The sequence below is a fragment of the Pinus tabuliformis genome, chromosome 5_1 (assembly GCF_031772625.1).
Source record: "Pinus tabuliformis cultivar Carrire ecotype Pingquan chromosome 5_1, CPIR1, whole genome shotgun sequence".
Classification (NCBI taxonomy): Eukaryota; Viridiplantae; Streptophyta; class Pinopsida; order Pinales; family Pinaceae; genus Pinus; species Pinus tabuliformis.
The window spans coordinates 727,139,046-727,211,134 of NC_142305.1; positions in this window are offsets into that span (position 1 = coordinate 727,139,046).

The following is a 72,089-nucleotide window of genomic DNA, read 5'->3' on the forward strand; positions in this document are numbered from 1 at the left end:
GAGAATGGCGAAACAAGATCATGCTGAGATCTTGAAGGTGAGGTGATACATTTTGTTTTGGTTGAAGAATGTATGTTTATACATTGATATGCAGGTTATAACATAAGAAAGTTTGAATACTACAACAATATAGAACAAGAGAAGCTGTAAGAGAAGAACTAGATGTGTTATTAAAAGCAGAGCAAGGAAAGCACTCTGAAGTGGCAGTGAACCTGAAGAATCCAACAAGAGATTGGACAGAGAGGACAACTGAAGTGTTCTCAAGAGAGAGTGTAGAAGCCTAGAAGTGGCGAAGGTGATGCTCAAAAGGAGGTTCCAGACAGGGGACATGTGTTTACCAAAAGACTGAGTGAGGAGAGCTTAGTGAGGTAAAATCACAGTAAGGAGGACTTTCTGTTGCAAAGGCTTGTTGCAGAGGAGTGAGGATCTCATGAAGAAAGAGGAGAGAAGATGACTACTGATAGTCATAGCAGAGGTTCAGAAAGAAGCCATAGTAGAAGGAAAGGTGCCAAGACAAATGGCATGAGGTTGAGTCAAGAAGAGTTTGACAGAGAGAGAGCTGAGATAGATTTCGAGACTGGAATATTGATGGAGATGCTGCAGAGAAGTGATGAAGACTAGAAGCATGGTTGGACCATGATAAGGAGAGTAAAGTGGTAGAGGCTACAAGAGAAGATAAATCAACAAGTGAATTTATACATAGAAAAAGAGTTGAGAAAGATTGAGCAGATATTGAGTGCTCAAGAGGAACCAGAGGAACTTAGAGAAATTGAGTTGGAAATGGAAATGGAAGAGTCCATTTGTGAACCAAAACAGGGAGAAATTCTGGGAGAGATTGAAGATGAAGACTTGAAGACTAAACCTTCAAGTGAGGCCAAAGGGTCACATGGTTTTAAATCTGACAATTTGTGTATGTTTGCGGGTGAAACAGGTGAAGGACAATTTGCTGATATTGTCATAAAGGAGGAAGAAGATAAGTAGAATCTAAATTTTGTATTGGAAGAAGATGAGATAGATAAGTCTCATATACAGTTGGGGAAAAATATCAAGCAACCAAGGGAAGGGATTGAGGAGATTTAAGAGGAGATCATCGAATAATTTCTGGATCATATGAAGGATTTAGAACAGCAAGGAGATATGGTGGTTGAACCCTTAAGTGGGTCCACAAGGTCTTATGTTTTTAAAATTGATAGTTTGTCTGTGAATGCAGAACAAATGCAGGAGAATATTGATGAAGATGGTGAGACAAGGATAGCTCTTGAAGGAGATAAACAACAAGAGACTAAAGGCAAACTTGAAGAAGAAACTATGTTAGCTGAAAACATAGTAAAGGATCATCAATTCACTATGATGATAGGCACAGTGGAAATAGCCATGGAAGCTGTAGAGACAGCCAAGGAAGAAGAAGGACATCTACTGAAGGATGTTAAGAAGGAAGAAGTCTATGCAAAAGACTTAGCAAAGGGAGAAAGAACACTAACAAAGGAGTGTTGTGGAGAGGATGAGAAATCTTTTGGAGCTCTCAGAAGTATGGTGAAGTATCTTTCAAAAGATAAAAACTCTGAGGTAAAGAAGGATGGGGAATGTCTCTTAAATGAGAGAAGCAGTAATTTATTGCAGCAAAAAGAACTTAATAATGCATTGATGTTTGAAACTGTGACAAAACAAGAACAATTTCTTGTGAAAGAAGGAGATGAAATTCAGTCTGAAGAACTGATATGTAAAGCAACAGTTGAGACTGTTGAACCTTGTAAATTTCATATTGATAATTTGTGTATAAATGCAGGAAACATAAGTAATGATGAAGTACTTATGAAGTGTCACAGAGAACTTGAATTGCTGGAGTATTTGTTGGGAAATTCAGAGTATGATAGTGTGATTGTAGAGGAAGGAGTTCACTACAGTGGACAAGGACAGGAAGACATCATAGAAGTAGATGGCATAGAGGAGAGACTAGCTAGTAGTCTCGTGAATTCTGTTGGAAATTTAAATCAGCATACTGATGTGCTGATAGTGGAGGAGAAATCAGAGCAGCATACTGATGTGTTGCCAAAGGGAGATAAGGCATAAAAGCCTTATGATTTTTATTTTAACAAGTTTTTTATGAATGCAGGTTTAGTTGTAGATGCTGGAGGAAATTTGGTATAGATGGATAGTCAAATAAAAATGGAGGAAGAAGATTCTATGGAATAATTTAATCCATGGACCAAAGCTATCCAATTTCTGGAGACGATGTTGGACAATCATGAGTCAGTGCAGACATAGATAATCTTGATACAGGGTAAGGATGAAAGGGAGGCAGTCAGCATAGGAGTCAAAGTAAGTAAAAGTAACCTACAACAGTTTGAAGAGTTAGTGGATAGTAGCAACAACTTGAAGCAAAGAGAAAGAAATAGAAGTAAGTGGCAAAGAATAGACTAGTCCAAGGATGTGCTGGAGATGGAGATTGAAGGATTATGGTAGCTAATGATGAAACAGGCCATATGGAGGAAATTAATAGTAGCAAGAAGGATGATCAATCATAGTATGAACTTGATTGACAAAGAAAAGAAAATGAAGCAGAAGACAACAGAAGTACAACAGCAACAAAGGAACAAAGCATTTGGGCAGCTACAAATAAAAGTTTGGGACCTTGGAGGTTTTTTTTCAATCAACTTATGAAGACACATGATCAGGAGATCATGGGAATTTTCTACCTTGGGAGTCTGATGCAAGAGCATTCAAGCCAAGAAAACTCATTGTATTTTAGTAGACATAGGGGTATTGTGTTTTCAAGGAAGTTGGGTTCCTAAGAGTGAATTAAATGTAATTATTAATGTTTTGAGTGATTTTAATGAGAGAAGCTAGAATAGGGAATTAATTAAATATTGTGAGGCATATTTGTAAATGTTCTCGAATATAGGAGAACATGAGAGATTTAGGATAGTTGAGAGATTGAGGGATTTAAGAATTGATTGTAAATCTTAGATTAGGAGTCAGTTCATGAATTTAGGGACTAGAGAGGAGTTTTAGGAATGAGGAAGAGATTTAGGAATTTTGTTAAGAAATTCATGGATCTAAACCAGAATTGGTTTTAGAATCCTTGGGTATAAATGTAAGCCTAAAAGGCAGAGACAGGGGTTAGATATTTAAGAGAGGCTAGATAGATAGTAGAGCGTGGTTTTGAGCCTACGGGCAGAATGTAAACAGAGGCCACTGATAGTAGAAAATCAGGCCTGTGCGAGACATAGAGGCTCGGTTATGTAATCAATTGTTTATATTATTAATATATTCATCTCAATTCTGAGTGGAATGCATGTTTCGAGTGTTGGATTATGCATGAACTCGTAGGTTCTATAACAGTGGTTGCAGGTAGAGTTTAGAGGAATACGCAGAGGAGAAGAATGATTTGGTGGAATCGTAGTGGATCATTGAATCCACTTGAAGGATCAAGAGTTGCTTTGAAGTGACAGCAATCAAGGGAGCATGAGGAGTTAAGCCCAGGAGAAAGAGTGCACAGTGAAAGAGCAGAAGACCAGAATCTTTGGAAAACCCTGACCACAGAGAAAACGCTGAAGTATTAGTGTAAAAACTAAGTATACAGAGTAGCGGAGAAGTGAAAAGGAGACGCACAACAACCGTTCGATCTAACCGATCAACGGTCATGATTTAAAATGGAGTCAGGATTGGAAACCGGACTTGAAACTTTATAAAGGTTGGTTTATACCCTTATCGGGTCCGGGCGATTGGTCGGATCAGCATATCGAAGTGGAAAGGGCCGACTTAGAGGAGAGTGATTGCGATATCGCGATAGATCCTGGACCGTCGGATCGAAAGTCCAGATCGACGGCCCAGATCTAATCGCTAATCACATTATCGGAGCTGTCAAGGGATTTGGCAATATCACTGATATGCGATAATCGGTGATCGGAGGTGTCGGTAGTCGGGGAAGTTGATATCAGAGGAATAGTATGTGGACCTGATGGACTTGTAGCAGTGAATGTATAAGATTTAAGATCCGATAGATGTGTTTGGAGCGGGTTTTCCCATTATTCCATTATATTTATGTGAAAATGATGTGGCCCGATAGCAAAGGGAAATTACATATTGGAAGGTGGTGAGGTGCATATGCATACATGACTTGAGAAGAACCTGATTATGATTGCGATGAGGTTAAACCTCGGGAAACATGATAGATTCGTACAAAAGGCAGAAAATGATGTTTTTGTGGGGATTTCCTTTGTAATTGATTTATAAAGGAATCAAGTGCCGATTGAAGGTTGTAAAGGGTTTTAAGGGTTCTGATAGGAAGGAATTAAGAGAAGGCTTTAATAAAGTTTTATTTGAAGGTTAAGGTGTGATTCAACTCCCGATAGGAGGTATTGGTGGGGTGATTAGGTTTCGAGAGATAGGAACTATTTATAAAGGGCCTTAACCATTGTATGGTGGAAGATTTGACTCCTTTGCGAGTCAAATACCCGGGACAGTTGTGTTTGTGCATTTTTATGGATACTGTGGGTATAAGTAGGGGATTCCCTATGTAAGTTATGAATTAAGCAATGCGATATTACACTTTAGGAAATAACCATTTGAACATTTCAAAGCTTCAATTTCTACCTACCCTTCTATTCCTAACATTTTACTTATTCTTTTAGAGTGCATTTAAACTAGAAACTCAACATTTTCTTCTTATAAACAATCTATCTCTATTTCTAATGTTATATCTTCCAAGGGCTCATATTAAGCGTATGACCTCCTTTTATTTTCTCTACCTAACTATGATCTGCCAAGATTAAACTGTTTGGTCAGATTTTATTCTCTGATCTATAAACATAAAATTCAAAGCATGGAATAACCAAGATTAAACAGTTTGATTACCATGGATTGTGGCATGAATAACAAGTTGCACACAATCATTATTATGCATAAAAGTAAATAGTAGTGGCATTTAGACTTGCACACTTTCATGTTTTATTTCTGTTTTCTTTTTTGTCTAACCTAGCATTTTATTTTGCCTTTATTTTTTTAGGGCATCTACCCTAACATTTTCTTTGATATGGACATATTTATTCAAAAATTTTCCTAACATTTTTTACTCAATATTATTTTTGTCCATATCCTATCTTAACATTTTGTATATACATTTTCATTTTTTGTCTAATTTATTCTAACTTATCAAAACCAAAACCAAAAAATGCTACAACACTGTCAACTCTATAAAAAGAAATCTCATATATCCTCCAAGTGTAGTGATCATGGCATTTTCGCTATAACTTCATTTCTGTGAAGTATTAGATTCTGAAATGACAACCCATTTGATTCGTAATCTTGATGAACATTGGACCAAATTTCAGATCTTGATTCGCTATATTTTCGGAGATATGATCTGTGGAATTTAGGGTTTTTGCAGGCTCCCGAATTTCATCTCAAAGAAGTGACCTTGGGAAAATCATCATAACTCTCTCTCTCTTAGAAGAGAATTGGAATTTTGTGTAAAGTGACGGATAGTGCACGAACTGCATTTTTCTATGTATCAATTTCAAATTCGAAGGAGGAAAAAGTGACACGTGGCATGCCGTACAATTTCGCTCTACTGAATTAGTCCATAATTAGGTCATTGTGAGAGATTGGGAATAACTTTGCCTTGAAGAGTCCAAATCGGGTAAGACTTATGGCATTGGAAACAAGACTCAAAGGGATACTACAGGACTAAATATCACATATTGGGGATATAAAATCACAAAGATACATCAGATTAAATATTGTGCTCCTACAAGGCGATAAAAACTAGATCAAGTGCTGTCAAGGGGTGAAAAGGACCAGAATTTCTAGGGAAGCAAAGAGCAAGGTGCAACAAAATCATGCAGCAGAGGTAAGCTATAGGTAAGTATCTTATGTATATGCATGTTCATTTCTTAATTGCATTAGGTTCTTTGTATTCTGATTTGTTGTTTTTGTTTAGAACTGACATATGCTCTGTAGGATGAGGTAAGTTTTTTTATTATCATGTCATGGGTATTTCCTTGAAGACTTTTTGCAGGTATTATATATTCATCAAGAGAATACTCAATGCATAATCTAATGTTCTGAATAGTGAGAAAGGGTAGCATGACAAGAGCAGCAATCAAGGTGCAGAACAACATCAAGAAGTTCACCATATGAAGTCTTCAAATGGGAAGCACCACATACAATCATTGTAAAAGTATCATTGTACAAAGTCATTGTAAAAGAATCATTGTAAAAGTTGTACAAGTTTCTATCTGCCAAGAGTTGAAGAGGCAGTGTTGGAAGGTCTAGGATCATCATTAGGTGCTTGTGTCATAGTTGGGGTTATGTTCTAGTGTGTCTTATTCTTCTACATCATTCTATATCATTGTAAAGTGGACCATTTTCCTTGGTACGAGAGTCCATTCTTCTTTTAATCTTCTATAGGGTGGTAGGGTGGTGCTAGGCTGGTGCATGAAGTCACCAACATGTTCAAGCCTATGAAAACTTCAGGGTGGTAGGGTGGTGCTAGGGTGAGCTGTAGCTCATTGGGTGTTGGGGCATCTGTTTAGTTGACTACTGAAGAATATCGGGCGTTGGAGTGTCCATCTAGTGGGAGCTGGAGAAGAATTCTTTTCTAGATTTTACGAAGTTAGAGATTGATTTTCAATTGCAGTTGAAGATTAAAGAATTATTAGAAAATAATTTAGTAGTTTTTGACCTGGAGGGGGTTTTCCACCTAAATTGTTTGTGCCTCATGTGTTCTCTTATTCACTATTGTTACTGCATAAACATTAATGATAATTGAAGATTAACTAATGCTCTGAAAAGATTTAAAAGTGCTAATTGTTAAGGAATACTGATTCACCCTCCCCTCTCAGTATTTTCCAAAAATTGGTATCAGAGCTTGGTTCCTTTAGTAAAAACTTAACCGCTGGAAGTCAGTTTTCAAAGCCTAGAGATGGGAAATTCAAATAAGCGGATTACAAGGATTTCAAAGGAAGGTACAGGTACAACAAAATCTCAAGAAAGTGAGTATTGTGTACCAACCCCTGATTTTGATGCAGATAATTACTAAATATGGGAATCCAGGATGGAAGTATATTTGCAGGCACATGGAATATGGGAATCAATTGTTTCTGGAGACACATCTACCAATGAAGCTAAAAGGTACAATTCAAAGGCCATGAATGTAATTTTGAATGTTTTTCCAAATTTTATGAAAACAAAATTTGGTGAATGTTCAATAGCTAAAGTTCTTTGGAGAAAGCTTCATAATCTCTATTCAAAAAAGAAATTAGGTCAAGATGTTATTGAAAACTCAGATCCTTCTGAGTATGATGAAGAAGGGTTGACCATAGAATAATTTTCTAAGGAGGCAATCAAGCTTATGAAAGAGCTCAAGGCTGAGAAGATTCATTCCAAGACTCTTGATGAACAAGTTCGAGGTCTCAAAATTGAAGTTGAAGAACACAAATGTTTTGAAGAGTCACTTCAAAAGAAGTTGGAAGAAATCAATAATACAACGACGCGAGACCTCAAGAGAGAAGTCCAACAGAAGCAACAAGAACTCGACACAACATTTGCATAGATTAGCAAGATCACACAACAGATGCAGCAAGAAGAATTGGAAGGAAGGAATCTAATCGAAGATACATATTCGTCATTGACCAAAAGAAAAAGTAATTAGAAACATATTCAATAGAAATAAGCAGGGTCAAGATTGAAAATGAGAAGCATAAGGAACATATATAGGTTCTCAACAGAGAAGTAGAGAAGACCACTCTTCTCAAGCTACAAGTTGAGGAGGCAAAAAAAAGCAGGAAGATCCTGAAAAGATGGTTTCAAGAAGATCTTGCTCAAAATCAAGAAGAACTTGATGCAACTCGTGATGAGATCAACAAACTCAAGGGATCGCAAAAAGAATACTTACAAGATAAGATAGATGAAGAAGTGAAAATGAAGGCAATTAAAGATGGTAAAGATCCAATTGATGAAGGTACAAGCTCCACAGCTTCGTAGGATGATTCTAAGAAGGAAGTTGATCAAAGTGGAAGGCCAAAGAAGAATGTTGCAACTCCAAAGAACAAGACCAAAGCAATCAAGAATAAAGGACCACAAGAAACTACAACACCGCCTCCAAAGAAGAATGAAAAATCTTCCAGGTATGTTTGTTTATTTAATGTTTATTGCTTTTTATGTGCTAACTATGAACATATGGCTAGGGATTGTCAAGTTTTTGATAGGTACAATCATTATCTGCAAAACCCTAGAAGCGAGTTTGGAGGATCGTGAGATAGGTTCCAGGATGATTTTGTCAAAGGAGAATACGTGCTAGATGGGCAAAATACTGAATGTTTCAAATGCCATAACTATGGCCATAACACTCGTGGTTGCAGATATCAGATGGAATCACCTATGGACAACATTGAATGCTTCAAGTGTCATAAATATGGGGCAAATGGCTCAAGATTGCAGGAATAAGAAGGTTTGGAAATGGAAATAGTTATAGGAAGACAAAGCAGATAACAAGGTTTCAGCGGTTATGCTTTCAGGATTTGTAAAAGCAAAAGGTCATGAGGAATTAGAAGCTGTTTCAGATAATGACTCAAGTCAAGATGGCCCGTTAGGTGACTCACTATTTGGAACAATCTAGCTTGTCAAATCCTTAATGTTTGTACAAGAGGAGTCTATGCAGTATTATATGGCACAATTCTGCGATTGACAGGAAGGTAGTTTGAACAAGATGGTAGTTTCATTAAAGGTTGAGGGGGAGCAAAACAGTTGAAGGATTACAGGTTACTAGGAACAAGACAAGATAAGTCTACAAAGGATATGCACAAGTGGAAGCACATGATAACATAACCATAATGACATGACACCCATACCACATAGTGGAGCTTTATAACACTTTTCATTATGGTATTTACATCCAAAGACATGGGTACATATAGCAACATGACCATAAATATAGATACCAAAACATATGACAACTCATATACCAAAACATATATCAAACATATACTAGTCATGATATCTAAGCACATATTAAAACATCATATAGAATATATCAAACCACTATAAATCATATATCGAACTACCATAAAGAATAAAGCAAACCACCAGAAGAAAATACCAAACCACCATAATAAAATATCGAACCACCATAAGTAAATACTAAACCACCACAAACAAATACTAAACCACCATGTCAAGCTGGTTTTGCCTCAACTGATAAACAAGGAAGGATACATGGCCCACATCTGATCTGTCATCTCCCATGTAGCTTCCTCGGGCCCGAAGTGCTTCCATTTCACTTTAACTTGCTCGATTTATCGGTTCTAGAGCATGAGCACCTTTTTCTGCAATATACACTATTGGGAACGGGTTCCCCCAAGGACAATTTTGGTTCTAAAAGCCCATGTTTTGGATCAATTTTGTAATAAAGTTGTAAAGTCTCTACATTTTGTGGTCACAGAACGCAAAGGTGTTAAGAGTCATAAAGAATTGTCCACCCTTATTTTGTAAAATGTAAAGTCGGCTATCAAGATCCACTCATGGTCCGCGGACCATGGGATTGTATAAAAAGGAGCTATGTAAGTAAGCTCTAAGTAGTTAAGAAGTAGTAGACAAGTTCTGGAGTCTTGGTAAAGGACTCTAAGTGTTTCGGGTGTTAGTGTAAGTATAGGATTTGTAATTGAGTGCACAGAGGCTAGGGTGGAAGTTTGCAGCTGAGTGCACAGACCCCTATAGCTGTGTGCATAAGGCAGATAGAGTCTATATTACACTAAAGATATCAATAAAGATAAGTATTTTGCAAATTCTGTGTACTTATTTCCTAGTAATGCATCTGGTTATATTGTGTTTTGGCTTTAATTTATAATGTTTATGAGATGTGCGAATATATGGGATTATATTGGTTAATTGAACACAAGTAAGAATATCAGTTTACATGGTGCTAACTGTGATTGTTTAGTAAGATAAGTAAAACACTTAAGATAACTTAGGAACCTGTACAATATGCTATCATATCAGTGCGAAAGTACCTGGACCATGGGTTAAGGCTACATAAAGGTTATTCGTAAACCTTCGTGGAGGTACTGAAGGGAAGAATAAAAGGCTAGACTGACAGAGCCCTAAAGCTTAGTGACCTACGCGAAAGTAGGAAAATAGGGTATAAATTGACATCATGACCATCTCAGGGTGCGAAAAAATGGTTCCACTATGCCCCCATACTACTTTGGGTGAGACTTCGGTCCGTGCTCCGGGGGCTAATGCCAACTAACGTTGAACCTGGGCAGGCCCCACACAGCCAACAAATGGTTTTGTTATTGGGACCTGAATCTGTATGAGAGATGTGTGATGTCGTACCAATGGAATCCAACTAAGAAGGAGATCGAAGACTGGTTGGATAGGAAGATCCACAAATTCATGGCACAAATGAATAAAAATCCACATCTAATGAAGGAACAATGGTTGGCCAGGTATGTTATAGACATTTTTGTGCCCTACAAACCCAAGCATGAAATGTCCATAAACCAAGGGCTCCTAAGTCCCTAAAAGTGTTGTTATAACCCCTAAAGGAACAAGGTCAACAGATTACAGCTTCTCCCAGAAGTTCTCCATGAGAAACTGTTCATAATTGGACAAAAAAGGATCATTGCAGCTGCTCCACTGGCTAAGTGCGTTGCATCTCACCTAAATACACTGTAAGGGTGCGTTGCATTTCAAAATTCCCTTCTGTGGGGTGCGATGGGCGAGAAATGACAAATGGCAGTGTCATTCCGCGAGGTGGAGAGGCAATGGAAGCTTCCAGAATCTTCTCCTGTGACACTTGCCTCACTGAATTCGACCAAGCATGAGTAAGAGGCCCTCAGTCTCCAAGTGGAAGAAAGAACTATCAGAGAGAAGACACTAATCAAATCGCAAGCTGACTCATCCCCCTTACAGATATCTATATATGGATCCCTCATCCCAGAGATCCAGGGGCTAGAATTTTGCATATTGTAAGGAATTGTTGTTGGTTTCTAAAGACAAACATTAGATTGTTGGGTGATCTAATCTTTGTTTGAGGTGAAGAGGGGCTTCTTTTCTGGGAGGTTGATGCTGGGTCAGAACAACTGGTTGTAACTCCTCCTGGATCTTTTCTTGTTTATCAATAAAAGTTATTTGAGTTTTCTTTCATGCTTTTGTATCATTGATGCTTGTTACATTTGTATGGTCAATTTACATCAGATCTTAGATTGTTTATGATTATAGATCCATGTCTTTGTATAGTGCTATGCTTCTGTGATCTTACATGTACTTTGTGAAGCTAGGCGTGCAAGGGAGCAGGTAGTTGAGGACTATCAAAGAAGAGAGGGATCGAATCGAAGGATTAGCGCAAGATAGAGGTTGGTCTTTCTATTCCTCTCTATCTATAATTCATAAAGGAAAAACAAAAGTAGTTTTTCTCTATTTGTTTCTAAGGCAGTTGTCACACCTTAGTGGGATAGAGCAGCTCTAAATAGACACTTTTCCCTGTAACAAAATGGCGACTCCACTGGGGAAGTAATTAGTTTGTTTGTTTATCATTCTTTGTTGTTTGTTTCATAAACTTACAAGTAGCATTCGAACATCATTTGCCATAACAAATGCAAAGTAGATAACTGCTACTTCAATCCATCTACCGGATCTGTTTATGATTTAAACAAATGATTCACAAACTATCTGATTGCCCCTGTGATAGCTCTTAGATCCTCCTTAGATCTACCCCTGATTGTTGCATTACTGATTGCTTTTTACTCGGCCAAAACCCAAGAACTGAACTGCAAACTGTGATCCGGAACCCAAACAGAGTCTCGTTTCTGGCCCAGCGCAGGTACTGTTCAGAGATTCTGAATTTCAGCGCACTTCCCGAGTGGACAACCTGCGCTGCATTTCAGATTCTCTGTGTTACAGGTGCGTTGATCAGACTAGCTCTGTGTAGCTGTGGCTTCTGTGATTCATTCTTTCCAGTTCTATTCTTGAATCTTGCTGCTTGTGATCAGTATATATATGTTTGAAACCCCTTTTCCTTGCTGTTATTCTGCCTCCTTTGTACAAAATAACTGTAGATGTTTTTGTGTGTTTGTTGAGTCATTTACAGTTCTCCTTTGCAAAAGTAGCATAGTCGTACTGTCGTCCTTTGATCTGAATCTGTCGCAAGTGTCGATTTCGATCATAGGAAAAATTTTGATTGCTGTTGATGGTTGATTATCCTGTTACTATTGTTTTTGGTCTAAATTTGTAATTTTCTAGTGCCAAGAACAAGTATTCATTTCAAAATTGTAAGGTGTTGTAATCGTCTCCATTTTTTGATTTCGAAAAGAAGCTTGTTGATATTTGTCGCTTGAAAAGAAATTCAGAATTGTGCATCAACTTTCTTTTTAGCATCCATATACTAAGAAAGTTGAAAAACAAATACATGCATGTGCATTTGCATATGGACAGTCTGATTGGCTTGATTTAGGAAAGTGCATTTAGAGTGTGCTCTTTGCTCCTTGTGAAAAGATTATGTCTTTCTTTTCCCTTGTAGCTAGGATTTTCATTGCATAAAAGAGATAAAAAGTTTGTTTATCATCTTAGATTGCATTTTAGGAATTACATCTACATCTCGTGGTGAACCCGAAAGGAAAACTTCATAAACAAGATCAACTTAAAATAAATTCAATGAATCTAACAACGCTTTGGAACTTAACGCACAACATTTAGAAGTCTAGGCTAGAGATGTATTCCGGCGTCGTAAAGCCTAGTAACTGTTGTTCTCACTGATGGTTGGGTGATTCCTCCACTTTGAGACGATAAGTGCCAGTATGGACTTGTGCTCCCATGTACCGTCGAGTATATTTTGGGAGACCCCAATAGGCTTAATCCTTTATCCATAGGAAGCCGTGTCTTCCGCTCTATTGATCGCAATGCACCGAACACATCATTCGGGAAGATTGACTGCCATACCGTAAAAAGTATTCTGCAGTTTTGCGATTGGTTTGGTTCTCCCTCTACCTAGACTTCTAGAGCAGTCCCTTCCATTCCTTTTCAGACTCCATAACGGAAAAGGTCCATCTGAGCACTTGTCACTTCAGGCTCATTAAAAATCGAAGGAGACTAGAGTCATCTTTTGTTTTTTCTCGAATCTTAAAAACTGAAAAAACAAGTTGTGTCAAAGCGTCTAAAATTCATTTAATTCGGAAACATACTTCCCTTTATTTTAGTTGATCGAGTAATCGAAATCATGGAAGAAAGTCAATTGAAACCCCGTCGTTCGCGGAGGCTTACGAATCAACCGTCTTTGTCTCCAGAATCAAAGCTAGTACGGACAAAGCGAACTCGTTTAACCGGTTCCAAATCTCCTATTAGAGTTAGAACAAGTGTTCCAACGACATCAGAGACTCGGTTACTCTAATCATTCCTGGAATCCCTGCCTCTACAGAAGAAGTTCAGCAGCCACAGAAGGACAGTGATATTGATCCTAGTCTGAGAGTAAACACTTGTGTTATCGAACCAGTTCCATCTACAACCGGTTCGGAGAACCTTGCTCTTCAAACATCTGTCGCTGCCGATTTCACACCTTCTTTGGCACCATAAATATTCTACGGACCTGACTATCTTCCCCTTCCACCTGGTCTGATTGCCATATAAGAAATTGTAGAAGATCCTCCAACAAGTGCTCCAACGCAATTTGGAGTCGAGGTCACTCTATATCCTTCTTCATCAGAAGTTAGTCTACCACCAGCGGAAGTTCCTGTAGAATCGCTAGGTAATCTTTTGGATAGACTACAAATGTCTGAACAACCGTCAACATCTAGGACTGTGTCATCTGACACAGCGATGGCAGAACTCCCTCCTATCACTCCGACAATGTTCGCCGGTATACCATCTATCTCGACTAGCTCTCAACCGCTAGAAGGAGTCCACTCAGGGGCTATTTTGACACTATGGTTTGTTCCTGTTTGTTCATCCGGAATAATATCCGGAAACTCTTATGTTGAGTCTCAACAAGTTGATCCATTTGGAGGTCAATTTGGGCAGTCCGGCCCCCAAGGGCAAACAATTCCCTTGAGTTCTGGATTACCACCGTATGGGGGGCAGTATACCCTTTCATTATCCCCTCCAGGAGGATATCCATACGGGAGTTCACAGCCACATTCAGGTTATACTAGAATTACCTCAAGCGGTTGGGTACCTATAGTACCTCAACAACCAAGAGTTGTATACTCGATGCAACAATGCTTACCTATGTCAAATATCCCAACTACGCCAGCTATTGTGACGGTGTCGCAAGTTCAAGCACTGCCTGTTGTATGCCAACCTCAGATTTCTCAGGTTGTAATGCAACAGCCCCTTGACCCTGCGACTCAACCACAATCACCGACCGGTGGAACGACACAGGTTCAGACGGGTACAATTACCCCTCATCTTGGTCAAACTGTTAGTATCAGGCAACAACACATGGCTTCACAACCATGGCTGGTGCAATACCAACAACCGCAATTCCAACAAGTATACCAAGGTTCTGAGCAACAAATCTTTGCTAATAGTGGACAGCCGTACATTCAAAACAGTCAAAATCAACCATTTTACAATGGTCATGCCCACCAACCTTACCAAACATACCAGCATCAAATGCATTATGTCGGTATGCAAAGACCAACTGCTCAGGCAATCCCATCTTATCCTGGGTATGCTTCACCTAACATGAATCACCAGTTACCCTTTGTGGCAACTTTGGAGTTACCTGATTTAAACTGGTTAACAAACGATCCAATCACTTATGCCCCTTGGTGGCCAGCGATTCCGCATAAACTTCCATCAGATATTCCTAAATTTAATGGAAATCCGGGTGAAGATCCATCGAATCACGTGATGACCTTTCATCTATGGTGTTCATCAAACACCCTAAATGATGATTCGATAAGACTTCACCTCTTTCAGAGGACGTTAATGGGTCTGGTGGAAAAATGGTACATTGAATTGCCTAGAGCTTCGTTTGATAACTTCAGAACCTTAGCCACAACCTTTTTAACCCATTTTCAGTTACCAATAAGGTACGAAACGGGAATAGAACTTCTTACCAACTTCAAACAGACAACGACCACTCACATATCTGATCATATACATGAGTGGCGACGTCGTCGTAGAATGGTAAAAACGTATGTCCCCGATCAGCTCTTAGCTGAATGGTTTATCAAGTCATTACTGCCTTCCATCACGGAAGATGTGGCAAAGGGGGGAGTCGTAACAGAAGAGCAAGTTATCGCTCGTGCACAATATCTGGACTTGATTTACACTCATTTCGGCATGCTTTACGATAAAATACTTGACATCTCTAGACCGGAATTCTCAATTCCTCCCCCTCCTAAATCGAACAATGACTCTCATGTTGGCGATGGCGTGATTGGCACAACAGACACAAAATCGAAAAAGGCTACATCCAAAAAGGCCCATAAGATTTCAAGTCAAAATGCAAAAGATGAACTTCTTGCTTCGGAAGTAAATGCGTATCGACAGATAAAGGTAAAGAAGCTAAACAACTAGGAAGCAAGAAGAAAGGCAAAGGGAAGAAGAAGAAAAAGGAGGAATCATCACCTGAAAAATCTTCTTCAAACCCTCCTGGAGATAGGAAACAAAAAAATCCATGCTTCATATGCGATGAGGATCATTGGACAACAAATTGTCCACACAGAGCTGAGCTTAAGAAATTCTTAAAGAATTTAAAAACCTCTGCAGTGTTAACTGATCCGTTTCCCAATCCAAGAACAAATCTGGTTGAAAGTGGAAATGCTTCCCCGTCTCAAGTGCTAATGTTATTGGTTTCAAAACAGCAAAATGATGCTTTGATATCGATAAGGAACAAAGATTATGGGAATCCACAGTTGTCGAACAACAAGGATAAAGATCAACCTAGTAGTTCGACAACAACTTCGACAGAAGTTGCGCCGCCTACCATTCCTGAATTGACGATAAAACCGCCAAAGGGAGTAGTACACAAGTCGACATTTAATCCCTACACTAGAGCGGCACAACATTATAATATAGTGGAAGATTTGGCCCAATCGCCATCCGCTATGTTGACTCTTGAAGTACTACAGAATTGCCCATCCCAAAGGAAGGCTTTATTATCAGCCATTGGTGGGATAGACCCAAAGGATTCCAATCTTGTATCCTTCGATCATAAAGGATACGATCCTCAATTACCAGCTCAACTAGCTTTCCTTGTTCAAGTGAAAGCCCTCAACAAAACTGTTCATCGAACAATTATTGATGAGGGGGAATCTACATGCATTATGTCGATGAGTTACTGGAAAACTTTAGGATCTCCAACCTTGTCGCGATCTTCGAAGACATTAAAAGCATTCGACGGAAGGACATATTTTTGTTGGGAAAAGTATCTATTCAGAACGCCCCTATCCCACTCTAAGGTGTGACAGTGCCTTAGCAACAAACAAGGAAAACTACTTGTGTATTCTTCTTTATGAAATGTAAACAGAGAGGAAGGATGAACTAACATGTGTCTTGTGCTAGTTTGTTGATCCAATCGCTCTCCTCTTCAATAGCTTCCAACTCCCTGCTCCCTTACCGGCCCAGCTTCACCAAATTCCTGCAAGATCACAGAAGAGAGAAACTACATGAAGATATAGATTTACATTCATAAAAAGCATAGGATCAGATTAAGCTAAACATGCAAATATAACAAAACATCACTGATACACAAGCATGTAGAAGAAACTCAAATAGTTTTATTGATGCAATAAGAAGATCCAAGAAGAGATACAACCAAGTGAGTCCCGATCCAGCATCTACCTCCCAGAAAAGGAATCCCTTCCTCACCTCCAGCAAAGCATAAATCACCCAATGCACTAATCTCAATCTCAAACCAACAACAATTCTCTGCAAAGTACAAAATTCCAGCCTCCGGATCTCTGGGATGAGGGATCCATATATAGATGTAAGCAGAGAGGATGAGTCAGCTTATGTTTTGACTTGTGGCTTCTCTCTGTCAGTTCTTTCTTCCACTTGGAGACTGAGAGCCTCTTACTCATCACTGGTCGAATTCAGTGAGGCAAGTGTCATTGGAGAAGATTCTAGAAGCTTCCATTGTCTCTCCACCTCGTTGAATGACTCTGCCACTTGTCATTTCCCGCTCAACGCACCTCAGTAGTGCATTCAAGTGCGTTGCAATGCACCTAGACAGTGTATTTGGGTGCTTTGCAACGCAGGCAGCTAGTGGAGCATCTGAATTGATCCTGATTTGACTAGTTCTGACTAGTTTTTGGTGGAGAACTTCTGGGAGAAGTTGTCATTGGTTGACCTTGTTTCTTTAGGAGCCGGAACAACATCTTTAGGGACTTAGGATCCCTTGGTTTATGGACATTTCATGCTTATAGCTGTAAGGCACAAAAATGTCTATAATAGTTGCCCCCTAAAGTATGAGGCCGTTTATCGGGTGAAATGCTTTATTAGGAGGATCCGAAGTTCTTTCAATGCTGGGAGGAGACCTGTAATAAGATACAATACAATACATTATTTTCATACTGTTTTCATGATCTCGTTGAGGCAGGCATTCCCATGCTCAGCTTTATAAATTCATTTTTATGTACACAGGACAGACAATCGTCTGATGGTAGACTGATGATTTTGATGAAGTCATCATCCTTTTGGTAGGATGATTATCTGTGCTGCAATGTTGTACATGTCAATCTCTTTATTTTTCCTGAATATATATCGTAGCCCGGATGGATGAAATTAGATCTGGGGTCTTCAATCTCGTCTGATCTTTACTCGAAGTACAAGTCGATCCATGTGAGAAATGTTTTGAAGTCGAACATGGAAAGACATCGCTTGATTACTAGTCAATGATGTAAATTGTTAACAAGCACAAGAGGAATCACTGATAAGGATGATGACCCTCAAGGTACTGGAGTACAATTCACGTGGTGTGAATAAAGGACTTGGCATCAAACACCACGCAAAATCTTTTGGTCGAAGGTCATTGATGTATACCTGTCGTCGGAAATGAGAAACTTGCCATTGAGGCATGCAAGCTTCAAAGTACTGAATGGGGTGTTCCTAGATCAACTTCTTGGATAATGAGCTGATGTCGACAAGAAGCGATCCGTCAAAGGAGGACCTTGATGAATCCCACATCAATGACACGAAATGGAGCAAATGATTTTGATGGAGGTGAAAACAATCTGATGATATATGGTTCAGGGTGGCGGTCATGAAAGAATGAAGTATAATGTATGGTAGTGGATGGGACACGGTTGACTTCTCTGGATGACTTCTCTTGAACATGTCGGCGACACTTATGTGATGGATCGGTAGCATTTACCCCAAATGTGGATGGTATGGCGAGACCATGGTGATGTGACCGGTGAATGAAACAACCCAACCCGACTCAGGAACGGAGTGGAAGTGTCATGTTCAAGAGCGACTTTCTACCAATAAAGATTCTTTGAGTTTCTTCCCAGTTTTTCCCCAGTCATTGCTGACCAGTACCCCTTTATTTTTGTCAAGCTTGAGGAGGATAACATATGCTCGTTCTATAATTTTCCCTTCGGGCAAACCCATCGCTATGCTTTAACGAGCCTAGCGATAGTGAAACTCGTTCTCGTCTAAAGACAAGTTTGTCGCTATTAATCTTTTTAACGAGTCTAACGACAAAGATAACTCGGTCCTTTTCATTTTTAGAGAGTCTGAAAAGGTACGTAAAGTTAACTCCGGAAGTCCTTTTTCGTCATCTAATCCCTTAAGTCCGAAAAAGTATAAAACAATACAGAAGGGATGAATTTTCGATAGTTTCAACGAGCCGAACAAAACAAGCGCTCGATCTTTTTGTGCAATAATCCCTCAGGTCCAAAAAGATTAAAATCTGGAGGAGGGATAGCACTTCCGGTCGCTTTAACGAGCTGGAAGGCCAAAACTCGGCAATCTTTTCATATTTTACGAGTCAGATGAAAAGAGCTTAAAGAAGACTCGTCTTTTGAGGAACGAGTGATAAAAAGGGTAGCAGTTGATTCCAGGTAAGGGTTGAAATTTTCCAAGCACGACAGTGTCACAAGGATGGCTAGTGAAATCACTCTTCGCAGCTGTTCCTCAAAATGGGTAAACAATCAAATGGAGGTGAATGATCGGCCAATGGAAAAGTGGAGGTGACGGTACAAACACGACCAAGGCTTTAATGGCTGATAATGTTACATTCACGGTGGTTATTTACCGGAGGATAGTTCATCTTTTAACGAGCTTAAACGTGGATTGAAAGATTTGCTCGGTCTTATGTTTATTTTTTAACGAGCATGAACTATGTGCTAAAACTGCTCGATAATCCAGTCATATGATAAGAATGTCTCATATAAAATAGCAACATTTAGATTTTTGCCCCACATCCTTTCTTTATGAAAGTTAGGAAACGACTAATCCTACGAGTTTAAAGGGTTAGCCTACGGGTTTAAAGGGAGGACCTAAAAATTTAAAAAATAAATATCCGCCCCTTGCTTGGACTCCAAAAGGTTTGCACGCCCCCAGGTATAAAATACGATTTCAAGGTTACCTCTCAATTTGCAGACAAAACATTTGTTTTATTAGGAAAGGCCTACCTCTTTCAGGTTACCAAAGATTGTCTCATTCGCGTCACAAATGAAACACTTCTTCGGCGATGTCTACCGAGATAAACAAAGGTGAGTGACAACGAGCGCCACACACATAACTTTGACAAGAGAATCTTATTCTAGAATAACCCCTATCTCAATCACGGACGGGGTACAGACTAGTCATATTCTCCCGCGGAAACCTACCCTATACCCGAAGTTTTCCTGCCGAAGCAGGCCAGGACGCTTGCCCCCTGGGTTCCAGTCATATCCCTCCGAATTACTCGCGCTCATCAGGAGGACGGACCATAGGTTGAGACATTTCTTGCGTGAAGAGACCATTTAGGGATGGTATATGACTATTTGTGATGCGTGATCCGGGAAATGAAAGCTGGTCCATGAGCTTGACCACTCTTCCTTCGTGCGGAAAACACATTACTCTAAAGAGTGAGGAGATGATGGCTCCCATGCAATAAATATAGTCTCGTCCAAGGAGTAGGTTATAATCCAAGGGTCCTTGGACGACCATTACGTTCATTTGAATGGTCTTCCCTTTCAATGTTATGGGCACATTGGGGAGGATCCCTAAAGGTCGACTGGTTCCTTTATCAAAGCCTGTCAGATTTCTCATCTCAGGCAAAAGCGATGGCGAACCAAGCGCTTTCCAAGCAGTAGAGGAAAGGATACTCACAGAAGCCCCCTCATCTATGATGGTACCAGCCATGACCATTCTATATATTTGGACGATAATTATGAATGGTATGCTTGCTGGTAAACGGGGTCTGCCTAGTTGATTCCAGTCGAAGGAGACAACTAGGTTGCTTGGTGGTGGGACCGAGTAGACGGCCGGGTATGGATCTGACGAAATTCCTTCCTGCGATAAAGGAATGGGTAGGTTGCCCCTTGTTTTTCGGAGTCTGTGTTGATGAAGAGAATTTGGATGGTGTCATCCTTGTTCTTTCCAGTGACTGTGTCATTCGAAGATAAAACCTCTGAAGGCAAGACCGGGTCAACTGCTGCCTCGACCTTTTGACTTTCGTCGGGTATGGATTCAGCTGGTTCATCTTCAATGACCGGTGCTTCAACTGACCACTTGAGTGGGCCAGCTGGATTTTCAACTAACGAAGGACTTGGCAAGAGTTTTTTATATCCAGGAGGGAGTCGTAATGGTGAAACCAGGCGATCATCCAAAACTCTTTTAGCTTCGTCTAAGAAGGGACAACAGTGGATGGCGTGATCGCCTTCGCACAGTTTGCAGGGAGATCTAGCTCTCCCTTTTTGTCCTGGGACTTCACTTTCGCTAGTTGACGGTGTGCTTTCAACATGGCTATCAGAGGTTGACGCCACCGGATTGTGCAAACGGGGAGACCAGTCCCTTAGTATCTGAGGGATGCAAGGACAATCTTTGTGAAAGTGGTCTCCCTTGCAAATGACACATGGCGATTTAGGCCTGGTTAGTGCAGTGTGTGTATTTTCGTTAGACGACACTCGTTTGCCCCCAGTCGTTTTTGGCTCCTTCTTCTTCTTCTCTTTCTTCTTCTTTTCCTTCTTCTCTTTAGGAACTTGAATTTTGGCTTTGCCAGCCCCATCAAGTGAAGAGGAAGTAGAAGGTTGGTGGGTAACTCTGGACTGGTCTAACTGCTGATTCGATTGTTCAGGAATAGTGGTGTTCTGAACGACATTGGTTGAGAACAGCTAGACTGGCAAGCCAATTTTCAGTCCTGGAAGCGACAATGTGGCCATATGGGGTGCACCAACATCTCCCCAAGAGGAGAAGGGACTAGGATTTCCACCAAGGGGAATTCCTTGGTTGTTAGACTCCATTTTCTCAACCTAAGATCAATGTAGGAAAAAGGGTATAAATATTCCGTTTAAAATAAATTTTACGACGCTTGGACACAACTTGTTTTTTCAATTTTAAAGAGTCGAGAAAAAACAAAAGATGACTCTAGTCTCCTTCGATTTTTAATGAGCCTGAAGTGACAAGTGCTCAGATGGACCTTTTCCGTTAAGGAGTCTGAAAAGGAACGAAAGGGACTGCTCTGGAGATCTAGGTAGAGGGTGTGCCAAACCAATCACAAAACTGCAGAATACATTTTACGGTACGGCAGTCAATCTTCCCGAATGCTGTGTTCGGTGTATTGCGTTCAGTAGGGCGGCCGACACGGCTTCCTATGGATAAAAGGTTTTAAGCCTATAGGGGTCTCCCAATATATACTCGACGGTACATGGGAGCACAATCCGTACTGACGCTTATCGTCTCACAGTGGAGGAATCACCCAACCATCAGTGAGGACAACAGTTACCAGGCTTTACGACGTCGGAACACGTCTCTAGCCTAGACCTCTATGTTGTGCGTTAAGTTCCAATGCGTTGTTAGATTCATTCAATTTATTTTAAGTTGATCTTTCTTAGGAGTTTGCCTTTTTGGATTACCACGAGATGTAGATGTAATTCCTAAATGCAATCTAAAGATGATAAGCAAGCATTTATCTCTTTTCAACAATGAAAATCCTAGCTACAAGGGGAAAAGAAAGACACAATCTTTTCTCAAAGAGCAAAGAGCACACTGTAAATGCACTTTTCCTAAATCAAACCATACAAACTATCAATATGCAAATGCACAAATGCATGTATTTGTTTTCACTTTCTTGATATTGATGCCTAAAAAGAAAGTTGATGTACAAATTTGAATTCGCTTTCAAGTGAAAAACACAAACAAGCTTCTTTTTCGAAATCAAAAAGGTAGAGAAGATTACGACACTTTATGATTTTGAAGTAAACACTCGTTTCGACACTAGAAAGAGACAAATTCAAACCAAAGCAAAAGTAAAAAGTATAATCAACTATCAACAACAAAGAAACTTTCTCCTAAGATCAGAATCGACACTTACGACAGATCTAAATCTAACGACGACAGTATGACTGTTTTACTTTTCAATGGAAAACTGTAAATGATGTAACAAATACACAAAGAACATCTACAGTATTTTTGTACAAAGGAGGCAGAATTAAGGCAGAGGAAAGGGGTTTTCAAATAGGTACACACACTGATAACAGGCTGCAAAAATCAGAGATAAAACTGAACAAAATGAAGCAAAGAACCTCATCTGCACAAGGCAAGGGCTGATCAGCGCACCTGTTGCACAGAGAAACTGAATTGCAGCGCAGGTAGCCCTCTCGGGACCTGCGTTGAAATGCAGAACCTCTTCACAGAGCCTGCGCTGGGGCAGAAACAAGACTTCTATCCGGGTTCTGGGTCACGGTTTGTAGTTTAATATATGGATTTTGGCCGAGTAAAAGCTATCAGTAAGGTACAATTAGAGGGATGATTTAAGGAGGACTAAGAGCTATCACAAAGGGAAATTAGAGCATTTGTGGATCAGCTGTTCAAATCATAAACAAATCCAATGGGTGGATTGAAGTCACAACTACTTTGCATTTGATAATGGCAAATGCAGTTCGATCGCTACTTCTGTGTTTATGAAGCAAACAACAAGAGAAACACAAACAAACTAACTAGACACGCTCCCCAGCGGAGTCACCATTTTGTTGTTGGGAAAAGAATCTATTCAAAACACCCCTATCCCACTCTAAGCTGTGACAGTGCCTTAGCAACAAACAAGGAAAACTACTTGTGTATTCTTCTATATGAAATGTAAACAGAGAGGAAGGATGAACTAACTTGTGTCTTGCGCTAGTTTGTTGATCCAATCGCTCTCCTCTTCAATAGCTTCCAACTCCGTGTTCCCTTACCGGCCCAGCTTCACCAAATTCCTGCAAGATCACAGAAGAGAGAAACTACACGAAGATATAGATTTACATTCATAAAAAGCTTATGATCAGATTAAGCTAAACATGCAAATATAAAAAAACATCACTGATACACAAGCATGTAGAAGAAACTCAAATAGTTTTATTGATGCAATAAGAAGATCCAAGAGGAGATACAACCAAGTGAGTCCTGATCCAGCATCTACCTCCCAGCAAAGGAATCCCTTCCTCACCTCCAACAAAGCATAAATCACCCAATGCACTAATCTCAATCTCAAACCAACAACAATTCTCTGCAAAGTACAAAATTCCAGCCTCCGGATCTCTGGGATGAGGGATCCATATATAGATGTAAGCAGAGAGGATGAGTCAGCTTATGTTTTGACTTGTGGCTTCTCTCTGTCAGTTCTTGCTTCCACTTGGAGACTGAGAGCCTCTTACTCATCACTAGTCGAATTCAGTGAGGCAAGTGTCATTGGAGAAGATTCTGGAAGCTTCCATTGTCTCTCCACCTCGTTGAATGACTCTGCCACTTGTCATTTGCCGCTCAACGCACCTGGGTAGTGCATTCAAGTGCGTTGCAATGCACCTAGACAGTGTATTTGGGTGCTTTGCAACGCAGGCAGCTAGTGGAGCATCTGAATTGATCCTGATTTGACTAGTTCTGAGTAGTTTTTGGTGGAGAACTTCTGGGAGAAGATGTCATTGGTTGACCTTGTTTCTTTAGGAGCCGGAACAACATCTTTAGGGACTTAGGATCCCTTGGTTTATGGAAATTTCATGCTTATAGTTGTAAGGCACAAAAATGTCTATAACACATATACCCCATATGGTATTCTAAGTAACTTGAAAGTTGAACTAGGAGGGAAAACAATAGAAATAGATGTTGAAGTAATCGATGGAAATCTTGATTACAACATCCTACTAGGAAGGCCATGGATATATGTTATGGCAGCTGTTGTGTCGACCTATTTTAGGAAGATTGCATTTCCCTTTCAAGGAGGGATTACAATCGTCGATCAAAAAAACTTCCTCCCCAATGGTTCTCAAGTTACAGGAAGCATTCCCATGATCCATGGAAGCCCCCATTTGCTTCAAAATATCGGAGTAGGCCTATTAAAAGATCCTATACTAATGGGAACTTTCTCCCTTCCACCTCCAATCAACCTGGCGGAAGTAGCGTCGATAGGAACCTGCAACATGATATCTTCTAAAAAGATCTCAGAAAACGATATCGACATGGATCATGCAATGGTTTTGCCCCCAAGCCCAATGGAAATATTGTAGCAATCAATGTTCCTAGCATGGGAAGCAAACCCAAATCAACGCCCATCAAGCGTTTGGATAGATAGGTCTAAATAATATGGTACCCCTTCAGATCCTTGGTCGTGAGTGCATGTCACCGACAAAGGGATTGTCCAATCAATGGTAATTGAAGGGGCACCATGGAATGATTCCCACCATCATTCCCTTCTTCCGGATTGTGGAGAAGAAACTCAAGATGACCTTTATCATCCTTCAGTTTTTGATTTCCTATCAAACACTGTAAACACGGAGGATTATGAGCGAGACTTGTCCAACATTGAAGAGACTATCACCATAAATATCTCGACCAAAGCAGATGTTGTAGAGAATATTTATGTTGGCAAATGTTGTTCTCCTTCAGAACTAGAAATAGATAACACTCTTTTTCGCGAATTCAGAGATGTTTTTGCTTGGTCATATAGTGAAATGCCAGGCATTGACTTGAGTATCGTTGAACACGAAATTAAGATGTATCTAGATGTCAAACCAGTATGACAACGACTATGGTAGGTGCACCCCAAGAAAGTTGTTGCCATTAAAGTGGAAGTTGAAAAACTTCTCCATGCTGGTTTCATCTACCCAGTTCCTCTAACCGATTGGGTATCGAATATTGTCCCTGTTATAAAAAAACAAGGAACAATTAGAGTGTGCGTCGATTATAGGGATGTAACTCAAGCTTGTCCAAAAGACAACTACCCTACACCCTTCATTGACCAGATAATTGATGAATGCGCCAGATGCAAAATCTTTTAATTCATGGATGGATTCTCCAGGTATAATCAAATAAATATCCGCCCACAGGACCAGTCAAAGACTGCATTTATTTGTCCGTGGGGCACATTCGCATATTGAAAATTACCCTTTGGTTTAAAGAATGTAGGGGCGACGTTTCAGAGGGAAATGAATTATGCCTTCCATGACATCAAAAACATCATTCAACCATACCTCGATGACCTTCCCGCTCATTCGTGAAAGCGGACTGATCATCCGCAGCATTTAAGAGCAATATTTTTACGTTGCCGACACTACAAGATACGACTCAATCCACACAAATGTGTATTTTGCGTCAGTTCTGGTTGTTTACTTGGCTTTGTAGTCTCCAAGGACGGGATTCGTCTCGACCCATGTAAGGTCCAGTCAATCATAAATTTGCCTCCACCTTCGAATTCACTTCAGATTCAGAAACTCCAAGGGAAAGTGAACTTTCTGAGGAGGTTCATTCCAAATTACACCGAACTTGCTAAAGGTTATACACATCTTTTGAAAAAGGAAGTGCCACTTGTCTGGGATCAGGTTGCACAAGCTTCCTTTGATGCTTTAAAAGAATCCCTAATGAAAGCATCATTAATGTACACTCCTGATTATCAAAAAGATTTTAACCTGTATCTAGCTGCAGCAGATACGACCGTTGCAATGGTTTTAGTTCAAGAAGTCAATGGAATTGAACATCCTATATATTGTTTAAGTAAAAACTTAAATGATACAGAAAGAAAATATTCTTACATTGAAAAGCTAGCACTCGCAGTTGTTCAAGCGATACAGAGATTTCGACACTATGTCCTCTTTCGGAAAACTACCATTCTATCATATTGCAACCCCATGACTTATATATTGTCACGACAGTTGCTGGGGGGAAAATATTCAAAATGGATAGCAATCCTACAAGAGTTTGATCTAGAATTTGTAAAATCCAAGTCGAAGAAAGCTCTAATTTTCGCAGAATTATTGTGCGATCTCCCATCATCGTCCAACGATGAAACATCCGAAGAAACAATCGTGGACGAAAATTTGTTTCTGATATCTTCAAGAAATGAGTGGTATGGGGATATAATCATTTATCTCCAAACCCAAAAATATAGGCCAAACACCTCCCACTCCGAACAAAAACGTATTAGATACCAAGCAAAAGACTACATGATCGTCGGTGATACACTTTACCGTCGCAGTATCGATACAGTTCTGAGAAGGTGCCTCACCCATGAGGAGGCCGAAAAAGTCCTGAATGATTTTCATTCAGGCGCGTGTGGGGGGCATCAATCTGGTTATGCTACAGTGCAAAAAATCTTACGAGCAGGATACTTTTGGCCAACATTGTTCAAAGATTGCATAACCACAGTCAGAAGTTGCCATGCTTGTCAGATTTTCGATAGCAAAACCAGAAGACCACCTGCACCTTTACAACCAATAGTTGCTATTGGGCCATTCACCAAATAGGGCATCGATTTCATGACATGTAACCCCACCTCAACTGGGGAGCATGGGTATATCATAGTTGCAGTTGACTACTTTACCAAATGGGCCGAGGCGATGCCTACATTAGGTAATACTGGTGAAATAGCTGCCCTCTTCCTTTTCAATCATGTAGTCGCGATGTTCGGCGTACCATAGGCTATAGTCACAGATCATGGATCACATTTTTGCAATCACATGATGGTCGAATTAGCTGCCAAACTAGGGTTGTCTCACGACAGCTCTACTCCATATTATCCGCAAGCCAACGGACAAGTTGAAGCAATCAACAAGGTCCTAAAGTGCATGCTGCAAAGGATGATTGGAGTTCACAAAGAAGATGGCACCTAATCCTGTACTCAGCTTTGTGGGCTTACCGAACATCGGTAAGGAATGCAACCGGGTTTACACCTTTCCAACTGGTATATGGCCTGGAAGCAGTCTTACCAATCCAGTGCGAAATCTCATCTCTCAAACTCGCAATTGATCTCCTCCCCGGAACTTTAGAAGAAGAAGCTCGTTTCTTGGAATTAATCCAATTGGATGAAACCCATTGTGATGCCACTTTGGCTAACGAAGCCCATAAGAAACGAGTCAAGACGCAGTTCGACAAAAATGTCAAACCCCGTGTCTTCTCGGAAGGTGACTTGGTCTTACTTTACGACCAAGAATCCGATAAATGGGGAGCAGGTAAATTTAAGTCTTTATGGATGGGCCCCTATATTGTTAAATGAGTGTTAGCAAAAGGAGCCTACGAGTTAATGGATTATGACAGAATTCCACTGGCGCAACCTCGTAATGGGTTGTACCACAAGCGTTACTATGCATAATGGTAACTTGTATGCTTTTGTTATGTTTTTGTTTTCGCTAAAGTGTTTACTTTGGTCAAGTAATCCACTTTTTACATTTGTTGCAGATGTCAAACCTATTGGAGTCATGTGTTGGATATGCCGACGAAGCGAGTCGTAGTTCGTGGAACCTATCTTCCGCAGCCTGGGCTATTTTTGATCCAAGCGGAGAGTTAGTAAGTTTCAGAGGGGTATGTATTGGTCGATCAACAAATAACATCGCTGAATATAGCGCGTTGATAGAACTTCTCTCTGATGCCATAACACATGGTATACGCCGACTAATTGTCAGGCTAGACTCACAACTCGTAATACTACAACTCAATGGTATATATTCCGTCTGAAACCCAGCGATTTATCACATGTTCCTAAGGGTTAAAATTTTGGAAAGACAATTTGATTTTATTCAATATCAACATATTTCCAGAAACTTAAACACATTAACTGACTCATTAGCAAATTATGTGTTAGATAGACATTTGCGACATTAATAAAAAGAAATATATCATCAATGTTTGCATTTGGATCATGTAACTTAATCAAAATAAAACTCCAAAAGTCAAAAACATCTATATAACTGTTTATGGTTTACACATAATGCTCTGTAACCAAGACAAAATCGGTCAAGTGACCCAAAAACTCAAAATGCTAGGGGGCACCCTAGTCTAATGATGCTCGTGATAGCAAGTCACAGCCTGTGCGATCATGCATAAGAGACGAGTCCATTGTCTTGGCACACCAGTAGTATGCCGTTGTAGCCTCAAAGGTAGCTCGTCAGTCCTCACATTTGGAATACCAAGAGTGAGGCCCTCAACCTGCTCTTGTAATGCTGTGAGAGTCTCGGCCACGTCGAGGTCACGAAGGATAGCCCTTCCAACGGCCTCTCCTGCTGGGGCAGCAGCAGGTACTCTCAGGCGAACTGCTGGATGGACAGGACCAACATCTGCATGTACACATGAGTTTGATTAAAGTCTTGATAGAATAAAGCACAAGGACATTATAAATGAAAAAATGATAAACAGAAATATGGTCAAAGATTTTACCAATGGCGCCCCACTGTTCACCATCCGGCAGTACTAGATCTGGATCACCCCGGAAGTCCATGCCTGCATATGGATACTCGGAATAAACCATCTCCTGATGATCAAACCACCTGAAGAAGGTCTCAGAAAATGAAATCTGAGACTGGCCAGCATGCCTAGACATATGGTCAACCCATCTCTGCATACGTGGTTCAGTAGGAGAAGGTAAATCGAGTGCAAGATACTGCGGCTGCATCAGTGGTATCTTCTCCAAGGCAGAGGCGGTCAAAATAGAACCATACCCAAAGTTCTTCAACCTCCCGCTCTTTATCTTGGTCAACTGTTCTTTCATCACAAGAAGTACTGCGTCGCACCAGTTGAACACCTTCAGTTGGAGGAATTCCAAGGCATACTGCATATAAGATCGGTTGGCTACATGAAGAGCCGCATCACCGGCCATCCTACCAAAAGTAAACAGAATAGTCCTAAGGGATTTGTCAGTGACATCACGGATGATGATCTTGTCGTCTTTACTCGGCTGAGATCCTTCTCTGCAGTACCAGCGAACATAATCTCTCACAGAGTCGCCTCCCCAGGCCGAACCTGATAAAGAGATGGGGGCACCTCGCCTCGACAAGCCAGTCAAGAAATAGATGTCTACTATGGTCAAGGGGATAGATTTGCCCTTGATCTGAAAAACCTGGTTGGTAGGATCCCAAGCATTGAGCAAATACTGCTGTAAGTTGATCTGTTGTCTCATGCTAGAAATGCGGAAAAACTTCAGCAAGTCACAGTTCCGCAGTGCGTTTACTGTAACTGGATCATGTAGGGCAAGCATGTCCTCTTCTTCATGCTCATGTTCTCGCCATGTAATGGTCATCTTACTCCAAAGATCTCTGAAAAACAAACAAGAGAAGAGTTAGATCCTGATTTTGGTAAGAAACAGGCAAAATTTCCATCAAAAATTGTGCACAGAATTCCTTCTCTGCGCCCATCGCACCTGCAGCAGTGCTCTCGGTGTGTTACATGTCAGATGGCCTTTAGACAGGCCAACATTCAACGCACCTTTCGATACACAGAGGGTGCGCTGAAGGCAGAATGAGTTTTTCAAACCCCAGGGGCTCAGAGAAACAAGGAATCAAGCTTAAAATGCAAAATGGAAACCATAAAATGAAAGAGCTCAGGTTTAGCTCCTACCTGGTCCAGACGGCGCCGAGAATCGTCCACAGAATCTCCCAAAATCAGCTGATGAAAATCAAGGGGGGAAAGCACCTCCAAAGCTCCAACAAACCAAAGTTCAAATGAAATGGTAAAATGAGAGGTAAAAACACATTTTCATTACTTTTTACGTAGTTCAAAGTAAAATATTGGTGTTCTAACTTGTTTTCAAGCCTATATTGTTCATTTCTGACTAGTTTGATGAAGCAGTTGAAAGTACAGTACAATCGTTGAAAGAACAAAGCTATTTATGGTAAAATCAAAATGGGACCATTCAATCGAGCAATTTTAGCACATAGTTCAAGCTCGTTAAAAAATAAACATAAGACATGAGCAAATGTTTCCCCCCGGTGTTTAAGCTCGTTAAAAAATGAGCTATTCCCCGGTAAATAACCATAGTGAATGTAGTACCTCAGCCGCTAAAGCCTTGGTCGTGTTTGCACCGTCACCTCCACTTTTTCATTGGCCGATCATTCACCTCCATTTGATTGTTTACCCATTTTGAGGAACAACTGCGAAGAGTGATTTCACTAGCCATCCTTGTGACACTGTCGTGATTGGAAAATTCCAAACCTTACTTGGAATCAGCTGCTACCCGTTTTATCACTCGTTCGTCAAAATACGAGTCTTCTTTAAGCTCTTTTCAACTGACTCGTAAAATATGAAAAGATTGCTGAGCCAATGGCCTCTCCAGCTCGTTAAAGGGACAGGAAGTGCTATCCCTCCTCTAGATTTTAATCTTTTTGGACCTGAGGGATTATTACACAAAAAGATCGAGCGCTTGTTTTGTTCGGCTCGTTAAAAGTATCGAAAATTCATCCCTTATGTATTGTTTTATACTTTTTCGGACTTAAGGGATTAGATGATGAAAAAGGAATTTTTGAGTTACCTTTACGTTCCTTTTCAGACTCTCTAAAATTGAAAAGGACCGAGTTATCTTTGTCGTTAAACTCGTTAAAAATATTAATAGCGACAAACTTGTCTATAGACGAGAACGAGTTTCACTATCGCTGGGCTCGTTAAAACATAGCGATGGGTTTGCCCGAAGGGAAAATTATAGAACAAGCATATGTTATCCTCCTCAAGCTTGACAAAAATAAAGAGGTACTGGTCAGCAATGACTGGGGAAAATTGGGAAGAAAACTCAAAGAAACTTTGTTGGTAGCAAGTCGCTCTTGAACATCACACTTCCACTCCGTGTCCGAGTCGGGTTGTGTTGTTTCATTCACCGGTCACATCACCATGGTCACGCCCTACCATCCAGATTTGGGGTTAATGCTACCAATCCATCACATCAGTGTCGCCGATATGTTCAAGAGAAGTCATTCAGAGAATTCACCTGTGTCTCACCCACTGCCATACATTATAATCCATTCTTTCATGACCGCCACCCTGAACCTTATATCACCAGATCCTTTTCACCTCCATTAAAATCATTTGCTTCGTTCCGTGTCATTGATGTGGGATTCATTAAGGCCCTCCTATGACGGATCACTTCTTGTCGACATCAGCTCATTATCCAAGAAGTTGATCTAGGAACACCCCATTCAGTACTTTGAAGCTTGCATGCCTCAATGGCAAGTTTCTCACTTCCGGCGACAGGTTTACATCAATGGCCTTCGACCGAAAGATTTTGCGTGGTGTTCGACGCCAAGTCCTTTATTCACACCACGTGGATTGTACTGTAGTACCTTGAGGGTCATTATCATTATCGGTGATTCCTCTCGCGCTTGTTAACAGTTTACATCATTGACTGGTAATCAAGCGATGTCTTCCCATGTTCGACTTCAAAACATTTCTCACATGGATCGACTTGTACTTCGAGTGAAGATCAGACGAGATTGAAGACCCTGGATCTAGTTTCATCCATTCGGGCTGCGATATATATTCAGGTAAATAAAGACATTAAATGTACATCATTGCTGCACGGATAATCATCCACACTAAAGGATGATGGCTCTATCAAAATCATCAGTCTACACTTAGATGATTGTCTGTTCTATGTACATGAAAATGAATTTATAAAGTTGAGCATGCGAATGCCCGCCTCAGCTAGATCATGAAAATAATATGAAGATAATTTATTGTATTGTATCTTATTACAGGTCTCCTCCCAGCATTGAAAGAACTTCGGATCCTCATAATAAAGCATTTCACCCGACACCAAAAGGTTAACGGCCTCATACTTTAGGGGGCAACTGTTATAGACATTTTTGTGCCCTACAACCCCAAGCATGAAATTTCCATAAACCAAGGGCTCCTAAGTACCTAAAAGTGTTGTTCTAACCCCTAAAGGAACAAGGTCAACAGATTACAGCTTCTCCCAGAAGTTCTCCATGAGAAACTTCTCAGAATTGGTCAAAACAGGATCATTGCAGCTGCTCCACTGGCTAAGTGCGTTGCATCTTACCTAAATACATTGTAAGGGTGCGTTGCATTTCAAAAGTCCCTTCTATGGGGTGCGATGGGCGAGAAATGACAAATGGAAGTGTCATTCCGCGAGGTGGAGAGGCAATGGAAGCTTCCAGAATATTCTCCTGTGACACTTGCCTCACTGAATTCGACCAAGGATGAGTAAGAGGCCCTCAGTCTCCAAGTGGAAGTAAGAACTATCAGAGAGAAGACACTAATCAAATCACAAGTCATCCCCCTTATAGATATCTATATATGGATCCCTCATCCCAGAGATCCAGGGGCTGGAATTTTGCATATTGTAAGGAATTGTTGTTGGTTTCTAGAGACAAACTGTCAGGCGGAAAGAGTCGATAGTGCGGACACAACCAACCTCCCTAGGAGCCTAAGACTCTCTAGTGACAAACAAGACAAACAAGAGCAATCCTTCTCTAAACATGCATTTATTATATAAGAAATCAAGTGTTTAGATCCTACCTATAATCCAATGCTGTTGCAGTAGTCCAGCCTCGCTGATCCGGATGAGCTCCTCCTTCACTTCGAAACCTGCGTTCACTAACAATCAAACGATTAAATAGCACTTGATAATCTCATAAAATAAAACATGTTTAACACATAGACCAAGGAGTACATGAAACAACTCATAAATAACAAGTTATTGAGAAGAATGGACTCATTTGCATTAATAGGAAACAAAAGGAACAATTACAACCTGAGCCTTGGTGTTGTGCAAGTCCCTCCCAGGGTCCATCAAGAGTTCTCCTTTACTTTGACAAAGCTCACCCACTTCCAAATAGAACAAGCAAAGATGGCAATCTCTCCTCACAAGCTTCTAAATGGGAGTCCTAATTCTAGCAGCATCTACCCTTAGAAATGTTTAGCTTCCAACCTCTCCTCCTTTTGGCCCAATGCCTGTATTTATAGTGCTCTAGAGGAAGTTATTCAGGTCCACCATCAATGGAATAATCCCCTCTTTGGGTGGGATAGCTCCCTTATTGATGGGATAAGTTCCTCTTTGGTAGGGGTACATGAACCATCTGGAGGCGCTTCATACACGTCAAACAACCTTCTAGAATGCTCTAGAAATGACCACAAGTAACATTTTAAAGATGAAACTTGCGCATTTTGACCTTTACAGGGGTATGCACCTGCCCCTTTACATACAGAGCGTACAAGTACGCAGCTTTTGTGAACATTAGGTGCGTATCCGCAGGTAAGGTTGAGAGAACCTACGTACCCAGAGATAAACACATTTACAAAGACTTTCTCTCTTTTTGGAGTTTGACATGGAGAGCAGAGGTATAAGACTTGCCCAAGAGGATAGCATGACTGTTGATAGAGCCATACTAACTGTAAATAGTCATGGTGACATTTTTTAGTGTAACAGATTGCCCCCTAAAGTGCGAAGCCTATAGTAGATTAGGGTTTTGTATTATCTAGGAAGGGTGAAGCGCTTTATCATTTCAAGGATTATCTCGTGGAGAGCCTGGTCAGAACCTGCAATTTTCAACACAAAATACATGTATAAGATTATATCATCACTGAGGTAGGCATTCCCATACTCAGATCAAAACTTTAACTAACAGACTAACTACTCTGATACAGGAATGATCTTGCAGTACATCATAATTATAGACTTTTGTAGACACAGTATGGGCGCAGCCATCTGTTTATGATTAGTCTACTTAGATAATGAATACAAAACTCCTCGCAGCCTGGATGGTGGAAACTAGATCCAGGGTCTTCATTTCTACTTCCCGAATTGGTACGATTCTAGCCATGCGATTAAATGAGTTGATGTCGAACATGGTAGAAACCACTTGATTACCAGTCGATGATGTAAACTGTTAACAAGTGTGAGAGAGACCACCAATAATGTCAATGGTTCTCAAAGTACCCAGTACAATCCATGAGATGTGAATGAATGAGTTGATGTCGAACATTTCAAGGAATCCTTCGATCGAGAGTCAATGATGTAAACTGACGTCAAAGGCGCGAAACCTGCCATTGATGCATGCAGAATTCAAGGTACTGACGATTTCTAAGTCATCTCTCTAGATAATGTGCTGATGTCGATAGAAAGTGACCCGTTGCAGGCAAGCCCACAACACGAAATCATTGATCAAGTTGAAGAAATGTTGCTGTAAGGACTGACTCAGGGATGGTCAAATGGATGAAAAGTATTTTGCAGATGAAAGTTTTGCTTGCAGACCTCTTGAACACATAACGACACAACAGATGGCTTGGTGATAAACGACTCAAAGTTAATCCCTGGAACCCGGCTGAAGACTTTCAATGTGGTTTGATCAACTGTGAGGTAAAGGATTTCCCAACCCAGGTGAATGAAAAGTGTCATGTCCAAGAGTGGTAATAAAGTTTCTTCTGAGACAAAAGATAACAAATAGGCTCATTCTTCTCTCTTTTCCCCCACCATTTCTGGCAAGTACCTCTTTATTTTTAACAAGCTTGAGGAGGATAACATATGCTTGATTATAAGCTCATCCTTCGGATGAGTCCAACCTAGTTTTGATTCGAACCCTAGGAAGGAGTGGTTCGTTCCTGTTTGTAATTGAACAGGTCCTTTACTGTGAAATTTTAACGAGCCCAGTATAGGAGAAACTCGGCATTTTTCAATTTTAGAGAGTCTGAAAAACTTAAGAAGACTCCAGGTTGAACTTTTTCGTAAATTTGTGTCCCCCAAGCCCGAAAAAGTATAAAATAATACCTGGGAGAACCGCTTGATCTTGCGACCAAGGAGTACTTTCATGATTAGTGTCTCTGACCTGAAAAGTAAAAAGCGATCAAGGACACGTCGTTTTATTTCCGTATCGAGTTTGAAACGACAAAAACCCGGCAATCTTTTCCTGATTTTACGGTCAGAAAAGGGCTATAAGGGGACCGTCTTTTAATTTCGTTTTAACGAGTGTAAAAGAAACGCTCGGCAATCTTTTCATGTTTTAGGAGTCAGAAAAGAGCTTAAAAGATGACTCTGACGTGAAAAATGATAATTTACCCTAAAGTCCCTTTGTCCTGCACAAAAACAACACATTACTCATACCTGTTTAAGATAGAAAAAAATACATCGAAAATGTCCTTTCATGGTGAAAAATAAACAAATCTAGCATTTATTTATCCAAAAAACCTATAAAAAGACTTCTTACCATGTCATTTTTACCATTTTACTGTTGAGGTTGAGAAAAGGGCTTTTGACAAGAAACTTCCCGTGGAGATTGCGGAGAATCCGACCGTCAGAATCGAACGCCGTTTCACCAGGTATTCTACAACACCCCTCTCTTGTTTTCCATCCGTTTAGAATTCATTTTTAAGCTTTTATTTGATTTTTTGGGGGCATTGGGGTTTCAAAATGCGCCCTTCGGGGTACGCAGGTCATGCACTGCTGACCTGCGTACCCCGATATTTTCCCAATGGGAAAATTACGGGGTGTACGCACCCGGCCTTAAGGGAACCTGCTTCTGGGTGCTCTGCCCCTAAGGACCGGGGTGCGTACCCCGCAAAACACAAATTGAAACCCTTGGCCCTCCAAAATAGACCAAAATTTTTAAATTTTATGGATTCTCACTGATGTTTTATGATGTGCAGGGAGCACACCATGCTTGATTGGCGTGAAAGAGAGCACGAGGATGTTGATTTGGCCGCGATAGGTCATCAACCTTCCATTGATGCATTAAAAGCATGCGGACTGTACAAATACTGGGCCATACCTGGCATGAGGGGCCAAGTGCCTTTTCTTGAGTGGCTGGTTGAAAGGAGGAACATTCAGGAGCAATGTTTCTACATCGGAGAGCACCAGCTCGAGATAGAGCCCTCTGATATATATTTTCTCACTGGCTTGCCTAACAGGGGCGAGCAACTTTCTCTATTCGGGACTAGGCCGGGTGGCCAATCCCTTGCTAGTCTCCGACTAGAGTGGTGCAACAACCAAAACCATGAGAAGGGGATAGAAATCAAGTACATATCCCGACCTGAACTTATGGTGATAGCCTTTACTGTTACCAGACTTTGCGGCGCGGCCGCTTTGCACCAAGCCACCAGGTCCCAAATGCGGATGGCTATAGACTGTTTCCATGGCACCATTTTCAACTGGTGTGATGCTGTGTTGGCTAATTTGAAGGGCCAACTAACCAAGGCAAAGAGAGGACAACTGAAGACCTTTGGATATGGGCCTATAGTTGTGAGCTTTGCCCTAGAGAGAGTTCCAATGCTGGTTCCCCAACATCTTACAGTTCCAGTCGGGGTGCCTCGGGAGCCTAAGTTGACAAGATGGGTTGCGGTAATGGCCCGTCATCCTGATGAGGGCGCAACAGTTGTTCGATTTCCTGATGGTTACTTTCACTGGCTAGAGAGCCAGGTCTTTGCTATTCAGGACTTTCCTTATGCCGGAATGGATTTTTGGAATGATCCGGACATGGTTCTTCCACAGGGAGAACAGTGGGATGACAGAGGTATTTCATTTTTCACGAGTTTTCAAATTATGTATATATTTTTTTTTTTGTTTTTTTATATATCGCCTCAAAACTGACAGCACAAATTTTCAAAATGCAGATGTAGGTCCACGGCGTCCAGCCAACCTCCGGGCTTTTGAGAGGAGAGTACCAGCTGTACCAGCACCAGCCCCACAGGATGCGGCCGCAGAGACCTTAGCCGAGCTGGAACAGGATCTAGAGCGTCTGACGGCGGATATACCAGAGACCACCATAGATGACATTCCCATTCGACTTCAGCGCTATGTGGTCGCAGTCCCAGGACCTTTTAGGAGGTTCTTGTGTAGGGTAGCGCGGGCAGTGGTCTCGTATAGAGAGCACCACCAGTGATTGGCTAGTCACTTTTGTAGACACATATGACATTTTTGGTTTTTTGTACTTATCATTTTTGCCGATCATAAGGTGTTTTTCAACCTATGATCGAAGACGATGTATATTTTTTGACACACTCCTATCTATATATATATATCATTATTACCGGCTTATTTTGTTTAACATATGTGATGAAATGTTTTTAAATTTACTTGCATGATTATCGTAAATGTCTGTCCAACATTCGAGAAGCAATTGCATCTGCTAATGTATTTAAAGACCTTGGAATATGCTGATATTCAATGTAATCAAATTCACGTTCCAAGAGACGCACTCTCAAAAACAACCTTAATAACACAGGATTTCTAATGGCATATACTCTATTAAGCTGTAATACAACGAGTTCAGAATCTAACCTCACTATCAAACGTCGAATTCCAAATGAAATAGATTCAGACAATAATTCAACCACTGCACTGTATTCTGCAATGTTGTTCGTTGTTTGACCGAGGCTTACCCCATGCATAGAAACTAACTCGTCAGAGGGCGAATAGATAACCCAAGCTGCGGAAGAGATATTCCGTGTACTACGACAAGCACCATCAGCAAATCCAATGTATGTTTGGAGAGGCGTCGACATCTGCAATATCAAGAGTAAAACCAAGATAAGCCAGAATAACGACGAAAAACACACTTTCTAAGCTAAGCACACTATCTAAACTAACAAACATACTAGCTAGAAAGAAAACCTAACCTAACTAAAATTCTCCATACCCATCATTTAAGCATAATACCTCTTTAGGTAAAGTCCATTTCTGGGTTTACCCAAAGAGTCCCCATCAAAATCTACCAGCTCATAGGCCCCTTTTGCTAGCTTTCGCTTTACAATGTAGGGTCCATGCCACATAGGAACGAATTTTCCAGCACCTAGCTTATCGTTAGCTTGATCATATAATAGCACTAGGTCTCCCTCCGAAAAACTTCGAGGGGTCACATTTCTATCATACTGAGCTTTCATTCGCTTCGCGTGAGTCTCGATTGCCAATGCAGCGTCACGTCGAGTCTCATCTAATTGAGCTAAGTATAATAAACGTTTCTCCTCTTCGGAAGTAGCTGGGAGTAATTCGACAGCCATTTGAAGTGATGGGATTTCGCATTCAATGGGTAACACAGCTTCCAAGCCATAAACTAGCTGGAAAGGAGTGAACCCTGTTGAAGTTTTCACTGAGGTTCGGTATGCCCATAGCGCTGAAAATAACATGTTGTGCCAATTCGACCGATGAATACCAATGGTTCGTCGGATCATGATAACCAGAACTTTGTTGATAGACTCAACCAAACCGTTGGCTTGCGGATAATAAGGAGTAGAGCTATCGTGGCGCAAACCAAGCTGGCTTGTAAGCTCAGTCATCATGATGTTTCGAAAATGGCTCCCATGGTCAGTGATGATTGCTTGTGGGACACCAAACCTAGTTATAATATGATTGAATACGAAAACTGCAGCTGTTTTGCCGCTTGCGTCGAATGTAGGCATCGCCTCGGCCCATTTAGTAAAATAATCAACCGCGAGGATGATATACGCATGCCCCCCGGCCGAGTGAGGGTTACAAGTAATAAAATCGATACCCCATTTGGCGAAAGGACCAACGGCAATTATAGGATGGAGAGGAGCAGGTGGTGCGCGCATCTTGCGATCAAACACTTGACAGTTGTGGCACTTCCGGACCGCAATGATACAATCTTTAAACATGAACGGCCAGAAATAGCCAGCGCGCAACACCTTCTGAGCTGTGGCATACCCAGACATATGACCGCCACATGCTCCAGAGTGACAATCATTCAAAACCCTCTCAGCCTCTTCGTGAGTTAAACAACGTCGAAAAACTAAGTCTGCCCCCCGGCGATAAAGTGTATCTCCAATAATCTTGTATTGCTGGGATTGAAACCGAATTTTTCGACGTTCCGACTTTGAAGCTTCAGGCCGAAAGGTTTGGGTTTGGAGATAGATGATTATATCCCCGTACCACGGATCTAAAGTACTGATAAGAAACAAAGATTCGTCCGCAATGGACTCCTCTGCCACAGTTTCTGTGTCAGCACGCGGGAAATCACACATCAATTCCGCAAAAACTAAGGATTTCTTAGACTTGGACTTCTCAAACTCCAAGTCGAACTCTTGCAGGATAACGATCCATTTAGAGTACTTGCCCCCTAGCAGTTGTTTTGTCAAAATATAAATCATAGGGTTGCAATCCGAAATAACTGTAGTTTTACGGAGAAGAATGTAGTGACGAAAACGCTGGACAGCTTGAACGGCTGCCAGGGCCAATTTCTCCACATGCGAATATTTTAGCTCAGTGGGGTTTAATGTCCTACTAAGATAATATATCACATGTTCCGCTCCGAATTCATCTTCTTGAACTAACACCATTCCAATAGTGGAATGCGAAGCTGCGAGGTATAAGAAGTAGTCCTGGTTGTAGTTGGGAGGATGCAACAACGGTGCATGGGTCAACGCGTGTTTAAGTGCATCAAAAGATTGTTGGGCAATCTCATCCCAAAAGAATTGAGCGTTCTGTTTCAACAACCGTGTAAAACCTTTAGTGACCTCGGCGTAGTTTGGAATGAATCGGCGTAAAAAGTTCGCTTTCCCTTGCAAACTTTGGAGTTGGCGCAAACTCGAAGGAGGAGGCAATTTGATGATAGCTTCGACCTTCGAGGGATCGACGCGAATGCCGGCTTTTGAAACAACAAATCCCAGCAATCGACCCGTCTCTATACAGAATACACACTTGTGGGGATTCAACCGAATTCGATAATGCCTACACCTCATAAAGATTGCTCGTAAGTGGACAAGGTGATCAGCTCGATGTAAAGAATGAGCAGGCAAATCATCGAGGTACGGTTGCACAATGTGCTTGATGTCATGAAATGCGTAAGACATCGCCCGTTGAAAAGTGGCTCCGGCATTCTTAAGCCCAAAAGGTAATTTGCAATAAGCAAATGTCCCCCATGGACAAATGAATGCCGTTTTTGGTTGGTCGGCAGGTAGAATATTGATTTGATTATAGCCCGAAAAACCATCCATGAAGGAAAACATTTCACTTCCGGCACAATCATCAATAATTTGATCGATATAAGGCGTAGGATAGTTGTCTTTTGGACAAGCTCGATTTATATCCCTATAGTCGATACAGATTCTTATTGTTCCTTGTTTCTTGTTAACCGGAACAATATTCGATACCCAATCCGTTAACGGGATTGGATAAATGAAACCTGCTTTCAACAGCTTCTCGACTTCTGCTTTAATCGCAGCCGCTTTCCGAGGGTGAATCTGACGCAACCGTTGCCGGACGGGTTTAGCGTCCGGGTAGGTCTTTATTTCATGAACAACAATGGCAGGGTCGATTCCTGGCATTTCCTCGTAAGACCAGGCAAACACATCGCGGAATTCTTGGAATAGGGCCTTGTAAGTTTGAATTTCATCTTCTGTACATGAGGCACCTATATGAATGTTTTCCTCAATTCCGGGCTTCACTGAAATGTCAATGGGAATAGTGCGAGAAATATTCCCTAAATTCAACTCTGAATCAGAATGTTTCGTTGGATTCTGAGCGTCTTTGACATATTCAGCGGTAAAGATAGATGAAAAATCATTTTCAAAAGCATCATCCTTAGGTAAAAACGAAGATCTGTGATGGAGATCTTCCCATGGTAGATCGTCTACACTTAGGATTTCGCGAAGTTGCTCGTCAGATGACACGACTTCGGGAAACGCTATCCGTTCTAAGGTTGATGTGAAAAGTGATTCTTCACTGACCACATTCATTTGGTCGATTTGGGTTGAACGCGAGTCGGTAAAAGACATGACGGCTTCATAAGCAATTTCATATGGACTCAAAGGCATAGCATCACCGAATGAGTCTATCTCAGATTCAGATGGGACAATCCAAGGATCATCATAAATAATGTTGTCTGATGTAATCATATGAATTGATGCAAATGAAGGGTCTGCGTTGATTGGAGGGAAAGGAAAAGTTCCCAGTAAACCGGAATCTTTAACTAAACCTACGCCAACGTCCCTATAAGGGATTGTCGTCTTACCGACATGCTGGATACTCTCTGAAGAGGCTGGGTCGGATGAAAAGTATGTCAGCTGATCAATTGTCACGATCTTACCGTTATGTGGAAACTTTATTACTCTGAAGACCGATGAAACGACCGCTGTCATAGCATATGACCAACTTCGACCCAAAAGAAGGTTGTAGTCTAGAGGGGCATCAACCACTTCCACATCCAGACTAACGGTTTTACCTTCTACCCCTATAGGCAATTCCTGTAGAATACCAAACGGACGGAACCCACGGCCATCAAAGGCCTTAAGGATGGTCGGGGATTGGTTCAACGAAGGAGAACCAAGCGATCTCCAACATTGAATCGACATAATACACGTAGAAGCTCCCTCATCAATCACAGTCCGATGAATAGGCCTGTTTTTTGCTATCACTGGAATTTGGAAAGCCATTTGATGGGGTAGACGCGGTGTACTATTTTCTAGATCGAAGATTATCAGATTCGGGTCCTGAACATCAACAGCTCCGATAGCCGACAAAAGTAATTTTCGTTGTGCTGGGCATGATTGCAGCACTTCTAAAGCCGACATTGCTGAGGGTGAAACAGCTAAGTCCTCAACAATGTTGTAATTCTGGGCTGCTCTCGCATGTGGATTGAAAGCAGACCTTCGAAGTACACCCTTGGCGGGCGGTTTGATTACTAAGTCCGGGTTAGGTTTTTCGATCTGTAGTGGATCGGAACCAGGAGCTGAGGTTGATGGATTAGAATGAGAAGATTCTGCTTCCTTACCATCAACAGGATTCTTACTACCATAATCTTGCGATCGAGTCGCAATCCTCACATGAGACATCATCAAAATGGGTTCTTCACTGGCAGTCGAGGAAGAACCTATCATCTTACTCTCCTGCTTTGGAAATGGATCTTTTAACACAGCAGGAGTGGGAGAACCTTTGACTATTTTCACAACCTCGGCCCGATGAGGGCAATCTCTTGTAAAATGATCCTCTTCACAAATAAGACAAGGATATCGAGGTTTGCGCTTTTCGTCATTGGTTTCCGACTTTTCAGTTTTCTCCTTCGGAGCCTTGTCTGCTTTAGCCTTCTTCTTTCCTTTCTTCTTTCCACCATTTTTTGATTTGGCCGTAGATGACTCTACAGCGTGAATATCGGCGGAAAGTTCAGGAGAAGACTCTCCTGTCGGGGAATCAGGCAAAGTGATTATAGGAGTAGTAGAAGCCTTGGAAGATTTCTTCTTGCTCTTTGTGTTCACGATACCAATCATACCATCAGCGGCATGAGATCCCGAAGGAGCAGCAGCGATTTGATTCGATTTTGGAAGATCTGGAATCTTCTCGTGTAACGTACCCGACTGAGTATAAACTAAGTCAAGGTACTGCGCCTGAGCAATGACTTGCTCCTCAGTAACTACTTCGGCCTTAGCTACATCTTCAGTAATCTTCGGTAATAATGATTTAACAAACCATTCAGCTAAGATTTGGTCCGGAATAAAAACTTTCACTAGCCTTCTTCGACGTCTCCACTCATGAATGTGATCAGAAATATACGTGGACGTTGATTGTTTTAGTGAAGTTAATAACTCCGTGCCGTTATCGTATCTGACCGGCAACTGAAAGTGAGTTAAGAACGAGGTAGCTAACTGGCTAAAATTGTAAAAAGAGGCCCGTGGTAACTCAATGTACCACTTGGCCGCGAGACCAATGAGTGTACGCTGGAAAAGACGTAAGCGGATCGAATCATCCGAGATAGAATTTGAAGCACACCAGAGGTGGTAAGTCATCACATGATTGGACGGATCCTCTCCAGACTTACCTTCGAACTTGGGTATATCACTGGGCAACTTATTTGGCATTGGCGGCCAGAACGAAAGATATTGAATTGGATCGTTCGTTAGGCGCGTCAAGTCTGGTAAATCCAAAGTTGCGATAAACGGTAATTGCCGGTTAGGATCTCTAAAACTCTGGGTCACAAGACCAGTCCCAGGAGGAGGATATCCAGGATAACTAGGAACAGGAGTCGCATTAGGGATATTATATCCTCCTGGAAAACCAGGATTAACCGGACCGTACTGGGGTTGTTGAGGTTGTTGATAAGTGTACCCAGGATACGGTTGATACTGGTAAACCGGCTGTTGGACAGCTTGCCCATGTTGGTACTGTCCCTGGTACGGTTGTTGAACAAATTGAGGTTGAGTAGTGACAACCGTACTTATACCAGGCTGACCTGTAGGCATCTGGACCGTGGTTTGAATCGTAGATCCAGACAACGGTAAAGATGTCTGAGGAGTGGTTGCAGAGACAGTAGAAACCGGAGCTGTCGATACTCCAGAAGTAAGTGCGACAGATGTAGCGGTAGTTGCAGCAGCCGTTTGAGATGGAGTACTAGGTGCAATTGGCGGCTGAGTAACTACCGAAGTTACAGAAGTTTGAACATTTGACTGGACAGGTTGCGGTTGCTGGGGTGGACCAGAAACTACGGGTTGTCCAGCTTGAGGTACCAACTGTATACTTGGCTGCAACACCTGTTGACCCTGTGATGGATCCCACACTATCATTCCGGGGTATTGACCCGTAACAGGTTGAGGATACTGAGATCCATAACCGGATTGAGGATAGGATTGATAATTGAAAGGTACAGTTCCCATACCTTGAACATATGACTGACCTTGAGGTGGTTGATAACCTTGACTCGAGTATTGACCTTGAGGTTGATAACCTTGAGGTAAATATGGATACTGGGGTTGACCTTGACCTTGAGGTTGATACCCTTGAGGTTGATACCCTTGGGGTTGATACCCTTGAGGTAAATATTGATACTGAGGTTGACCCTGGGGTACATATTGAGGCTGGGGTTGACCTTGAGGCATGTATTGCACCATAGGTACATACTGACCTTGAGGTTGCCCCCCAGACACAATTTGTGTACCTTGAGGTTGTCCCCCAAGGGTTAATTGAGGCTCCCCCCAGGTGGTAATTGGCCACCTTGAGGTTGAGAAACGGGAACTGAACCTGACATCATGTAAATGTCCCCTATACCCAACGGTTTATTACCATTGTTTCCAGCTAATAACCCATGATCGACGGGTTGAGGAGATGCCCCCGCAAAGGTACCAGAAAGTGACTGATACCCAGTGGGAACAGAAGGACCGCCGTGTAAGAAAGATTCAGGAGTTTGAGTAAACACGGACGACTGACCAGACATATTTACAGGAGTATAAATACCTCCAGGTGGAAAAGGAGTACGAGGTGTAGAAAAACCTACCCCTGAGTTGTCTAAATAATTGGTTAACGAAAGGTACCAAGTAGTACTTCTAGGAGGACTGTAAAAGATAGATTCACGCTCCCTGAGCTCAATAGTAAGTTGATCTTCAAGGTTAGAGACGCCTATTTCTTCCTCTGGAGCAAGTTCTTCAATAGCAATCAGACCAGTAGGAAGATTTTCGGTGATAACTCATTCTACTCTTGGTGAATCTGGAACACTAGAAGTTGGAGTAACAGGTTCAGATATTTCAGGTTCTTCGCCTATATCACTAGTAGACGAAAAACTACCAGCAAGCTCAGAAACTGTAACAGCTTCGGGATTATAACCTGTCTCTAGACTTTGGTAATCTGGATGGACTACCAAGGAAGATTCTCCTTCTTCAGGTGAACCTACTCTACTGCCACTAGGAGGAGTTACAAGGACCTTCAAACCTTCTAGATTACTCGGGTCGTCTCGAGGAGGCTCACCCCGAAGTCTACGGGATCTTCTCAACAATTCGGCCACAGAAACAACTTCAGGAGACTGGCCCCGAAGTCTACGGGACTGTCTCGGTAATTCCGCCACAGCTAAAAACTTTTAACTACTACACACGAAAACAAAGTAAAATCTCAAATCAAACCACCTAAAGTCGCTAAAGAACCAAACAAATTTGAATCACACGCCTAAAGAATCTAGGGCGTCAAACCAAGCACAAACAGTAGCCTTCCAGACCGAAAACGCTAGTTGGAGATGAAACCCAACATCGCCGGATTCAGTACAGAAGTGGCGGGTGGAACAGTTACCCCGACAACCTGCTTAATGAATAGACCGGCACAAGTTCCTCCACTTTAACCGTCTCGAGTGAAGTGAACCCCCGGAAAATCCAAGTGAGTCTAGCCGACGTCTGCTCCAGGTACAGTGGGATCTTCCCTCCACCGTCACCTCGGTAGAATCCTAAAGATAATGGTCACTAAGGTTACCAACCGCAACAAATGCACCTGGGGGAACAGTCTACACTCCGACAGCACGCAAGGGCAGAGTATCAAGCTCAATCCCCTTGCCGGTTCCTTGACAATAATCCAAGGTTTACCGACAAGTGACCCCTGGCTCCTCGACAATGGTTAATCCGAGGTTTACCGTTTGTAATACGTGCGTGTCTGGCGTCGTTCCCAACGAGGGAGGATTGATCCCCTCACTGGTTCGGACACGAGCTCGTGCTTCTCCTTTAAGAGGAGCTTTCCCAGAGTACAAATGAGACAATTGGATTTATTCTATCACAAGATAAGCTACTTGTTTGGTTTTGTTGTCTTGGAGAGTTAATTACTCTCCTACTCCAAGACACTAGCCTGATCTAAATTGGTGTTTCAGAGCCCTAGTAAATAAAAGTTACTACGTTGATTTTACTTTAAGCGTTAATTTTATGGTTTTTCTTAAAGACAAAAGGTAGCGGAAATGAAACCAATGGTGTGTAGACTCGACTCAAACCACTACAAAGATGCACCTAAGATGATTTACGCTATTTTTCTCTTTCAATGAAATTCCTAACTAAGAGAGTTGAGAAATGCAAATTTTATAGAAAACAACTTTCTTAGTAAAGACAATCAAAGAAACAATTCTCTTTATCTTTCCAAGCATACAAACATGACCACTCCTTACGTGCACGAAAAACTCTTTTTCTTTCAAAACCCCTCAAAGCTACTTGAAACAAAACTTTTCAAAGGAGATGTTTTTGTATTTTCTCTTATTTAATAAAGCATATAAATCTATTTTAACGAAAATCAATCTCAAAAGTTATAAAATCTATGAAAACTTGACTCACAAGCAAATCAAAAAGAAATTTACTCTAAGCAAACCTAACGAGGCAAAAGCCTACAAAGATGATTCTAGGTTGTTTTACTTGACCACAATCAAGCCAAGGACCAGCTAATGCAGAATCAAAAGACCAGTCAAAACAAAACTCAAATCTTTTTGTTCTTTTTGTAAAATGGAATTCAATACTCAATCAACAAGCACTTCGAAATTTGCCAAAGAGACAACTCAAAGGTAAGTTGCTCTCACAGGTAGACTTTATGACAGGTCCGACTTCTAAGAAGGCTGACAAAACCAGAGAGATCTAAGGCTTGACAACTTCTACCACCAAAGTCACTACAAGACCTACTCAAAAATCAAACCCTAGGGCTTAAACTTCTATGAAATCCACTAAAACACTCAATGCTATCGAAACAAGTTCAGGTGAAGATCTTTGACAAGAGACTAATGGATCTGGGCAGTAAAAACTAAGAAAAAGCAAAATCTAAGAGGAAAAATGTAAAAAATGGAAATTTCTTAATTTTTAGCAGGGTACGCAGGCAACCTGTTAAGCCAAGTGCGGGCCCGCTCTGTGCACACAGAAACAGTGCGTACAAGTACGCACTGTGCAATACTCAGAGGGTGCGTACTACTGAAAAAACCAAGAAAAACTAAATTCAATCTAACCCTAAGCTAACCCACCCAAATACAAAGTCACAGAGCCAAAAATCAGAAAATAAATGACTTTTCTCAGATCAAAGTTGCATACAAAGGAAAAGACTTTCACATCAATGGAGTCCCCAGCGGAGTCGCCATTTTGTCAGGCAGAAAAAGTCGATAGTGTGGACACAACCAACCTCCCTAGGAGCCTAAGACTCTCTAGTGACAAACAAGACAAACAAGAGCAATCCTTCTCTAAACATGCATTTACTATATAAGAAATCAAGTGTTTAGATCCTACCTGTAATCCAACGCTGTTGCAGTAGTCCAGCCTCGCTGATCCGGATGAGCTCCTCCTTCACTTCGAAACCTGCGTTCACTAACAATCAAACGATTAAATAGCACTTGATAATCTCATAAAATAAAACATGTTTAACACATAGACCAAGGAGTACATGAAACAACTCATAAATAACAAGTTATTGAGAAGAATGGACTCATTTGCATTAATAGGAAACAAAAGGAACAATTACAACCTGAGCCTTGGTGTTGTGCAAGTCCCTCCCAGGGTCCATCAAGAGTTCTCCTTTACTTTGACAAAGCTCACCCACTTCCAAATAGAACAAGCAAAGATGGCAATCTCTCCTCACAAGCTTCTAAATGGGAGTCCTAAATCCAGTAGCATCTACCCTTAGAAATGTTTAGCTTCCAACCTCTCCTCCTTCTGGCCCAATGCCTGTATTTATAGTGCTCTAGAGGAAGTTATTCAGGTCCACCATCAATGGGATAATCCCCTCTTTGGGTGGGATATCTCCCTTATTGATGGGATAAGTTCCTCTTTGGTAGGGGTACATGAACCATCTGGAGGCGCTTCATACACGTCAAACAACCTTCTAGAATGCTCTAGAAATGACCACAAGTAACTTTTTAAAGATGAAACTTGCGCATTTTGACCTTTACAGGGGTACGCACCTGCCCCTTTACATACAGAGCGTACAAGTACGCAGCTTTTGTGAACATTAGGTGCGTATCCGAAGGTAAGGTTGAGAGAACCTGCGTACCCAGAGATAAACACATTTACAAATACTTTCTCTCTTTTTGGAGTTTGACATGGAGAGCAGAGGTATAAGACTTGCCCAGGAGGATAGCATGACTGTTGATAGAGCCATACTAACTGTAAATAGTCATGGTGATATTTTTTAGTGTAACACAAACATCAGATTGTTGGGTGATCTAAGCTTTGTTTGAGGTGAAGAGGGGCTTCTTTGCTGGGAGGTTGATGTTGGGTCAGAACAATTGGTTGTAACTACTCCTGGACCTTTTCTTTTTTATCAATAAAAGCTATTTGAGTTTTCCTCCATGCTTTTGTATCATTGATGCTTGTTACATTTGTATGGTCAATTTACATCTGATCCTAGATTGTTTATGATTATAGATCCATGTCTTTGTATAGTGCTATGCTTCTGTGATCTTACAGGAACTTTGTGAAGCTGGGCGTGTAAGGGAGCAGGTAGCTGAGGACTATCAAAGAAGAGAGGGATCGAATCGAAGGATTAGCGCAAGACAGAGGTTGGTCTTTCTGTTCCTCTCTATCTATAATTCATAAAGGAAAAACAAAAGTAGTTTTTCTCTATTTGTTTCTAAGGCAGATGTCACACCTTAGTGGGATAGAGCAGTTCTAAATAGACACTTTTCCCTGTAACAAGGTACCTATATACAAAAATCCACGAGATCTTTTTCTGTGCCTTTCCAGTTGAGTTATATGAGTGGATCGTGAAGCTGGCAGATAGCCAAGGAAGGTGGAGACTTGACGGTCCTATTGTCTGGACCTCGGAGTTAGTATAGAGAATGGAAGCCTTTGAGGATAAGATCACCCGTGCTGTTGATCATTGGATCCATTTCATCATAGGAGGATTTGTGACTGAATTCACGGTTAATACCTCGGTTAGTTATAGTGAGGCAGAGCGACACTTTTTCAAAGGTCCACGAGGTAAGTACTTGAAGTATTTAAATACCTGGACTAAGATGTTATTGTGTGATAAATGGGTTATGCAGCTACCTTGATGTTCAGAGCTACACGAAGTGGAAAGACTTACAAAAATGAAGGAAGAAAGGGTCCTGAATATATCCCACTGATCTCACCACCGTTGGGTGACGAAGAGGGAGTAGCATAGGATTTTCCACGAAGTGCAGTTCATTTAATAAGACAGGGATTCCCACGATTGCCACCTCCACCTACACCACCTCCAACTTCACCACTGTCACCTGCAACTTCACCCATACCACCACCACGTCCACCGTAGTTCAACATGGCAAATTTAGTGAAGCTTCCTTTATTTAAAGGCTTGGGAAATGAGGACCCGGACTAGTTTTGGTTTGTAGTGAAAGATATATGGGAAGCTAGGGATGTCATAGATGATCACATGAAGAAGGAAACTTTAGTTAGTTCTTTGTAAGATCATGTGCTAACTTGGTACATCAAGGACTCTAATGATAACCCAAATGCTGGGTTGGCAGAGATCCATACCGCGCTGAGTGAAGAGTTTAGTAGGACTAAATCCGAGGCACATTCGATTATGGGGTTCAAGGAAATTGTGATGAAACCAAGTGAGACTCCTTGGTAATTGGATCAGAGGTTGAAGTGTAAAATCCGTGAAGCTAATATGAACTTAACATATGGACAACACCGTGAATGGTTCATGGCTTCGTTGCTGCCTCACCTAAGGGTTGCATTGCCACAACAGAGGATTACGACTTAGGCAGAGGCCTTGGAGATTGCCATAAGACTACATGAAACACTGATGCAAGACCCAAATCTGGGGTTTCATTAGATCCATGTGCAGTTGCAAAATCTTTGCCTTGAAATGCAAAGTTTGAAGCAGGACAAAATAGTTCAACCAGAGGTGCACGAAGAGGTATGGTGCCTGAAATGTAAAGGTCAGGGGCATGAAAAATACCATTGCGAACTATATTGCAAGAGGAGGAAAGATGCCTTTGATGCTAGAATCCCAAGCAAGATCGAGCGTGGGGCCTACATTGTGGTGTGCTATATGTTAGGTAGTAGGGAAACATACGATAGATAATTGTCATTTGCTGCATAAGTTTGTACAAACACCGCAACAACTATTCTACAACTTCTGCAGATCGGTAGGGCATGATGAGCACAACCATTGAAGTTATGAATTGATGATTGACAGAAAACCTGCCTATAGGGTTCAGGAAGAAATGTGCCCCCCTGACCAGAGCACTAGGATGGCATGAACTGGCTTTCAAGGGCATGGATGAGGCCGAGGTAGAGGAGGACCTGGCAGAGGTCATGGATAGCTAATCTACTACAACTATGGAGGGCTAGGACACTATACCTGCAAATTCACTAACTTGACACATCCGTCATGCAAATATTTTACTCATTTTGATCATGAGATAGAATACTATCCTATGCTAATAGCAAGGATACGTGACAAAGGGGTGCTACCACCTAAGCCGACTAAAAACCTGCAGATGATGAGGTTTGAGCCTCATGAGGAGGATATGAATGTGAATATAGTGCTTCGAAGTGGAATTGTAACATGGAATGATAAGTGAAAACAACCCGAAGACAACACATGGGTTCGCAAGCCTCCAACAAAGGAGGCTGAATTTGATTTGGAACATGCACGTGAAACGTTCATGGAAGCAAAGAAGAGCTTTGTTGAGGCCTCTACCTTAGGGAGCAGGGATAAGCCTCATTAGGAAATGGACCCTTCTATGCTTACGATCTTTTTAGAGACCTACATGAAGTTGTTGCGCGACAACAAGGCTATGAAGGGGTTATAGGAGCTTATAAATAGATGTGCCAGAAACACTCTAGGTGAATCGCGTGTGGTATAGAAGATTGGTAAGCATAAAGCAAGGATAAGGTGTGAGATGAGACTGACCATGCAAATAGGATAATATGAAATGGATTAGGTTATCTTGGATCTGGGGTTAGATGCAAATGTTTTACCAAAGCAGACTTGGGAGCATATAGGTAGACCCGCACTGCAGTGGTCTTTGATTCAATTAAGGATGGAAAATCAGAAGAAGATCATCCCCATGGGATGGCCGCAAGGAGTAATTATAGATATTGAAGGCACGAGTGCATTGGCTAACTTTAAAGTGATAGAATTTATGGATGATAGCAACCCCTACCCTACACTCCTTTTCATTGATTGGGCTACTAACATGAATGGAGTAATCAACCTAAAGAAGTGAAAGATGATATTTGAAAAGAAATCGCTTCGCGTAATAGTGCCCCTAGAACCTACTAAAGGATTGCACTATACTGAACCAGTTCACGATTACGAGAGCAATGACGATTTGCACTGCATATATAAGATAATAGTGCGAAACCAAGATTAGGTGAATCTGACAACAGACAGATGAATTACATGGGATCGTGAAAGTTCTTGCACCTTAAACTTTGACAAAGAATTAAAGCACTGGTAGAATCGGCTACATGAAGTAACCACACTGAGCTATAATATGATGACCCAGTCACTACATTGTGTATCGTCAGAGATAAGATATCTTCCCACTTACAATGGCCTGAATGATGTAGATGTATTTTTGGATGCATTTGAGAGGGAGGTACCAGAAAAGTAGCTCTTCTAGACTTTGGACTGGGCACTGCATGCTACGCCCGCAAGATGGTGGGGTACACACAATGGTAGCTTTGATGATTGGAACGAGTGTAGGAGGATGATGAGAACACACCTTGGGAAGCTGAAGGTACGAATGACAGACAAATATGATGGGAAGGATGATCTGTGCACACACTTCGCCAAATGGGCTAAGGCTTATGGAGCGAAGCCCCAAATTGAATGGTTACACTTGTTCTGTCACACCTTGGATGTCATCCTAATGAACTCGTGCTTGGAAATAGAGTTCTGCCATGGTACAGGTGAATTGGATATTCTGGGCAAAGGATTCATAATGAAGTTCAGCTTTGAAGACAGGTTTGACTGTATTGACGAAGCGCTATAAGAAGTTAAAGCAGTAATCTTTAAGATAGTCGAGGATCATTTGGATCTGATTCAATCTGATTGGACTACTCAACTGAGCCACACATTGGAATGCTATAACATGACTACTGAAGAAGAAGACAAGGATCAAAGAAAGATCAATATCCCTGAAACCGAGGGTCACCATGAGGTCGAGGGTCCGCAAAGTGAGAATCCTAATATAACTGCGCCACTAAAAACGAAACAGGTAAATATCGGTACGGAGACAGAGCCCAAATTCGTGAAGATTGGACATTACTGGGATGACAAGACGGTAGATAAGGTCACCAAATTTCTTCACGAATACCAAGATTTTTTCCCTACCAAGTTTACGGAGTTAAAGGGGATAATAGGAGACTTGGGCATTGTGAAGATCACGTTAAAACCCAACGCGAAGCTAGCTAAGCAAAGACCTTACTGTCTCAATCCGAAGTATAAGGAGAAGTTATGCTTAGAGCTAAAAAAGATGCTTGCGGCAGGAATCATTAAGCCCGTAGAAGAATCTGATTGGGTAAGCCCAATGGTGGTACAGGAAAAGAAGCAGAAGGATGAAATAAGGATATGCATAGATCTCATAAAGTTGAATGACGCTTGCGTACATGATCCTTTCCTCACTCCGTTCACTGATGAGGTATTGGATAATGTAGGTGGTCGGGATGCATACTCCTTCATTGATGGGTTCTCTAGGTACCATCTGATCAAAATCACAACTGAGCATAGAAGAAAGATGACCTTCGCGACTGAGTGGGGATGTTTTCAGTACATTGTAATGCCTTTCGGATTGAAGAATGTGCCTGCTATTTTTTCATGTGTATTCATTGTTGCATTCAAAGAATTCATTCATAAGCTTCTAGAGGTGGACTTTGATGACTGGACTGTGTTTGGGCTAGTAAAATGCCATGTGGAAAGGTTTTTCTTGATGCTAGATACTTGTCGAAGGTACCAAATTGTGCTCAATCTGAAAAAATGCATGTTTTGTGTTCCTTTTGGGACTCAGTTGGGTCATGTGGTTTGTAGGCAGGGACTGATGGTAGATCCCACGAAGATTGCAGTGATACTTAACTTGGAGGCACTGAGGAGTGTAAAACAGCTACGTGTAACCTTAGGACATACTGGGTATTACAGGAAGTTTAATAAAGGCTATGCCCAGATCACCACGCGTATGGAGAAGTTGTTGAAAAAGGATGTCACATTCTGTTGGAATGAGGACTATTAGAAGAGCTTGGGTGTGTTGAAAGGAAAAATGGTCACCACGACAATTTTATTCTTACCGAATTGGAAGAAGGAGTTTCATGTACATGTAGATGCGTCATGTATAACGCTGGGAGTAGTATTGACATAAGCTGGCGAAGGAGAATTGGACCATCCTATAGAATTCACAAGCAGGAGGTTGTCTAAGGCTGAGAAGAACAATTCCACCACTGAGCGTGAAGGGTTAGCCATGGTATACGTGCTCCAGAAGTTTAGACACTATTTGTTGGGTGGACATTTTAAGATGTACACGGATCATTCCATGTTTAAATACCTTGTCAATAAGCCTGTGTTGGGGGGGGAGAATATGTAGGTGGTTTTTATTATTCCAGGAGTATTATTTTGATGTTATTGTGAAGCTCGGATGATTGAATGTGGGACCAGACCATCTGTCGCACATCGAAATTGGGCAAGAGCCCACTAATTTGGAAGAGGGATTGCCTGACGCACAACTATTTTCAGTGTGCATCGTGGATGGCCACTTTGAAGACATCATACACTTCCTAATGGTAGGAATTTCCCCGAAAGGTTACATCGTCCAACAGAAAAAGGTGTTAGTGGTACACGTGACAGACTTTTCTATCATTGCCAGACATTTGTACAAAATGGGGTCTGATGAAGCATTGCGACGATATGTACCAGAGTTTGAAAGAAGCAATATCCTCACAGATGCTCATGGGGGTGCCGCGGGAGGCCATTATGCAGGAAGAGAAACTACAGAGAAGATTCTATGCATGGGGTTGTGGTGGCCAACCCTCCATTAGGATTCAAAAGATTACTGCAAGGCGTGTGATGTGTGTCAAAGGACTGGCATACCATCATGGAGGGCTGAGCTACCTTTGAACCCACAGATGACGTTACAACCTTTTGAGAAATGGGCGATATATTTTGTGGGACCCATTCAACCCCAAGGGAAGAAGATGGGAGCATGGTACATTATCACCGCAATTGAGTATTTGACTCGATAGGTAGAGGCATAGCCTATGAAGGACTGCATAGGCCCGATTGCTGTGAGGTTCCTCTTTGAGTATGTCCTGACATGATTTGGGTGTCCAAAGGTTTTGATGAAGGATCATGGTACACACTTTTTGAACGAAACGATCAACACACTGACAGAGGAATTTCAGGTATATCTCCAGAAAATCATGCCTTATCGCCCATAGGCTAATGGGATAGTGGAAGCATTCAATAAGGTGCTAGAGAAAATTTTGGCTAAGGTTTGCAATGCTCAGCGAAGTGATTGGGACCTATGCATGCCTGCAGTTCTATGGGCCTATCGTACGACATGCAAAAATTTGATTGGATAGACACCCTTTAGGCTGGTATATGGCATTGAAGCAGTGATGCCCATTGACTACATTGTGCCTAGTCTGCGCATAGCAGCACTCATGGGTATGATGGATCACAGAGCCCTGGAAGTGAGGCTTACGCAGCTGGCTGAGCTTGAGGAAGAGAGATTTCTAGCTGGATTTCACCATTAGATCCAAAAGTAGCATGAAAAAGCATGGCATGATTGACACATTAAGTTGTGCACCTTTAAGGTAAATGATCTAGTTTTTTTATATGACAACAAGTTTGAAAAAATTCCAAGGAAATTCATAATGCACTAGTTAGGGCCCTATGTCATTAAGGAGATTACCTATGATTGAGCAGTCCAGTTGGTTAAATTGAATGGAGATGCCTTCCCAGGAAAGGTGAATGGTAGCTGATTGAAGCCATACACTGGTGATCCGGCCAAGTGAGTATATGAGGGTAGCATAGTCTTAGCGCTCCACGTAGCCGAAAGGAGGCGTGGGACTATAAATTACACTGCTCGGGTTGGGGGACTACGTGATTGGAGGATTGTACGGAGCAAGGAAGTGTCATAGGGTTCATGACAATGCGAAGGAAGTTGCGCTACCTAGGGAGAAATCATGTTGGTCAGCCGGAAAGTGATCGTTAAAGTCACTGTTCATGATTTGATGGTAGAAATGCGGCCAAATGAAGCGGATGGACGACATTTAAGATGAACTTCATGGGTAATATGCTTGGAAATCTTCCACCAATTTGACATTAATGAACCGAATGTGGGGGGAACAGTCGGATTTGAATTCAAAATGCCGTATAAATTACAGGTGGCTGCCCAGTGAAAAAAACTTGGCATTTTGAGAATTGAGTTGTGGAGCTCTCAGGCACTCATGAACTGTGTATTCTTTGAAGCTTTGATATTGACTTTGGAATTTGAGAAATTACCAAAGGAGACACAAGAACTATTGAATAACATCATGTCAACAATGGCACAAACCGTAGATATTGGGGAAGTAGTGATAGATGAGGGGATTGTGCCGGAAGTTGTTAGGGAGGTAGAGGGAGCTTCTCTAGAAGTTGCTGAGGTATTAGCTAAAGTTCCCAAATCACCACAGACACCTAGACCGAAGCTGACCCCAACAAAGGAGAGTACAAAGGATAAGAAGGGCAAGTAGGCTGCTACACCGGTGCACGCGTCACTAAGAATAGACCCATTAAAGGACAAGCCCACTTCATAAGAAAATGGAAAAGCCATTGACCTGGAGCTGGAGGAGGAATAAATTGAAGGCATCCTGATGGATGATGAGGACTTCAGGGTAGAAGTGGAGGAAGTTGAAGTCCAAGGTGCTGACCCTATCACTAAGTTTCCCGATTACGCCCCTCCATGCAAGGGCAAGACAAAGGTGCCAAAGGACATTGACGAGAGCAAGGTCCCTTTGCAAACCCCTCTACTGCAGATGAGATTTTTTTTGAAGGACTGCGCTTGGGGTAGGTTCCTCTGTTAAAACTAGAATACTGGGACTTAGCTGACCATGAGAAGTTCCCACACTTAGCGACAGAGCAGCTAATGTGCCGCATTATTGGTACAGCCACCGCGACGATTGCATTGGAACCGTGGAAGTGGCTCAGGGGAGTATACAAGGCAGGTATGCTCAACATGCTATGGCTGTTGCACTACAACCACACCCCCATTATAGTATTAGTCATCAAGAAGCTACTATGCTTCGTGCATGATGGGTGTCTATGACTGGAGGAGCCAATACCCATCACCAATAGATTGATCCATAGGATCACATGGCTGCCCTACACAGGGGAAAATTGGCCATGATTTTTGGGAGAAAAGGTGGTGAGTTGGCCCTCGCAGAGGCCATGAAGGAGAAATTCAAGCTCGTAAAGAAGATGTGCGGCTATGCCATCTCAAGTATCAGTGACCCTGTAGTCAAGGTGGCCATGCAGATTTTGGCAGGAAAGGTGACGAGGAAGTGTTGCACAGATGAAGTATCGGCACTAGCCATTGCTCATGTAGCCCAATGTGCCAAAGGAGTCCAGTTCAATTGGGCACACTATCTCTGCGGAGAGTTCCTTACAAACTGCCGCAAGGCACAGGAGCTCAGCAAGACCTTCCACTATGCATGGCTCTTACTGTCTATTGTGCTGGTAGCTTGGGAGCTACCGGAAGATAGTCAATTCCCCTCAGTTGCACTGCAACTGCCAGAAGCATCGAAGTACGCTTCACTGTGGGTGACCAAGGATGCTCAGTGCATAAAAGATAGCAAGATCTTCTAGATCTTGATGGAAATGAACATTTGCATGGCTATCAATCACAAATCACAGTTGTCGCCTACTGTGTTTTCCAACTTGTATGGGTATGCATTTAGGTTTTAACCCCATATAGAAATTACTTGCATACAAATTCTAAAACACAGAAAATAAACAATGCGAGAGCATAAAACATAAAACACATATACACAAAGATTTTCCACTGGATCCCAAAACTAGGACTACCAGCTTGATTTTTCATTACGTTCCTTTCAATCTTAAAATACATATTTATACATGTCGAAGCATCCAATACCATGGACCAAAAACCATCGTGTCCAAAACCATGGACCAAAAACCATCGCGTCCAAAACCATGTGTGAAAATCATGCACAAAACCATAGGTAGGTCTGCCCAACCTAACATAGGGTCCAAAACTAAAATTTTCTGGGGCACTGCCCCAGACCCCATAGAGTGGGGTTACTTGCACCCCTCAAACCCCCTGTGACTCCCCCCACTACGCAATCAGTGCAATGAAGGGGGGGCTCCACCCCCCTCCTAACCCCCCGGTTAACTACGTGGGCTAGTCGTGGAAAGAATATAACACAACCCAACATTCTCCCACTTGTTGTTTTCTTTCCATAGGGGGCCACAAGAGAGCTTAGTCATTTATCCAGTCCTGCAACGCCCATTGTTTCTCTACACCAAGAGAACTCCTCAGAGCTCACAGAATTTGTCAATGCATCTGCAATATTCTTCAAAGTGTCCACCTTTACCAGCAACACCTTTTTGTCTTCTATCATATCCCTCACAAAATGATACTGAACATAAATTTGCTTTGTCTTTGAATGGTAAGCAGGGTTCTTTGCCAAGAAAATTGCACTTTGGCTGTCACAGTCTATCCTTATAGCTCCCTGTACTAACCCCATACTTGAACACAACCTCTGCAACCAAACTGCTTTCTTGCTTGCATGAGTGTCTGCCATGTATTTTGCCTCTGTAGTTAAACACATACCCACTTGTAGATCTTCTCTGATGCAGATCTCCAGCCTAGTCCACATCAACAAAGCCATGGATATCCAAAACTCTGTCCAATCCTGGTCTTCCTTGGTAGCACAAACCATAATCACTAGTGCCACGCCAATACCTGAAAACCCGCTTCACTATTGTCCAATTCTCCTTCCCTGTTTTTGACATAAACCTGCTCAATACTCCCAGTGCATGTGCAATGTTTGGTCTAGTATAGACCATCACATACATCAGGCTACCTACTGCACTTGCATATGGAACATAGGACATGTCCTCTTCCTCTTCTTGTGTCTTGGGACACTGTTCAACAAATAACTTTACACCTACAGCAATGGTAACCTTCATCGGTTTACTATCCTGCATATTAAACCTCTACAATATTGTCTTCACATACTTCCTATGGTTTAACTAGAGCTTCTTCTTTGTCCAATCTCTTTTAATTTCCATGCCAAAAATATAGTTTGTAGCACCAAAATCTTTCATGTCAAATTTGGAGGACAAATGGGTCTTCAAATCCTGCATAATTTCTTTGTCATTTCCAACCAGCAACATATCATCCACATACAAGACCAGATAAATAACACGGTCACCAATTAATTTAAAATACACATAGTGATCTGCTTTGCTTCTGGTGAAGCCAAGTCCCTGTATAAATGTATCAAATTTCTGATACCACATCCTTGGTGACTTTTTAAACCCATACAGAGACTTCTTTAACTTGCATAACAGTTCTTTCTTACCCTTCACTGCAAAGCCTTCAAGTTGCTTCATGTAGATCTCCTCTTCCGAATCCCCATGAAGAAATTTTTCCTTCACATCTATCTGTTCTACCTCAAAATCAAAAGCAGCAACAACAGATAAAAGTAATCTAATAGAAGTTACCTTGGCAATAGGAGAAAAAATATCACCAAAATCAATTCCTGGCACCTCAGAATAACCTTTTTCTACCAACCAAGCTTTGTATTTCTCCACCTTTCCTTCTGTATTTGTCTTCTTCTTGAACACCCATTTGCTGCCAATGGGTTTCCTTCTAGACGACAACTCCACCAGATCCCAAGCCTCATTTTTGTGCAAAGATGCCATTTCATCAACCATGGCCTCTTTCCAGAGTTTTCCATCCTCTGAATCTACTGCTTCCTTCACAGTTCTGGGATCACCATCAGTAATAGATAAATAAAAATTTGAACAAAAAGCAGATGGACTATACCTTACTGGTTGCCTTCTTTCTCGAACTGATCTTCTCACACCCAGAGTTTGTGGCTCTTCATCTTCTGATTCCTCCTCTGCTGTAGAGTCTGATTCTTCCTCCTTTAGCTCAAACTCTATCTTCTCAGGTTCTTTTGGTTGGAATTCATGTATTAACATCATTCACCTCTCTGAACACCACATCTCGGCTGTACACAACCTTCCTTGTTACTGGGTTCCAAAGCTTATAACTGTTTAAACCATCCTTATACCCAATAAAGATGCACTTTTCAGATTTATTATCCAACTTGGTTTGTTTCTCCTTTGGAACATGTACATATGCATCACATCCAAATACCCTTAGATGTGAAAGAGAGGGTTTCTTACCAGTCCATACCTCTTGTGGAGTATTATCCTCCAATGATGATGAAGGTGATCTGTTGACCAAGTAACATGTTGTATCCACTACCTCTGCCCAGAATTCCTATCCTAACCTGGCAACATTGAGCATGCTTCTTTCCCTTTCCATCAGCATCTTGTTCATTCTTTCTGTAGCTCCATTTTTTTGAGGTGTATATGGAGTAGTCTTTTGTCATGCTATACCACACTTCTTACAAAATTCTTCTAATTCATTAATGCAAAACTCTCCACCGTTATTTGTCCTTAGCACCTTTGTCTTCTTCTTTGTTTGGTTTTCCACCATAACCTTAAATTCTTTAAACCTGTCAAAGACTTCAAATTTCTTCTTAAGGAAATATATCCATGTATTCGTTGAGAAGTCATATATAAATGATACATAGTACATAGACTTACCCAGTGATGGAACCTTCACAGGTCCAAACACATCACTGTGCATAAGCTCTAATATCTGTTTCACCCTCTTACCACCTATTGTGGCCAGCAACAACCCCCCTTCTTATTTTAGTTTTGACATCAATACTAAATAAGTGGGGACCCTTCATCTAGAAAATAATGATAAATTAGAACTTATATTTCCTTTTTGAATAAATCTTACTATCATAAACTTAGGAGAATATATGCAAAAATCCAAAAAGACTTAAGTTTATGATGAGTTAAAATAAAATCTCTCTCTTAATAAAAAGCATCGTATCACAAAAGGGAAATAACGATATCATATAAGCAAACTCCTACAAATGCGAAATCGCGATGCGAGATCGCACACCCAAGGAACTCATCGCATCACAATTTTCATATCCTTTAAACGTCACTTAAGCTGAAATGTTTCAAATTTGGTGATATGCGATAACAAGTCTCGCAAATCGCATTTTGCAGAAAAGCATGGTAATGAATAAACGTCGAAACATAACAGATTAGCGATATTGCGATCTGTGATATTGTGAAAAAAATCACAAAATCGCATTATCGAGGATCTGTAGGGCACGTCGTTTTAAAAAAGGTTTTTCGAAATTCGTTGTCAAGTCATGCACATTAATGTTAATTTAATAAGTTAGTTGATGATCATTAATAACATAAGGTTTCGATTTGATCAAGAAGTCAGTTCACGTAGGGTGATATATTTGATATGATTTCAAACATTTAAATCTTTCCCGTCACCTTATTCATATCATTACTCTTTCCTGATTTCGTAAATTGTAGGAGCGGAAAACAGAAAGGTATACGTAGCAGTGTAATGGGAAAAGAAGGAGAAAATCCAAATTCCGAAGGCATCTAACAAAACGCGCAAGAGGTGAAAACTAGCACCAAGGAAGCCCGGATCGAGAAATGGAGGCAGTTTTTGATAATCATGCTAAGCCGAGAAAAACCCCTTGAGAAGGAAAGCCTCTGAATGCTCAATCATTAGAAAATTTGAAAATTTGCAAGAAAAAGTGCTAAAGGCTAAAAACAAAACTCAAGTTCTAAAAACAGTGGTATTTATCAGGGATATATTTAAATGGTAGGAAGATTTCTCCGAAATGCACAACATTTACAGAATAGTTGGAGGTAAAAGGCTGAAGAAAGAGCATAATCCATCAATAGGTTAACCAAGTTGAATTGGGATTCTTACTGGCAGTACTTGGTTAAACCACACAGTCAATGCATGACTCTCAAATGCATCACTAACCCTGTTGAGAAGATAGCGCTAGCACTTGCCGATTATTTTTTTGCAAGACAACTAAAGTCGGAGGTTGGCCAACCAACTCTCTTCAAGCCGATGCTGAATGCTTGTGACCACAGAGAATAGATACATAGATAGTAATTTTTAGATTCAATTTTAGTTTTAGTTTTAGTTTCATTTTTTCCTTAGATGAGGAGGGTCATTTAAACCGCCTCCTATATTTTTGTAATAGACTATTTTTAGGATTTAGCTAGTAGTATTTCAACCCTTCTCATGCACTTACAGAAGGGTCCTGAAATTTGTCAAAAACATTTCCTCAGAACATGCACTTCTGCACCCTCAGAGGAGGTTTTGATGAATGAATGGAACAAGATTTATCGATATTTCTGTTTAATATCTGCTACTGAAATTTCACTTTTGTACTCTTAGTAGATGTTGAACTAAGAAGAGATAGATCATTATTGCTGAAGCTCATGAGTAGAACTTGTTATCAATGGTACTTTTATCTCTTAACGATTTCTTCTTATGTGTTTAAGTGATATTCATGTTTAGTTATTTATAGGTGAATGCTTGAATTCTTGAGTTATCATTTGGCACTTTTGTACAGTGATGGCTATTCTATTTGTGTTTAATATATGAGTGACTTATTATGTGATATTTTTTTCACAACTGTTCGACTAACTTTTTATATGAAATAGTTCGTCTTTATTGAGTTCTTTTCTTATATCAATTGAATGATCTTTATTACCAATTGCTGTAGAAACTATTTTAGATCGCATAATTGAAAGATTATATCCCGGGTTAGTTTATAATTAGATATTTCAGTTCATTAGAATACAATTTGCATATTGTTAGATTAGATTTAGAATAAAAGCATTTTACTTAGAAATTATTAGGAAGGAAATATCAATTCTCAACACACACACACATAAATTGGGAAACTGGTCCCATATCCCCAATCGGACCCACCATCCCAAACGGAAAAGGAGCTACTTACCAAGGTCTAAACCGGGTGGGTATCCCCCTTGTTGTAGACCTGATTTTCGAGGCTTCAACATGTTGGGCACTGGAAGGAGGGCCCGAACTATGAATGGCTAGTAAATCTAAATCCAAATACCATTCTGAGAGTAAATCACCCTCAACATCTCCCCTGACTTCTCCATCGCACTTAGAACCTTTAAATCTTGAGCGAGAAGTCGAGAAAACAACAGCCACTGCCACAAACCCAAACATTTCAAAGAAGTCGACTATTGAACCTCCTGAATTTGTATCTTTGATCCATAAACTTCAATGATTTTCTATATCACCCCAAAAATCTGAAATATCTCAACGTAGTGTGACCTTGCATTATAACCCTTCTCATCCTCTTACCCGATTGCAGAGTGAAAAGTTTGGTATCGAACCAACTGAATTACCTCTACCGAAAAGGAAGAGAGCAAGGAAATCACCTAAAGGGTATGATAGTGAGACTCTTTCATCATCATCATCCATCTCAACCTCTCCACTGCAAAGTCAACCATCCACTCCTCCACTCCAAATTATTGTCCAACATACTACTGGAACTTCAACATCTCCTGCACAATCTCCTGGAACTATAATATCTTCATCTTCTCAATCGCAAGGAACATCTTCTGCGCTTTCTTCTATTAGTAGTTCAACAATGGCCCAAAATCCATGGAATAACCCAGGGGCAGTTTTAATGCCTGCACCCTTGAGTCAATTACCAGCTCATCCTGAAAAATGGCTGCCTAAGTTTAATCCTGAAGCAGGCATGCTAGCAGAAGAACACATCAACAACTTCATGTTATCTATAAATCTCAATGGAGTTACTAATGAAGATGTTGTTGTCTGACTCTTTCCTTATACATTACAAGGAGCAGCCGGATCCTGGTATTTTTCATTACCATCTGGATCTATCACTAGTTGGGATATTTTCCAAGAACAATTCTTGACTAAGTTTGGTGATGATAGGTCTACTGCGACATTGATCAATGACCTGTCGAATCTTAAGACTAAAACTAGAGAACCCATCAAAGATTTTAACTCACATTTCAACAAACTTTTGAATAAAATTCCTACCGCTTCCAAACTAGGTGAAGAAGTTAGAAGTGAATGGTACATATTAGATTTACCATCAAACATAACGATCTTTGTTGATAGGGCTTCCAAAACAACTTTGGCTAAGAATATGAAAGAAGCAATAGCAGTAGAAAAACGTATCATAGCTCTAGAAAAGAAAAATGTTGTTGATGAACGTAAGTCAAAGAAGGTCACGTTCAAAGAAGATCCCAAGAAAAAACAACCAAAGGACCCATTCGATTTAGAAGGATTGCAGAAAGTTTTGAAAACCATGTCTAACGAGATGGTCGACATCAAGAAACAAGTAGCAGAAACGTCTTCTAAAAAGCCTTATAGGCCTTATAGAAGAAATCCTTCAACTAATTCAAAACCTCCCAATGCTATTACAAATGCAGAATCAGAAGAAGAAGAAGAGGAAGTTTCCAATGAAGAGCCCACTGAAGAAGAAGTTGTAGAAGTGCAGGGAATGTGGGACTTCATTCTCCCTGATGAAGAGGATCAAGAGGCATCACCGATAAGTACCAGAAGCAGAAATCAACTAGATCCTCCACAACCAACTCCTAAATAGAAGAGCACAAGCTCGATATCTAAGGATAAAGTCGCAGGTAAGAAAACGTCACCCAAAGCTACTTAAACAAGTCCAGTCCAATCCAATTCACCAACTCCATCCAAAACATTGATAGTTTCTGATGAAATGGAGTATAATAATGTATAAGACGTGAAGAATACTAGGGCTAATATTACCTTTCATGAATTGAGCAAGTTAAAACATCAACAAAAGCTCATTTTGAAATAATTACACATGATACCAGTCGCATCTGTGCCCGCAGCTGTAAATGGGAAAACCTCCAACTAATGTGACTAATAAAGTTGATCCAAATGATATAGCTTTAATTGGAGGAAGGTCCAGATCTCATACTCCCCCATTTCTTCTTACTTATGAGGTTTTCAACAAAAACTTGCATAATTGTTTACTAGATTCAAGAGCTTCATCTAATATCTTGCCTAAATCAATATGTGCAAAATTGAATGCTCAGTTGCAAAAGTCTGCAGTACGTATAGTTCAGCTGGACCAGTCGCAGGTTGAAGTGATTGGTGAACTAAATAAAGTTACCATAAGGCTGTCATCGAATCCAAAGGTATGTCAAGTTATTGATATTCTAGTTGCAAACATTCCAAAATTTTATGGTTTAATTCTTAGTAGGGATTGGTCTGAAAAGCTTCATGGATACTTTGCTACCGATTGGTCACATATGTGGCTCCCCTATAATGGTAAACCAAATCATATAAAGGTTGAGTGAGAAAGACATAAAAAATACATAGTAACAGAATTGGAAGGAGAGAATGAACCTGTAGCATACAACAACAATATAATTGGAAATTATTCTGTTGATTCTTTTTTAGGAAAATTTAATGCTCATACTTCAGCGTACTTAGAACATTTTGTTTTATCTCAAGTAGAAAACTTTTCCCAAACAGATAGTTCTAAATGTGTTCATTTTATAGATAGTCCTATAAATAAATCTTTATTTTGGAAGTTATTTTTTGACGGTTCAAAGTCTAATGATGGAGCAGGAGCAGGATGCGTGTTAGTTAGTCCAGAGGGAAACAAAATTATTCTAACTTGTAGACTTGAATTTGATTGCATCAATAACATTGCAGAATACGAGGCCTTAGTCCAGGGATTATACAAGGCAATCATATTAAACATCAAGTATCTACAAGTCTTCGGAGATTTTGAAATTGTGATTAGACAGGTACAAAATACTATACATTGCCTATCAGGTCATTTAAAGCATTACCAATCTTTAGTGCAAGATCTCACTGAACATTTTATAGCATTCAATATTTCATCAATTCCTAGAATCCAAAACTCTAGTGTTGACCTCTTGGCAAACATAGATTCCAAGCTCATTCCCTCAGAAAACTATAGCCCAGACAAATTTTCAATCGAATTAATCTTTAGACCCTCAATTCCTAACAATGTTACTAACTGGAGAATTTTCAGCGATGACCCTGATATTTTAAGATTCCTCACATCAGAAGCATCTTACACTAATCAGATAATTGACGAGGACCAACATGACGAACAGTTGCAACAAGAAAGCGCTAATAATGTTGTGCCAAAGTCAGTAGTCAGTTTGGAAGACCTATATGATTTAAAAGATTGATTCAAGAGATCTACCAACTCAAAACTTCAGAGTTCAACTCTGAACTATGAATTAGTAAATCTAGGAACTAATATCAAGCCACAGAATATCAATTTAGGTCTTGTCCTAACCAAAGAAGAGAGATTAGCTTATATCCGCCTCTTGAAATAATACAAAAGCGTCTTTTCCTGGAACTACGATGATTTAAATACTTACGACACTTCTATAATCTAGCATACTATCCTAATGATAACCGATGAAAAACCCGTCCAACAAAAGCTGAGAAAGATCCATCCTAATCTGGAAAGCCAGATTAAATCTAAGCTCAACAAATTATTAAAATCAAAAATTATTTTTCCTATTCGACATTCTAGATGAGTTTCTAATTTAGTTTCTGTCAGAAAGAAGAATGGAGATATTAGAATTTGCATTGACTTTCAAAATCTAAACAAAGCCTGCCAAAAGGATAATTTTCCCCTGCCTCCCATGGAGAAAATTTTGCAAGCAATCACAGGATCAGAATTAATGTCCTTTTTGGACGGTTTCTCTGGCTACAACCAAGTTTTAGTCCATCCTGACGATCAATTAAAAACTACGTTCAGAACCAAATGGGGTACTTACGCATATCAAAAGATGCCTTTTGGTCTGATCAATGCTGGCACCACATTTCAAAGAACCAAGGACATTTCATTTTAGGGATTAGTAAATAAATCAGTAGTAATCTACTTAGATGATATAACTGTATATTCTAAGAAATGTGGTAATCATCTCAAAGACTTGAAGCAAATCTTCCAATGTTTCCAAAGGTATGGGATTTCACTTAATCCAAAAAAGTCCTTTTTTGCATTAAGTGAAGGAATACTTCTTGGATTCATAGTGTCAAAATCTGGAATCCATATTGATCTTGATAGAATTAAGGAGATTTTTGAAATACCCCTGCCTCACAAAAAGAAAGCCATGCAATCTTTCCTTGGCCAAATTAACGTTGTTAAGAGAATTTTCCGGACTTTTCAAGGATTGTATCTCCCCTACAAGCAATGCTTAAAAAGAATTCAATCTTCAAATGGGGCCAAGATGAATATGAAGCATTCAATATGATTAAGCAAGCAATTGTAAACGCCTCATCTTTAGCAACTCCAAATTTTTCCGATCCTTTCATTTTGTATACATTTGCCTCTGATAAATCATACGGCTCAATACTCACTCAAGCAAATCAAGATAAGGCAGAAGCCCCAATTTCCTTTTTCAGTTTGAATCTACAAGGGGCTGAATTAAATTATTCTGACGTAGAGAAACAAGCGTATGATATTTTCAAAGCGATCAAGGATTTTAGACCCTTTCTGCTTAAAACCCATACAAATATCATAGTACCGTTTCCAGCGGTAGGAAATCTCTTAGTACAGAAAGATGTGGAGGAGAAAAGAGCAAATTGGGTTACCGCAATACAAGAATATGATGTTGAAATTAAACCAGCAAATATTGTAAAAGGCCAAGGCTTTTGCAAAATGCTGGCTGGAGCATCGCTTATTTCCGAAATACCATCTTCAGAAGTACAAATGTATGAGGTAAGCCTAAACGATGATGAGTCATTATACGCCAATATCATATTTTATCTTAAGAATGGATATGCTCCTTCAAACCTGGATTATACAAAGAAAAGAGCTCTAAGATTGAAGGCTAAGCAATATCAACTTGTAAACAATGTACTCTTTAGGATGAATTATGATTCTATTCTCCTTCGATGTCTTGAGAAATCTGAAGCTGAAAAAGTGTTGCAGGAACTCCATGATGGACCGACAGGTGGACATTATGCTAGAGATGCTACAGCACATAAGATCTTGTGCACAAGGTACTATTGACCTACACTATTTAAAGATGCGCATAGCTATGTAAGGAAATGTCAAGTGTGTCAAACTGCTGCCAGAAGACAAAAGAAACTGTCATTGCCTTTGCAACTAGTCAATATTGATCAACCTTTTGATCAATGGGGACTAGATATAATAGGTGAGATTGTTCCTCACTCTTCTAAATAGCATAGTTATATCTTTACAGCTATAGATTATTTTACTAAATGGGTAGAAACCATTCCACTTAAGACAACTAATGCTGAACAAATCATTGATTTCGTAGATCAGTTCATAATTACTAGGTTTGGTTTACCATCTACTTTAATGTTTGATAATGCATCATACATTTCTGGCAATGCTATGACTGAATTTGCACTCAAAAGAGGTTTTAAACTCAAATACTCTGCCAATTATTATCCACAGGGGAATGGATTAGTTGAATCAACAAATAAAAATTTAATCAGAATTATTAAGTGAACCATTGACCAAAATCATAAGAATTGGCACAAAGCTTTGATGTATGCCTTATGGGCAGGTCGAAGGCATATCCATTCCAAATTGCGGAAATCATAGATCCATCCACTTTTATGTTGCAGGATTTAGCAGGGAAAAGAGAATCTTTACCTGTTAACGGGAAAATCCTTAAAAAATATTTTCCATAGAAGAATATTTTCTTATTTTTGTAGATTAGTTTTTCCTTTGATTTAGATAATAAAACTAGTTGTAAATGGTTACATTTGGAATTCATCAAAAGGACTAGCATTTCTTTTAGATTTTGTTTTTTTTTCGCTTGTATAAATAGAATTGATTTGGAAAATTGGTCATTACTATTGAAAGCTACAGTCAAAGGTTATAAGCTTGGAAATGATACTAGTTTCAACTTTGTGAATTTTGATAAAAAACAACCTTTAGTGGGAATTTGTTTTATATCAGTCAATGAAAAGCATCAATAACAAAAACAAGGATTCTCTGTAGAAAATCTCTTTCCAAAAACTCTATAATTGTCATCCAGAGCTATTCTTAAGGAACCAATGACTTCCTCCCTACCTAGAGAATTATGATCTTCAAGGAATAATCCAATGATACACTTTAAACTTAAAGAATAAGAGGTCTCATCATGAGCCAACTTATCATGATCATAGATATTATAGCTTGTTGACTTTGCCAAAACTGCATACCAAAACAGGGAAATGACTCAAGATTGTTGCAATCAAAAGACAAGGGGTCTCATCACGAGCCAGCTTGTTCAGCAAAGTTATAAATCAAGTGAGTGGCACTGTCATAATTTGGCTACCAAACCAAGGCATTGTTCTTTAAGAATTAAAAGAAAATAAAAGCAATAAGTGTGGATATGGATTTCTCTTTGAAAAATTGTATATTTCTCCAAGTACGATACAGGATCATTCCTGGGAAACAGGTAACCCTGTCGAGGCTATGAACACCTGCTAGCAGCAGAGGCTCTACCTACGAAAAATGAGCATATTTAAAACTGATTTAAATAGGAGACGATGTTTTTATCTTTACAAACTAAGTAGTGGCTAATGTAAATACAATGACTAGCTTTAGGAAGTAAATAATCAAAGTTAACATAGAAGAAACAAACTAGCATTAATAGCTGAAAACATGATATACTTTATCTTTCTATAATAAATTTTGATTTTCCAAAAATCCCTTCTATTTTGGAAGTTTAGAAAATTCAAAAGAAAATCAGAGATAACTGGTTCTTCCAAGTGAATCACCAATTGTTGTGGCCAACAACAACCCCCCTTCTTATTTTAGTTTTGACATCAATACTAAATAAGTGGGGACCCTTCATCTAGAAAATAATGATAAATTAGAACTTATATTTCCTTTTTGAATAAATCTTACTATCATAAACTTAGGAGAATATACGCAAAAATCCAAAAAGACTTAAGTTTATGATGAGTTCGAATAAAATCTTTCTCTTAATAAAAAGCATCGCATCGCAAAAGGGAAATAACGATATCATATAAGCAAACTCCTACAAATGCGAAATCGCGACGCGAGATCGCACACCCAAGGATCATGGCATCACAATTTTCATATCCTTTAAACCTCACTTAAGGTAAATATTTCAAAGCTAGTGATATGCGATAACAAGTCTTGCAAATCGCATTTTGCAGAAAAGCATGGTAATGAAAAAACGTTGAAACATAACAGATTAGCGATATTGCGATCTACAATATTGTGCTCTGCGATATTGTGAAGAAAATAGCAAAATCACATTATCGTAGATCTGTAGGGCACGTCGTTCTAAAAAAGGTTTTTCATAATCCGTTGTCAAGTCATGCACATTAATGTTAATTTAATAAGTTAGTTGATGATCATTAATGACATAAGGTTTCGATCTGATCAAGAAGTCAGTTCACGTAGGGTGATATATTTTATATGATTTCAAACATTTAAAGCTTTCCCGTCACCTTATTCATATCATTACTCTTTCTTGATTTCGTAAATTGCAGGAGCGGAAAATAGAAAGGTATACGTAGCAGTGTAATGGGAAGAGAAGGAGAAATTCCAAATTCTGAAGGAATCTAACAAAACATGCAAGAGGGGAAAACTAGCACCAGGGAAGCCCGGATCAAGAAACAGAGGTATTTTTCAATGTGCGATTAGCGCTAATCGCGCATCTCTGAGCAAAACCCCTTGAGAAGGAAAGCCTCTGAATTCTCAATCGCCAGAAAATCCAAAAAATTGCAGGAAAAAGTGCTAAAGGCTAAAAACAAAACTCGAGTTCTAAAAATAGTGGTATTTATCAGGGATATATTTAAATCATAGGAAGATTTCTCCCAAATGCACAACATTTACAGAATAGCTGGAGGTAAAAGGTTGAAGAAAGAGCAGAATCCATCAATAGGTTAAACAAGTTGAATTGGGATTCTTACTGGCAGTATTTGGTTAAACCACACAGTGAATGCATGAATCTCAAATGCCTCACTAACTCTGCCAAGAAGATAGTGCCAGCACTTGCCGATTCTATTTTTGCAGGACAACTAAAGTTGGAGGTTGGCCAACCAACCCTACTCAAGCCGATGTTGAATGATTGCGACCACAGAGAATAGATACATAGATAGTAATTTTTAGATTCAGTTTTAGTTTTAATTTTAGTTTCATTTTGCCTTAGATGAAGATGGTCATTTAAACTGCCTCCTATATTTTTGTAATAGACTACTTTTAGGATTTAGCTAGTAGTATTTCAACCCTTCTCATGCACTTACAGAAGGGTCCTGAAATTTGTCAAAAACATTTCCTCAGAACATGCACTTTTGCACCCTTAGAGGAGGTTTTGATGAATGAATGGAACAAGATTTATTGATATCTGTGTTTAATATCTGCTACTGAAATTGCGCTTTTGTACTCTTAGTAGATGTTGAACTAAGAAGAGATAGATCATTATTGCTAAAGCTCATGAGTAGAACTTGTTATCAATGTTACTTTTATCTCTTAATGATTTCTTCTTATGTGTTTAAGTGATATTCATGTTTAGTTATTTGTATGTGAACGCTTAAATGCTTGAGTTATCATTTGGCACTTTTGTATGGTGATGGCTATTCTATTTGTGCTTAATATATGAATGACTTATTATGTGATATGTTTTTCACAGCTGTTCAGCTAACTTTTTATATGAAACAGTTCATCTTTATTGAGTTCTTTTCTTATAGCAATTGAATGATCTTTATTACCAATTTCTATATAAACTATTTTAGATCACATAATTGAAAGATTAAATCCTGGGTTAGTTTAGAATTAGATATTTCAGTTCATTAGAATACAATTTGCATATTGTTAGATTAGATTTAGAATAAAAGAATTTTACTTAGAAATTATTAGGAAGGAAATATCAATTCTCAACACACACACACACATAAATTGGGAAACTGGTCCCATATCCCCAGTCAGACCCACCATCCCAAACGGAGAAGGAGTTGCTTACCAAGGTCCGGACCGAGTGGGTATCCCCTTGTTTTAGACCTGATTTTCGGGGCTTCAACACCACCAAATGGGAAACTCACCCAATTCTGCTTCCCATATACACAATTTTCGTAGAAAATCAAAATCCAGAGGGCTATTACTCATACCTTCTACCATAACTTTACCATGAAGTATTCGAAGACCCTTCTCTCCAATATGTCCAAGCCTTTGATGCCATAGCATGGCCTTCTCTCAAGAGACCACTATATTTTCTGCTCCACTTTCAGGAACCACAGAACTGTTGCACCCATCAATAACAGTGCTACCTTGCAGCTTGTACAAAGTTCCAATCCAAACTCCTCGCGTCAATACCAGTGCTCCCCAAACCATCTTGCAGGTATCCTTCTCAAACACTGTTTTTACACTTGCATCATCTAACTTTCTTACAGAAATCAGATTTTTGGCCAATGTAGGAATATGCAGAACACCCGAAAGTGTTCTAACCCTTCCACCTTGCAACTTCAACTTTACTTTTCCATGACCAACGATTCTAGCCTTCCTATCATCCCCTAAGAAGACATCACCACCATCGTATTTCTCATACTCACAGAACCACTCTCTATTGGGAGTGAAGTGAAAGGATGCACCTGAGTCAATCAACCATGCCTCATGTTCTACATGTGTACTTGAAGAAGCCAAATACACATCCCCACCTTCATCTGAGGTGGTTTTCGCCTCTGCAGAAGGAGCATCATCAAATCCCTTTCCCTTATCAGAAGCTTTAGATTTACAGTCCCTTTTGTAGTGCCCTTCCTTTTCACATTTCTAGCACACTACCTTTATAGGATTTATTGGAGATTTAGATCCCCCTCTAGATTTAGATCTCCCACTCGATGAGTTATTTTTGTTTCTGTTCTACGATTGTCCTCGTATAGACAAGGCATCACCATTCTGGCTTTCCATATTGTTGGGTTGTGTTATATTCTTTCCACGACTAG